Consider the following 72,089-nt stretch of genomic DNA (forward strand, 5'->3'; position numbering starts at 1 on the left):
GGTAGCAGCAGGCAGTGATGGGGTTAATCCCTTCTCACATGGCCTAGCATGTGAGCCTCTTCCCCCGGTGCGTTAGTTTGTTGCAGTTTCCAGGCGCCTGCCTGAAAACCGCTGGAGTCACATCCCTCCCATGCAACATGATTGTAGCAACTTACAGGCCCATGTCTGGGCTTATAAACTGCTGGGACCACATGACAGGAAGAGGTTCTGTCTGCAGCTTTGGTTCTGCCCAATCCATGGTGCATGGTCCACCCCCCCTGTATAAAAAATGTGGGTGTCCATCAAATTGGTGTGTCTGTCAGTACTCTGTGCTGTGACTGGCTGTACTGCTCAGCCCTAGCCATGGTCTAGGGCCTGCTTCTGCCTTGTTCCATCAGGGGGTGAGGGTGCTAAGACTAGCCTGGGGGTCTCAAGTCCTTGGAGGCCTTGTTAAGGAAGAGGTGTCTTTTGAGCTAGGCTCTAACCATAGAGATGACTGCAATTTGCGAGGTGCTACCTATCTGGGTTCAGTGGGGTCCAGGAGGTGTGCTGCTCTTGCAGAGAAGGAATGGACTATGTTGGATGTTACCAGAATACATCCTTTGCACCGTTCCTGGTATTGATAGTCCCTTATTTTCATGGAAGTTCCTGTGGGAATAAACCCCTGTTTATGGCAGGAGCCCTACAGGATGGAGGCGCTGCACCATCCTAAGGCTCCGGCCCCAGTGTTGGCTGCTGCACGCGCGCCTGGTGTCCTGGTGGCATGTGCACAGCTTAAAGCCGCGTTCCGCGGTCTGTAGGGAGCGATGGGAGGCGTGGGGGGCATGGCCAAAACAGGGTGGGGGGGAAGGGGGAGGGAGCATGATGATAAAAAGTATGAGACAGCAGAATACAGTTTGCTTTTAAACCTGAATGTATTGTGCATAGAAATTATTTGGGAAATAGTAAACTTTCTTAGGTTTTGACCCATTTTTTATGGAACAAAATGCTTATTTTAAAATTCACTGCCCGAGCAAGCTCTGTACTTCTGCTGCCATTGGCTTCGAGGACACCACGTGACCGCGTCGCCGTACGGGAAGACACATTTCTTTTCTTCCCTGCTGGATGACGCACCACAGCGCTTCGTGAGACAAGACAGCAGAACCCACTGGGGCCTGCCTGATTGAGGTGAGTGTCTGGTGTGCAGAGCGCATGCTGCCGCTCGTGCCGTCGTCACCACTAGGGACTCAGCCTTAGGGAGATGCTATTCCCCAAAGCTACCTACCATCGCGGAGAGCATGGAAAACAATAACAATAGCGCTCAAAACAAACCCAAAATATGATAATGATAATCACTATTGTAACAGTGGTAATGTGATAAATACAATCAGTGACAGTGCAAAAACAGTAATGGTGCACGTGCCTATTTAAAGTGCATATATAAGGTGAAAAAAACCTCAAAATAAACTACAACCCTTGAAAAAAGACTGTTTCACTTGTCTTCTCATGGATAATTTTCAAAGCGTCAGGGGAGTTCGTCTCGAAGTCATAAAAAATAGAAAAACATATTATAGTGCAAAAATGTTTAAACAGTGAAAAAAGTGAAATTCCTTCCAAAATGACTACTCACATTTTAAGCAGTCAATTTAGACAGTCATCCAACTTAAGGGGTCCCCTGACGCTTTGAAAATTACCATCGCGGAGACTCAGCCTTCTGTGAGCCAACAGGTGAGCACCACAACATCATAATATCTCTAGTACCAGCAAATCTCCCTTAGGGGGGGATAGGGGTGTTAGATTTGGAGGCACTGCTGAGATGGGGACAGTTATAGCACCAGCCTACTGTACATTTGGACATCTTGCAATTTGAGTGCCAGTGAAAAAGGACTACTTTGCTTTTAAAGTGCCAACGATTTGCGATAATTGCTAAACTGAGAAGCGATGGAATACTCACTGTATCAAAGCTACTACACCCAGACTATTTGCAAAGCAATTGAGCGGCACACTGAAGTGGTACAGTGGCGGTATCAAAGCTCAAGATTTGCAAAATCCTATTCTGCTGTACTGAGAATGGACCTGACAAGTCATGGTATCAGAGCCATTTGAAAGTAATGAACATTTGCTTTATCAGAGAGGTGATGGGATATTCACTGTATCAGAGCCGCATTCTATCCAACTTGTTGCTAAGGGCTGATATGTGACTGACCCTCATGGTATCAGCTGAGTACATGTGGAGTTGTCCTGGTGTGAAAGTCTTGAAAGAGAGAACCCCCAATAAGGAAACAACCAGCGTGTACTCCCCTACTTTATTCATGGACTGTTGCTGGGCTGAGATGTGACTGACCATCATGGAAGTACATGTGGAAGTACATGTGGAAGTGTCCAGGTGTGGATGTCTTGAAAGATAGTACCCCCAAGAAGGAACTGCCCACGTGTTCTCCCCCAGCTTACATTGAACTGTGGCTATGTGCTGAGATGTGACTGACCATCATGGTATCAACAGAGTACACGCGGACGTGCCAAGGTGTGGATGTCTTGACAGAAAGAACCCCCAAGATTGGGACTGCCAGCGTGAATTACCCAATGAAAGAAAGTGCATGCGGAGTTGCCTGGATGTGGAGTCTTCAAAGAAAGAACCCCCAAGTAGGAACTGCCAGCATGCACAATGTGAATTCAGGGTCCCCAAGGAAGATCCTGACTGTTGTAAACAGTCTTGCAAAACAGGTGTGGTTTGGCACAAAGCCATAGCCGTGCCTTTTCTCGAGTGTCTGGGACTCCTGGATCCATCAGGGGGAGGAGAACAAGATTGCCATCACGTGGGGTGCACGTGGGGGGCAGTCGGATGCAGCTATTACACCCAAGAAACACACGTGGTGATAGAGCAGGTCAGAGCTGTGCCTAATCTGATCCCTGCTACATCGCACTGTGCCATGGCTGAGCAAATGGCCCAACGATTTGAGCTGCCAGGAGGACTCCAACTTAATGGTAAAGATTTCCTGCAGTTCTTGTGCCCGTTGTGTGACCGACCGGGAGGAGAGCTAGATGTCCTGTCCCGCTGCGGGAGTTGCGATATGCTCTATCTGCCAGTGCTGAAGGCCTGTGACCAGTCTGCCTCTACCCTAAACCCTGGGGAAGTGCGAAGCCTATATCTGGTGATCCGTAAGCTACAGGCATTGGTGGAGAATGCCTCTGCGGACGTAGAGAGAGTCTATATGGACATGATATATGATCTTTTTCACCCTTACCGAAAATCTCCAGCATCAATTACTGCGGGGAGTACTACAGTGTGAGTTCCGACACAGGAGCGGAGCCATTCAGAGCTGACACCTGGGAAGAAAGCATTCTTTCATCTACGCATGTGTACTGCACCCCCCTTCAAACCAATGCCGGACACACCAGTTTCAAAGCCGGATGGTGTTGGAGGTGCGGAATCCTTCTCCTTCACCCTCATAGAGCTGGAGCAATCAGAATTCTTCAAGGCAGCCAGCCATGGTGTAGAGAAGTTCAGCCAAGCTTCTTTCCTATCATCCCAGAGGAAAAGATCTGACGGAGAGGAGTCTGCAGCTACGGCGGATCCTCGTGGTGAGATAGCGGCGCCTTCTCTGGATGGAAGAACTGTGCAGGAGCGACTGCTGCAGAGGTACCGGCCGGTATTTCCACCATTCCTGATCCTTAGGTCGACTCATCCTTGCTGGTGATTCCGGAGACCAACTCGTCCTTGGTGGTGAGCAAAGCTGAGACCAATCCGTTCCTGCTGTGGTGCCAGGAGCTCAAAAAGGCCCGAGAGCTTTCTGCAGTGAAAGCGTCGAAAGAGGCACTGGCTCAAGGATGTACCACACCAAACAAGGAGGACGTTGCGAAGCTGCTTTCGGCCAAGGCCGCACAAAGGTACATGTAATATCGGGACATTCTTTTGTTTCAGCCATCAAGGTTGAGAGCCAGGACACTTCAGCTGCTCCGATAACAGAGATGGCTGTTTCCTCTACTATTAAGGACAATGTTGTGCCGACCCAATCTGGCAATGATATGCCTACTGATATTATCACTGTGCCCCTCAATGTGTCCCAGCCAGTATCACCACTGGAACCCACCCAGTAGGTGGGTTCTGTAAGCCTTTAACACCCAGACCACCATCCTCAATAGTGCTGGTGAATCCCAAATGTATTACTGCAAATGTGGGTATTGATGTGATGCATAAACCTATTGCGGGGAAAGTGGTGATGAAGTGGCGGGATCCCATGCTTAGGGGGATATGTTCCGCACATGGATCGGACACGCTTTGTACTGGTACAGGGTAACAAGATAGATCATTGGTGGGAAGAGGGAGAGTATACTCCGGAACAAGAGGCCGAGATCATGCGTAACCGCAGTAGGGATCTTGAGATGGGACTAGGTTCTCCTTTAGGCTTGGAGGAGGCCGTGTATGAAGATGCCCCTGAGGAACCTTTATTCCTGCCAGGGCAGGCTTGTGGCCAGAATCTTATTAAGAATAGCCGCACTGACCGTATTAATAATAATATTATCATCCAAAAGTTACTACTGATTGTAACCAGAAAAAATTAAAGTAAAAATAATGATTATCAAGTACGTATATGAGACAGTGGAATGGAAAAAAATAATAGGTGAATTTAATTATTTTCCTTTTTTTTATCATTGAGAATAAGTCAGTCTTTTGTCTGCCCTACGTTACCTCTTTGACCACAGAGATTATTAGGCTCTCATGCTCTCCCTTAGGTCTGCCAAAAAGAATCAATTAATTACTCCTTTGACCCTTTTTAAGGTCATTTACTGACCTTTTTCAAGTGTCCCTTGGGCTCATTAGTCCAAAGCCTATGACGTTTTAGACTTATTCATTTCACCGCTGTTAACTAATATTTGGGAGTTGCAACTTAAATGTAATTAGTTCACAGACCCTAATGTTGCTTTGAAATCCTAGTTTTCTATTCAGCATACTTAAAGGATTGAAGGAATTCAGAAATGGAAAACTTAACTAAAGGGAAAAATTAAGATGTAAGGTGTAGATTTGTGTAGGTTTTGTTTACTGCTACATTTAGCAAAATATTTTACTTTGTCTTGTTAGTAGAGATGAGCAAAGTTTTTTGGCGGATTTGGATCCGCATCGGATCGTCCGATTCCTTTAGTCCGCGTATTTCCACAGATCAATCTGAAAAAGGGCAATTCGTGTTTGACGGATTTTTTATTATTATTACCAATACACTCCGTGGATTCCGCAACCCGTGGGACGGATTTGTAGAATCCGCCAATGGATTGCCGAATCCGCAGATAGGATTCTACAAATCTGTCAACTGATTGAATCCAATGGGGATTTTGATGATTCCACATGGATTAAAACCGACCAAATCCGTCTGCGGATTTTACACCGTGAAATGGATTTTGGGGGGGAAATGTGAGAAACTCCGGGAAATGGATTTGGGCGGATTCTCCCATCTCTACTTGTTAGTGTTCATATATTAAATACACATTTTAATTTATTCTTTGACCAGGACCTGCATCTTTCTGAATGTTTCCCTATGTTGACGTGACTAAACGATACAGGATGAGAAATCATATTGATTACATTTTTTTTTTACAGAAATTCTTGCCCTAGAAGACTACAAAAGAAACATCAGGAATAAATGTACAGTAGCTGCATTAGGCGCGATCAAAATGATGTGCCTCTATCTGGCTGTCCTTAGAGTGCGCGGCCGGGCCTCGTGAGCGGTTCGCCCAATGAGGGCGAACCAGCTCCCTCACATCACGGACACGCCTCCCCGTCGCGTCTTCCCAGGTGACAGATCCCTGCAGTTACGTCACGCGCACGCTAGTGCGTGCTCTCACTCCATGGACGCGGCCTTAGGCCTCTAAGTGATTTCTAAATAGTTAATATATTTAGAAACATGGTGGTACAGTTATTTGTGTTTGCGTGTGTGAGGAATGTTGGACATGCCGCTGAAGATGACAATATGTGAATTCAAAGGTCATCTCAACACTGGCAACATGGCACAAACATTGCATTAGCTTGGTTCAGAAATTGATACCATGGTTGTTCTGAGGGAGGGAGAGGGAGAATATTATATTACTAGGAAAACACTATATTTTATACTGCATTGTGGGATGAGTGATTAAACCTAATAAAACAAACATTCATAACAAGGGGGGGGGGGAATTGAAACGCCATAAATTTGTGGATTTTGACATCAAACTGTCCTTGTATTTTTAAATTTCAGTTAAAAACCGATAATGTCTGCCCAATACAATTCTCATACTATTGTGTGTTATTATACAAGCCTATAATAAGCCTGGTTTCCACTGACAGTCGAGGCACCGGCAAAGAAGTTGTCCAGTAAGACGGCTATTGTCTGTCACAATGATCAAGCGCTGTCTGGAAATGAAACAAATATGTAAATACTGACAATCACTTTATATCTCACATTATCGCGACTTGATAAGAAATACACACAAAGTCCATTATTCTCAAGAAGGCCGTGATGTACGAACAGTTATACTGACATTGTGGATACTGTAGAAAATCCATCAAAAACCTATTGTGCAGTGAATAATTATCACTGCCACCTACTGTAGATGTCAAAGTAAATCTACAGGTTGTTGTTGTACAGTGTTTGTTACCGTGCTCACCAATTTATTTTCATTTTAAATATTTAATTTATCTGTAAAGGTTCAAGCAAATTGTCTGACAATGTAGCACACGTTGCAAAATAATACATTTAATGTTTTGTATCAAGAATCCGGTCGATGAGATGTACCGTTTCATTTCTTTTTATCACTTCGAAAAACAAAAAATGGTTTCCAAGATGGGGGCTGCAGCGATTTGATTGAAACTTCTGACAGAAAGCTACCCGCATAATTTCATCAGAATCAGTCATGGCGTTTGGCCTGCGGAGAGAGAACACACTAACAAAAAACACACCTAAGGTAACCACAAAGTCCAGCTGATGTCTTTGCTTTGCACGCTCATCCAAAAATGTGATCAATGACGTAGCTCAATATAGAGAGCATTATATATTTTTATAATATCGATGTACCATGTCAGTGTTATCACAGTCAGTGTTAGTACATTCAGGGACACAAGTAAGGACAGAACCGTTCAATATTAAGATTTTTGCTAAGCTAATGTGTCATACAGATTCTTTTTTTTTTTTTGCAAAGGTTTAGGTTGGTACATTGCCCGAAGTTAGAGCAAAGCTCTTTGTCTGAGTCCCCTCGAATCTTATTATTACTGTTGATTCTCAAATTGTTCCAGTGCGATGTCTTTTGCTGTAGGCATCCTGTGGTCAGAATCCGGAGGAATCCACTTTAATGAACTGAAGAATGTCACCGCAATCTTGTAGCCACTGCTGTTTTTTCATCTGATTAACCAAATAGATAAACCATCTTGCTTGAGCTATGCTATGCACTTTCCAAAAATATTTGCATTGCCACCCAGAATGATGTATGAACAGAAGCCAAACGTATCTCAAGAGAGGGTTTCTCTTTGTAGAAACAGTAGCAGTCTCCCAGTTCTAGCAACTTGTGGGGGGTTTTTTTTGCATGGAGTACAAAGCGGAAAGTTCATGACTAGTGGCTGGCACATAGTCAAAGACAATTCTTGACAGTCACAGGGCATATATCTCTTCTGTGATTTTTATTTCTAGAATGAAATGAATATCATTTACCATGCCTTTGTTCCTCCCTGTCAGAAAATCCATTTTAATTTTAGAAAATAGAATCATTATTAAAATAAGTCTTTCTAATGGTTTGATTTCTGTTCTTCTCTCTGTACTATGACAGAGGAGATACAGATTAGGAATAGGCCGTAGTATTACACTCCCGCTTTTCAAAGCTCCCGCACCTCCTGCTGTGATGTCATCCGGGTTCGGCTTCCTATTGGCCCATGGGACGCGGGAGCTTTAAACTTTGACGAGATACCAGTACACAACTCTACCGGGCGCCCGAGAGCTGAAATTAATGGGGTTCTGCTCTGGAGACGTCCTACGGCAAACCTATGTAAAAAAATTAAAAGTGCACAAATTGCTCCTTAAAGGGGACAGTCTCATAATTTGGTGACAAAACAGCATGTTTTTTTACTTTCCCTCAGACATATAATCCCTTGACCCAATGTTAATCAGTGGAATATGAAGATATGAAGAGACGTCTCACATTTTCATACCAAATCTCCCTGCAAAGAGTTTTCAAATGTTGGCCGGAATGGTCAGACCTTGTCCCTACTTGCCTTAATGCCTATGCGGAATAGCTTTCACTCCTGAATTCTGTTATCTGTCAACTAATCGTAGGCAAATGTACATAGGTCTGAAGTCCAAACATAAAATAGAAATTCAAATTCATAAGTGCAAGTTGTCCCACGTTGTCTTCCTAATTGACTTATTTTCACCCTTACTGAAAAACAATAGATCACACTTGATTTAACCAGTGTATTCTGCACTCCTTTACAACATACTGTAGGTCCAATGCCTTGGGATGGGGAACACTATCTGAAGAATGTCTGAATTCTATATCACTGACACCTTTGTTGGGAAGTCATTCTCTGCATTGACTACTTTCTCAGTGAAGACATACTTACTTATATTTACACCCTCCAGCTTCAAAACATGACTGGTGCCCTTTTTTTTTGTTTTATCTTTTTTTTTTAAATAACTACACGATCCTCACTTGGTAATCCACTGTTACTCTTTAAGAGTAGCAAAGCAGTCAAAATAGACATGACATGTAGACCATAACTTCTACTCCATCTCCATACATTTCATGCATTTACCAACACATTGTCAATATGTATTAAAAATGGATAGCTTGTCAAATTGCAAATAAGAAAACCAGAACGTCTATGAATTAGGGTCAATCAAGGTCAAATTCTTACATAATGCTGCCTTGGTAATGTGGAACACACCCAAATAGACTATCACAGGGGTGGCCAACTGCAGTCCTCAAGAGCCATCAACAGGTCAGGATATTGACTGAGCCACTGATTGAGCCACCTGTGTTGAAGCAGGGATATCCTGAAAACCTGACCAGTTGCTGGCCCTTGGGGACTGGAGTTAGTCACCCTTGTTCTATCGCGTACTGTAGATCTGGTGTATTTTACTGGTTGCTATACTGCCAGATATATTGCACAGAAGCTGGAAGTTAGATGTGCTTGGATCTTATCTGGGATGTCTTGATTTACTGCAGGCTCTGCTCCACCAGACTAGAGACAGGTTGCCCACATTTTGCAACTAACCCAAACAAAAGTATCTGCAATTAAATGATTAAAGAGAATGCAACCAATGTACAAAGTTTAGTATGGCATACAGATGTACAGTAGTTGTAGACTAGGGTAGTTGTACATTTTCAAACCATTAATCTACATCTCTCAATATGGTGAGAGTTTTATCCATGTGTTGCCAAACCACATAAGCTGACTTAAACTGACTAAAATTGGTGCTCAACTCCAGTTCTCAAGCCCCCCACCCCAACAGGTCAGTTTTTCAGGATATCCCTGCTTCAGCACAGGTGGCTCAAGCAGACCCTGCTTCAGCACAGATGGCTCAATCAGTCCCTGTTTCAGCACAGATGGCTCAATCAGAGGCTTAGTCAAAGACTGAGCCTCTGATTGAGCAACCTGTGCTGAAGCTGGGATATCCTGAAAACCTGACCTGTTGGGGGGGCTTGAGGACTGGAGTTGAGCACCACTGCCTTAACCCTTTCGCTGCCAGAGATTCCTACCAGGCATTGCAATGCAAGATAGAAAATGCCTTGCAGGCTGCAGGGAAAGAGTTAAACAAATTAAATAAAGTTAAAACGTTAAGGCATTATTGAATGTCCCTTTAATTCACATAGGGACAGTGAATTGCAAATGCACTTGATAAATCAATGGGTATTAAAACATCATAGGTGATGTTCATCAAACTCACCTGGCTGCATAATTAGGGCAAATAGTGAAGCAACACCGGTATCAGATTTCCTAACTAAAATGAATTTGAATGAAGGAAATTTGCTAAAGCTAGTGCAGTATTTTGCTGGACTGCTGTCCTGATTTTTCAGAGAGATACATATTACCCCATCTTTTTCCTTCTCTTATTTGACATACAGTGGAAGATTTACATATTTTATGCAGTAGAGCCACTTATAACTGCTTTGGGCTCTAAGTCAACAGCTTTGTTTTTTTTGCATAAAGCCACCACTAGCTGCAAATGAGAGCACAAAAGATTGATTAACTAGTTTTCTACATTTGTCACATTTTGCCTACATTGTTTTTGCTTTTTTTCTCCACTTGAGCTAGTTTTAGGGAGTGAGGTATAGTAGTTAAGATAACAGTCCAATTTATAATAAGATGTATCAAAATATGTGTCTTTAATGGATGCCATTTCCCTCTACATTTGTGTCAAATAAATCTGCCAGGTCTGCGCTGGGGCTAATCTTTGTTCCTAAGAGATGTGTACTAAATATCAGAATCAGAATGAACAAGCTTCATATATACAGTATCTCGCTTGCTGGCATAAAGGCTGGAAAGGGGAAATGGTGCTACATCGTATGGAGCAAACTGTACCATCTTAATTCTTGTCCACGATCAGACCCTCTATGTTTAATAATAACTTTATTTCATACAGTACTTTTCTCCCAATGGGACACAAAGTGCTTTACAATTACAGTATAGTGTGTGGTGTGCAGCATTGTACATGACATTTTAAACACAGTCTCTGACCCAATGAGTTTATAGTCTGTTTTAATGTCTGAGACACAGGGAGATCAGGGCCCAAGGTCACAAAGAGCTGACACTGGAATTTGAACCAGACTCCCCTGATTCGGTGTGTCGGTGTCACTGTTTTTAGTCAGCACCTTTACCCACTGAGCCGCTATCTGTAAAGTATACCTGTTTTCACTTTCTATTATGGTTAGCCACATGGGTTGAACACCGGGAGAGTTATGTGTCAAAAACTCTCAGCTGCAACACTGGTTAAAATAAATTGCACCGGCTCCCCTTTTTGCCCCCGTTTTGCATCCGGGAGACTTTGATACTGAGGCCCCACCTGTGTGTCACTCTACAATATGCGATGCTGGTTACATACGTGCTTGTCATGCTTTTGATGAACAAAAACGTATTTTATAAAATGATTTAGCAATTACATTCACACGCTTGAACAAAAATGACAAACGTAAGGTGTGAGGTGAGTTCACGTGCGTTGAGGGCTTCACCCCTACCCCCAACCCCCCGATATATCTGCTCAGTACAGCCCACATAACTAGTTGGATAGGTTTATCATGGCCCACCTGTCATCTCTCATGAATCTGTGAGAATGACAGTATGCTCTGTAAGAATGGAGGAGTGGGAGAAAATTCCAGAAGCAGCGCTTCAGCAGGTGAGGTACATAGGTAATTGGTATAAATCTATAACCAAGATGCGGAGAAATATGATGCGACTATGTGGAGTATTGGACCGAGTGCATTCTGTCTCCCCCCCCCCCCCTAATACCATGTACGAATAAATTTATGCTTTTAACCCCTCACTGCTGGTGCTGGCCCCATTCTTCAGCTGTGCTCCGCTGCAATCTCTGGATTCCAAGCTCTTGCTCTGTGAGAATGACAGTATGCTCTGTGAGAATGACAGTATGCTCTGTGAGAATGACTACGCTCTGTGAGAATGACAGTATGCTCTGTGAGAATGACTACACTCTGTGAGAATGACAGTATGCTCTGTGAGAATGACAAAACGCTCTGTGAGAATGACTACGCTCTGTGAGAATGACAGTACACTCTGTGACAATGACAGTACGCTCTGTGAGAATGACAGTACTGTGAGAATGACAGTATGCTCTGTGAGAATGACAGTACTGTGAGGATGACAGTATGCTCTGCGAGAATGACAGTATGCTCTGTGAGAATGACAGTACGCTCTGTGAGAATGACAGTACGCTCTGTGAGAATGAAAGTATGCTCCGAGAGAGTATGCTCCGTGAGAATAACAGTACGCTCTGTGAGAATGACAGTATGCTCTGAGAGAATGACAGTACGCTGACAGTATGCTCCGTGAGAATGACAGTACCCTCTGTGAGAATGACAGTACCCTCTGTGAGAATGACAGTATGCTCTGTGAGAATGATAGTATGCTCTGTGAGAATGACAGTACGCTCTGTGAGAATAACAGTACGCTCTGTGAGAATGATAGTATGCTCTGTGAGAATAACAGTACGCTCTGTGAGAATGACAGTATGCTCCGTGAGAATGACAGTATGCTCCGTGAGAATGACAGTACGATCGGTGCTAGAAATGGTGAAAAGAGCCTGCCTTTAATGTGCTGTGAAATTTGTTGTCAGTGAGCTTTTTAGCCTCATTCAAGTAAATGGAGCTATAATTTTCCTGTAATGTATAGGCGGCTTCACAGTATATTGAATAGGGTCAGTAGAGTGAAAATTGCAAATAATAAACAGGTCATATATTGCATAATGATATAACTCCATAACAGTGAAGTGTAAGGGTGGTGTCAATAGATAGTTGAAAAAGAATATAAATGACCCTCTTTAAACTAGTAGTGATATTACTGCATTGCAAAGTATATGCACTGCATGAGCCTCTAGCAACAAAGTAGTTGCGGAAAAGGTTGGGTAAAGTAGTGGAACAAGAGGAAAGGAAGAGACAAGATCTAACAGATAGGAGCGGGGTGGATGTGTACTCAGTACTGTGACTCAGGATTGTCATCACTAGTTCCTCTCTGCAAACAGACTCCTGAAGAGCTTTTTATTGCATTAAGTTGAAAAGGTGGCGAATGATGATGTTTCCAGTTAGTTTTTGACCACCAAAGCAGTATATGCACAAACACAGAATGGATCTACAGGAACATTGATGAATCTAACAGGAACCAGATAGGCTTCTTCTTCCTATTTTATTCTAGTCGTTCTTTAAATTACATGTGCAGTCCCACTTAGTCCGCTATCTACTCCATCAGGAAGACCATCCAGTAGTTGGCATTTGTGATAAACATTTGCATGAAGTAGTATTTGAGAGAAACATTATGGACTGTGCCCCCAACATACATGTGATCACTGCGAATGTTGGACTTTTGCAATGTGTAGTATACATCAAGTTAGTTTGTTGTTCTGTTTTCAAGAATACGTTATATAGCTAGTAAAATTATATTCATCGGCCAGAATGGCCAGCAACACAATGGAAATGTTGGCAGCGAAGAGGTTAATCTTTAGGCATTATTATAGTAAAACAAACATTTGACGCGATACAGAAAATGCCACTTTGTGCTTCCACTTCCACCCGTCTACTACTAATGCATTGCAGGAGTTACGGGTACTTTGGTGCCTGTAAGTGACTCTGATTAGTGAACTAGTTGCATCACGTATATATGTTTCTCTACATAAAGATGAGTGTAGATCAACGCTAAATTATATTTCATATTTCACATATATATTTGTATTCACTGTTTAATATTATTAATAGCAATATTTACCCATCACAGGTCTTATTGAAATGAATTAATATATTATATATTTACATCACTTCACTCATATTGTACATTTTTGATTTTGAAATATGTTTAATTATTATGGGAAAGCATTGGTTGCATTGATGTCTGTCTGCAAACTATGAGAATGTTTAATTGTGTGACTGTATTCTATTCACCGGCAATCACATGGAGGCGGTATCTATGTTTGAGTCCGATTGGCTAAAAGGAGTATTTAACATGAGACAGTAACCACTGAACGTGACCCTGATGGAGCACGCATGTGCGAAACGCGTAGAGGTCACGTGAGGTTACGCAACGTGCGCTCAGTTGTAGCATTGGAAGCTGGGTTAATTTCGGAGAGTCTCGTATCCTATGCTGACTGTAATTGGTTCCGGTGAATTACATCTACACATCCGGTCGGCCATCTTTCCCGTGTTCCCCGTGCGACCTGCTGGCTACTTCTAACTATTATTCATTGTAAGTTGTTATATGCACTTTATGAATGTATGACTGTGTTTATATGTTTTTTTTTATTTTTAATACAATCTATTTCATATTGATCCCTAGAGAGCTGTTTACTTTATTTCGCTCCAAGAGTGTAGATCAGTAAACTGTTTTTTTTTTTTAATATGCAGTGAACATGCTTCCCGCTGCACCTCCAGGCAAACAAATTAACTAAAACCTCCTTCAGAATGGAGAAGCAGCTTCACAGCATTTAGAATAGGAGGAGCCTGATAAGGGGGGAGATTCAATAAGACCTGGTGCGGGTTATCACACCCTGATCAATGGCAGTTAGCGCTGGATCGGGGGGTTCGATAGCCCACATTGGCACTTAGCGAATCTCCCCCATAGAATTAAACAAATTACATTAAACTACTTTTCAATATGGCTTCTGTCACTGAGCTCATATTTTTAAATGTTGGTCCCTTGTTTATTTTGGGGTATCTTCTATTTTTTCATGTCCTTCTAAGTCCCCCCCTTTTTTTGTTTTTTTTTACTATTTACTATACTGTATATTGCAAAGTCAGTATAACCAACCGTGCATTGATGAGACCCAAAAGGTTGACATAGTTGTCTATGATTAGGTTTCCTGGCTCTGCACTTCTCTAACCCAGGCTGTGCTGAAAAGCTGTGTAATACGACAGGCGTAATCTTATAGGGATCCATGGTAAAATGGGAATGTAGTAAAAGGTGACACTGTGAGCTCGTTTGCATGTAATTTCCCAGAATCCCTTGCTGCAGTGGAAGCGCTGTATGCTAAGAGATAATGGTGAATGGCAGGGTTGCAGACCTTTCTGAGACACGTGAATCTGCTCACAAATTATGTTTTTTTTACTGCAAATGTTATACATTTACTTGGCCCAGGGCCATAGAATGACAGACTGCCCCAGTTTCCAATCACTGGCAGCATATAGACCGCATTGGAGGAGGAAAAGGATGTTCATTTAAATGAGACCCACCACAATACCAGTGCCCAGGGTGCACTCATATGAGTATTTTTGTTCTGAGCACCTTTTTTTTCATATCCTATTTAATTGTATTTATTTTATTCATTTAAAAAAAGGTTTACCTTTACCTCTTCCCTGCTGGACAGGTCTTGTAACTTAATTCTTGTTTCCAAAATGTGGATTTTGCCTAACATGATAACGTTTTTAAAGCAGCAATCCCCTCCAGAACCTATAGGGGTTTAACTAATATCATGTTAGTATCCTGCCTATCCTGCTTTTTAAATGTATTTTCTTTTTTTAAGTGTTAAAACGCATAATTTCCTTAATCTGTGGTGTCTGAGGTGATTCATGATAGCCGTTAGACTGTACTGGGCTCTGGAGAGAGCTCCATTTTAACCTGCCACCCAACAACAAATGTGAATGTGTATATCTCATGTAAAGAGCATTAGATTTAAAAAAATGAAAACAGTATTGGAAAGGGCAAGAACAGATCTCTTAAAGTAATAAATAAATTACATTGCAAAACAAATTGGGGATCAGCGCAGACTGCTGCTTTACAGGGGAGCAATCTTCCTTCCTGCGCTAGCAAACTACATTCTGTCAAATGCATAACGTTGCGCAATAGTTGATCTTGTCTACTGTTTATTTTTATTATATATTTTAGGAAATGATTAACTGCACATATTTATGGATCCTCTTCTGCATGTGTTGTATTTTTGGCTGTGTTGTTGAATTGTGTATGCTCCTAGCACACCCACATGGTGTACGTTTTCCCCGTTACGTTCTTTTGACACAGGAGTATAATTTTTTTTTAACTTTCTTGCCTTAAAAAACAAACCAAAAAACAACACTATCTTTTTTATGTGCAAATTATGTTATTTTCATGCTCATAAGAAAACGGAAAACAGTGAAAACTATATTTTGCCATAATCTACCATTATTTTAAAATTGTATACATTCTGGGTAATTCTAATCAATGCAATAATAAACATTTGAACTTGCTTAATTATTCATAAATAGCATTTAATTTGCAGCAGGATAGGAGTTTGTTTTGGACCTTCATACAGTATACGTTGACTTTTAAGAACACAAAAGCTTCTGCCAGGACATACTTGAAAACGAGAGGTAACTCTCAATGTATTACTTCCTGGTAAAATATTTTATAAATAAATAAATATTTTACAAGTGCCTGAGGTACACAAACATGAAGAAAGTTCTACTATAGTGTAGTACATTCTCATGATGGTTACAATTGCAGGGTTTGGAAAAGGCTGCCGATGTAAATGTTATATTCTGTGTTCAGCTGTAAATCCTTGTATAGTATCAGCCTATGTAAAGTTATCCAAACACAGGGACATGATGTACAAAGTGCTTTGGAGGACATCACCACCACTGAGCTGACATCCGGAGGACATAAGAGCCATTAACCCCAAACCATCACAAGGAAATGCATGCCTGAAAAGCCAATGGAAAAAGAAACACTAAACTCATCCCATTGACATAAACATCAACATCAGCAGCACATGGAACTGTTGGGTCATTTCAGCATATCTTCTTGTATCCATTCACACTGGCTGTGAAGTAAACTTTTGTAGGATCTTTACAGGATGAGAACTTTTTTATTCATTCATGTGGAGAGAATGGCATCCTACAGACTATCATTTGTAGCATTGCCATAAAATGACCCATATGGTCCTGGAAGTACTGGTGGTATTTCTGCTAAAATAGTAATTGTGTGTTGTTGTTATTTTAAGTTACATAACATCCACAAGCTGTATACTATATGTGTTATTAGTGGTTTGTGATATCGCACGAGTAATATTTTATCAGACAAATCAATTTCATTTAAAAGTATGTCAAATCAGTTTCTCCTTCATTTATCTTAATTGTCTGGACTGTCAAATGCTGAAGCGATTAATCACTCTAATACCAGACACCAAGGCAAGTTTTATCCTATATTCTGTATAGATTGTATTACTTGATTTGTTCTATTTAATAGCTTGAGCATCTATCATAAAATAAACATATAAAAAAAACGACTTTCGCCTACAAAACGAAACAAAGATTTAACATTCTCTGAATAATTTTGGAAAATACTATTAAGATAAACATGATTATTTTATTTATAAATAGATCACACATAGAATTCGCACTCATACCATGCACATAACTAGAAAATAGCCACAGCCAGAATTACATTGTTCAAAGGGGATCCGATCAATAAGTTGTTTTCTAAAACTGATTTTTTTTTAAGATCCTCCGAAATAAACAGAGATCCGTTAAATATTTAGAAAGCCATGAGATCATTCCATGATTTAAATGGTGTTATTTAGCTGTCCGGCTAGTTCTGGCAGAGCAGCTTCATTTGAGCTTTGCATTTGTTATGTATATCTTGATTGCTCAGTAGAAGTAGAACACTATAGACGAATATAGATTTGTATACTGGTATGGTGTAAATGCGTCCACATATATATCCCCCTTTCTGTAATCATGATATGTAAAACATCCAGATAAATCAGATAGGACACCAAGAATTCCAAAACGGCAACAAATGTTTTTACATATTTATTAAAAATACAAAAATGTGGTGTTCTGACGTTTCGACACCCAACTTCTTCAGGGTTTATACGCTAGGGACCGAAACGTTTAATTGGCCTATGTGAGCGGGGCATCTAATCTCGAGCACCCAAATGCAACCCCCTTTTCTCCTTTTTGTTTTTGTAGCAGTGTGCATGGAGATTACAACATCTTTCTGTAATGAAGATAAGACACATAATGCAACCACAGGGATTTGATTGTATAAAATGGTATTGCAGCATGCAAATAAAAACCATTTATTTGCTTTAATATGTTGTTTTCCTATTACAGGGACCCCCCTACCCCCCCCCCTCCCACCCCCGGGGGCTCAACCTCAAATTTGATCAAGACTGACAAAAACAGATATAATAACTAAACAAAGTATTTACTTTTGAACGAGGAATGACCATTAATACATTTGTTGCTATTTCCCACATGGCGGGGAACTGGATAAAAGTAAATACATTATGCCTGTATTTATGTAGAAACGTGTCTAGGGAATGGAGTAACGTGTTTTTTTATTTGGTCGATTTTTTAAACATTATTATCAACTACCCAAACCCAAATTAAATGTAAGGATTCTTATCCCAACGTGGAAAAAATAATAATCTAAAGAAGACAGCAAGATAAACGACCCTCCTTTAGGATGTCGAGAATTGGGGAATGAAGTGTGACATGTTTACTTTGCTGGTAGCAGTTTCCTCTGTGTAGGTTGTAAAAAGTATGTGGCGCAGTGAGAGCGGGGAGCAGGGGGCGCGGGGAAACACACCGCATCAGCACCGCATCGGAACAGAGGCGGAGACACGTGGGGGAGGCCAGGGGAGGAGTGCCGCCTAACGGAAGGCGTGGCGGTGTGTAATGGGCGTGGTTATATGACAAGATTCCACGCTCATGAATGGAAATGAGCGGGGATAGGGTAGTGGTGGGCGGGGATAGCGTAGTGGTGGGCGGGGATAACGTAGTGGTGGGCGGAGAGAGCGTAGTGGTGGGCGGGGATAGGGCAGTGGTGGGCGGGGAGAGGGCAGTGGTGGGCGGGAAGAGGGCAGTGGTGGGCGGGGAGAGGGCAGGGTGGAGGAGCAGCAGCGGGTATCCCTCCCACATGGTGTCTGAGCATCTCTGCAGGATACAGCAGCTTACACCGGGGCGAGTGTCCCTGCCTTAGGATATTATCCGTCTCTATACAGCCCGCAGGGGGCTTGTTCCTGTGCACATGTCTGGGGGTCCTGGGGAGATTCCCAGCTGCTGAAATAGTGATTACAAGTGGCTGACTTGGGATATATTTTTCTCCTGGGTGAAGGATGAGGAATAAGGTGATGCTGGTAGCCCTGCTCCCGTGCTTCTTTGTGGGGTCCGTGGTGGCTTCAGGTAAGGGAAGACTAATATTAACTCCAATTAAACTGATGAGTGGGGGATAACATAATAAAGGCAACTATTTTTAGTCAAGGAAAACTTTTGAAATGTCTATTTAATCCCTCACTGAGTTTCAGACTTCTTTGGCAGCAAAGGGGTTACAGTTATGTCCTTTTTATATATGTATACATATGTATGTATTAATATGTGTGTATATATATACACACAAGTTGCATTTATGTATAAATGTTAAGTTCATATATGTAGTATGTATGCATATAAATGTAACATGCATAATATATATGATTCTTCAATATTTACTTCATTATATGTATTTATACATGTATTTGTCTTGCTCTACTTTAGAATGAAGTAAAAATGCCTAATGAGATTAGGTTACAAATGAATAGCCTATATAAAGAATCAGTTGCTTTTAAAATTCAATATTTATTTAATATGAAATATGATGTCTGGATTCACCTTTATTTTAATTCTGATTTGTATTTATTATCTTTGAAGATATGTCAATTGAGAGGTCTTTAATTAGGACTTTCTAAGTACAACAGGTAGACCATATAGTCTTCCCATTAGGCGCTGGAAGCACCCAGTTTGAGACTATGAAGTTGAAATGCATTTTTAAATAATGAATAAGTATCAAAATCTTTGGTGTAATTGAACATCTTATTTCATGTTTATCACATTGATGCTTTCAGGACTTGCACTGATTTGGGACTTTCAGCAAGTAACTGCGAGCACTTAATTAAATACAGAAGTCATTTATTGGTTATTTTTTAAAATTCTGTTTAAAGGGAAACACAAAAAAATTTTTTTGCAATACAAATGAAAAACAACATTTTTTTATCGCAATATACTTTTATTTAATGCCTTGCCTATAGACAGTATTATTAAGCTTACTTATTTTATCTTAAGAAAATAGAATGATTGGAAATGTCAAATTCCTGGCTCTATTGTCTCTGGGATGGCAATATTTATTGAAATGACTACAATGGTATCCAAATACTTATAGTGCAATATTCTGTAACTTACAGTTACACATGAGGCCTAATATGTTGCTATCATATACAACAGTATACATTACCTATTTATAAGAATGACCTGAGCAATGTATACAGTCATTCAAAGTTTATTGTATGTGAATTAATCCGAGGATTATGCAACGTAGTAAGAACAACATGTGCAATTTGAGATTGTGACTTTTTACAAGAACAGAGGAAACACATTGGGGAAATATGATGAGGGGAAAACAATATGATATTAAGTCATGTGCTTTCTCAGTCATAATGGTAAGTGGAGCCAAATATATATTTTTTAGTAGGCGTTCTTAATCAGCGACCATGCTAAACATAAACCATTTATTATACCAGAAGTATTTGAACACTTTTCCCGAGGGAATGAGGTCATTAGATGGAGGTTCACTTATTTCAATATCCCACATCCTTTTGTAAGACCTTGAAGTTGGTCTGGCAAAAAAACAGGAACTCCACCCTCGGATTGTGAATTGATTTGCAATGCCTTTAACCTGGGACCATCTGCCTATTCTTCCTGTTGTGATGAACCTTACAGTACAAATACATAGAACGTTGCAAGTTAATAAACCCATTGGACCAATGTTAGATTTACATATAACATGCTTCCACTGTTTTCAGTTCATGATTATCTTTTATGTCACCTTCTTATTGTTTCATTTTGTATAATTCTTTGCAGGTTTTCCACCATCTCTAAGCATTAAGAAAGATATTCTGGTAATAGCTGCAAACGATACACTAAATATTACATGCAGGTATGTTACATCTAGTCCTCTCAACTTTATAAATTTCCATTTTATTTTGTAATGAATAATGTGAGACAGCAATCATCAGAAAGCTATGTTTAGTTAGGCAAGATGGGATCTTTTCAGATACAGGCAGTCCTCGTTTTACAACGCTTCGTTTTACAACGAATGACTTATCCAACGCTATGCAATGCATACCTATGTTCATTTTTACAACGCCAAAAACGGCTTATCCAACGCTCTTACGACGCTTTGCAAAGTTATTTATGTGTATATAATACATATATTATATAATATTACATTATATTATACTATATAATATATTATGTTATATAATACATATAATACAGTATATACACTATACAATTTATGTGTGTGCTGCATATCTTATTGCCTGCGTAAAATATTTGGTGTATTTTAGTGTTAAAAATGCCTTCAGGAATGGAACCTTTCATTTAAACAGTGTTCCTATGGGAAAGTGTGATTCGCTTTACGACGTTTCGCTATCCGACGCCATTTTGAGTAACGCATTGTGTCGGATAACCGAGGACTGCCTGTACACAAATCTTTAGTTACCTAATTGCGATTGAATGGTAGTATAAAATCAGCCATGTGGAATAGAGTTCTCCTTATTCATTTGATAAATGAACTCCTCCTTTAGTGGCCCAGCACGGCGACACAATTCAGAACAAGTTTCCTGAGTAACTCATGCACTCAATGGGTTATACTCATTGAATTTAAATATATGTTTGAAGTAACCATGGCTCATTTGCAATAAGCTGTAAAGATGTCTTCCCCTTGCTGAGCAATATTAAAGCTCCATTTCACGTCAACAGAGCTCAAGTATTCCTGAATCAAGGTGAAGACACTTTCACAGCATGTTGAATAGCAGCATAAAGGGTGTGATAAATTATTGGATCTCAACTTATAAATGAGCATCCTTTTTTTTTTTAGAATTAAATCTACAGCTGTATTAAAGCCACAGTAGGTGCTGATTGTCCTTTTGGTTGTCGTTGTTTCTTGTGTTTTTTAAATCTGACACTCCGTTTAGGAGATACAAGTGATCGGAAATCTTATGTGTCCGGGAGGATAAAATGGATCTCTCCCTCAGTGGCTCCTACAGTTACCATGGTAACCTCAGACACTAGCAATTAAAAACATCATGATTTTCAACACAAGAAAATGCAAATGCAAAAAAAAAAAACCAGTAGGACATGAATGATACTCACATTACAGTATAGGATTTCCACTCATACAGGCTTCTGCAGGGGGATTTCTGCTTTAAAACACTATTTTAAAACAAATGCGGACGCTACTTCTTTCATATAATAATAAATGTGATTTTTAGGGGACAAAGACCCGTGGAGTGGTCCTGGCCTGCGAACCACAGCAGTATTGAAAATCGCATAACAGTGACTGCGTGCAATGAAAGTGCCGATTGTAAGACCCTCACTCTCCCCAAGGTCACAGCAAATGACACTGGCCTTTACAAGTGCTTTTATGAAGAGGGCAACGCTACCTCAAATGTCCATGTTTATATTGTGGGTAAGTGGCTACACGCGTGTTCTATTCACATTAGCATGTAAATGTGTTGCAACATATTTAAATAAAATAAGCTACAGCTTGTTCATAACAAAAGGCAAGAGATATGTTCCACTTGGTTCATTCGTTTTATGGTGCGGCTGTTTCATTATTGCAATTGCAAGCAAACTATCTCACGCTTATTAATTGTAAAACAAGAGGGGTGCAGTCTGGAAACACTAGATAAGATGCAGATAAAAGTTGCACATAGGTAATTTACTAATATGGGATTATAACTATGCTGAACAAAGTATATCCCATGTATTATTATTAATTGTATCATTATATTTTATTATGTTAATGTTCATACAGATGTAGAAAAGTTTATTGCACGTACTAAGAATGTGGAATATTGCGTTACTACGCAGAATGTCACAGATTTTCCATAGGATTCAGTGACAGTGATAACACAGAATATCATAAAATACCCCACCTTAATGCGACATCCGCTGCAATAACCTTTGCTTCATCTGTATGTTAACGTGTTCATAATGCCTGTTAGAATCTCCTGTGCTGCTTAGGCCAGTGTGAAAACTGCAGTTCCGTTTAAACCAGTGTTGGGAAACTCCAGTCCTTAAAAGCCACCAACAGGTCAGATGGTCAGGATTTACCTGCTTCAGCACAAGTGGCTCAGTCAAAGATGGCACCACCTGTGCTGAAGCAGGGATTTCCTTAAAACCTGACCTGCTGGTGGCCCTTAGCAACTGGAGTTACTCACTCACCCCATATTTAAACAGTTGAAAAAAATTGAATTTTCTGCATTATTTCTATGTTAGATTACTGAATTCCTGCAGTACTTTTCAGATTAGAGAATGTATGTGTCGCATGTACATGCCATGTAAAATATAGCATGGACCCATGGCATGACTTTCCTGCTCTGTGATTCCAAACCCACGGGAAAGCAGTATCACTTTGTAAATGCAATCGATGTGCCGTGAATCTGTTGGAATAATACTATGGAGATAAAAATACTACCATATCAAGGGAATACACTTTATTCATCCGAGATTGTGTATTTCCCGTAAACATTTTTTCTCCAATTATTTAATAACTGTTACAAAGAAAACATGAAATAAGAGGGAGAGGATCTTGTAGCTTGTTCATATATAGAGAGAATGAGGAACATACACTGATACATATGGATAATGTTAAAATATTATTATAGTGTTGACAAAAAACATATTGTTTTTTTTCTAGACAAAAGATCCCCCTTTGGGCCTTCTGCAAGTGAGCAACTCCTTGTTGTTGACATGGATAACAAAACGGTGACTGTACCGTGCCTGAGTTCTAAACCGGATCTCAATGTTACACTATACGCGGTAAGAGACACTCAAGCTTATGTGTCATTACAACTCCGTTCTGACTGAACATTCCAAAATGTTCCAGCACTGAAGGGATTCAGTAAAGCTCATTTGAAAAAAGTAGCCATAATTAAATAATAATAGTCTTTATTTTCTCATTTACTTAAATCACAATTTCTCTAGTATTTTAGTACTTATAAGGCCATTTCTACTTAATTCCTAGAAATGTATACAGTAGTTGCCTTAACTTGCATTTCCTTCTGTTAGGTTAGTATCATGCTGCATTTTATTTATAGTGAGCTTTTGTAGAGTAGAAATGTGCAAACGTTTCCAAAAAGTTTTAACGTTTGCTAACAGCTCCTTTGAACTTTTTTAACCAAAACGTTCTGAACATTTCACTGGAACTTGTCTAAGTTCTTGTAACAGTGGCTAAAACTTGTCGATAGTCTTACAGCGCCCTGAAATAGGATCATCTCTCACACAAAAAAAAGCCTTTGGAATTGAGTTTGTCTTTTCTTTGGCGAAAAAAAAGCATATGTTGCATAGTTCGCGAATTTGGAAGCCCAAGTTTGCACATCTGTAAATGTTTTTGCTTTTGAATTTTAAATGTCAATTATAAACAGCAATAAAAAAAAAGTTGTGTGTGCTGAGCACGCGCATTGTAAGTGAAACTTCTTTGTGTTTTGTCACAGAAATTGTATTTGCGATGATGATGTTTTTAATATAATAAAAGAGATTTGAGAGTATAATTTATTTTATTTATTTTTGTGTTGAAATGTCCATACTATCACTTGGAATACATGATATAATTGACTGATGATAACTAAAGTAAGATACATATATTTTGGATTGCAAAGTATCTAAATGCCGTTACTCTCAAAAGTTTTTTATTCAATGTAAATCATAAAAATCAGAACGCCATTTCAATGACAAAACGCAAAGAAGTTTGACTTAGAACGCGCGGGCTCGGCACATGCCCCGTTTTTTTTAATCGTTACAGTTACTATATTATATTAATATATAGAATTCATGTGTTATATGTTTACACACCTTTCATGTTTACCACTTCTGCCTTTTTTATTATAAATGGTACATGTCAATTTTTTTTGCTATTTGCACTTCTATATTTATACTCACTTGGAATTCCTCTGGTAACAGTGGTGTGTGTCCCCTTCTGTGTGTGTGTGTCCCCTTCTGTGTGTGTGTGTCCCCTTCTGTGTGTGTGTGTGTCCCCTTCTGTGCGTGTGTGTCCCCTTCTGTGCGTGTGTGTCTCTTTCTGTGTGTGTGTGTTTCCCCTTCAGCGCATGCGTGGAGTCGGGCAGGAACTTCAGCACATGCGCGGAGTACGGCGGCCGCTTCTGCGCATGCGCGGAGGACGGCGGCCGCTTCTGCGTGTGCACGGCCATCTCCAGCCCATGACATCACTTCTGTCATGGATTTTTGTTACCAGCCAAGATATTTTTCCCATAAAAACTCTGTAGGTGTCAGGAAAGAAGTTTAACTTATAAAATTAACTATGTACAGTATGTAAGGTCAATGATCAGTAACATTTCTGCTTTTTTTCAGAAGTTTCCAGAAGGCACCTATCTTCCTGATGGAGACACCATTCACTGGGATAGCAAAAAGGGTTTTACCATTTTAAGTGAATTAATAAAGCCTGCAGGCATGGTCTTCTGTGAAACTAAACTCAATGGTCAAATCTACAGATCTCCTACTTATTTAGTGGCAGTTGTAGGTAAGAGTGAATCATTATTGATTGTTTATTACAATTAAGTTGACATACACAATTATTCTTTTTTTCTTCTTGAACGATACATCTCTGCTAAAGACATTGTGGATGTAATCAGATCAAATACCACATTATATTTTGTAGTAGCTTATATTTGATGACTAATTGCATTACAAACAGCACCCAGAGGTCCATAATATATAACCATTCTTTGCATTTTTTTGCACAGTAGCATGTTACTTCTAGCAAAGGGAGGTGTTTGTATTTTTCACTTGAGAATCACGTATTTAATGTCTATGGATATCTGATATCAGGAAAATGTGGCTTACTGCGTACGTGTTGAACTCCATTAAATTGTTATATGTGTGTTTCTTTTAGGATACAAAATCTATAGCCTGTCTATGAGTCCGCATCCTCAAGTCCAGTTAGCAGTTGGAGAGAGGCTAGTTCTAACCTGCACTGCTCACACTCAACTAAACGTTAGGGTTGACTTCATATGGGACTACCCTTCAATTATGGTAAGAGCAATATTTCCAAGTAGACTAAATGCGGGCTATGATATACTGTAGTGTGTTGTCACTCCTTGGGCTGGTCCACATTACTTTGGTTTACCAAAATGATTAGGATAGGCCAAGTTTGTAAACCGTATAATATGTTCTAGGTGACTGTTTCTGAGTGCCTGTATTGTTGGAATGTTTAGAAAACGTCCATAAAAATCATTATGCTACATTATGTTTAGTCCGGTTTCGCACAGGTGTAAAAAACCCACAAAATGATTACGAGAAAAGTTAAAAAAATGTATACAGAACTGGAACAAGCCTTTATTAAGGACATCTATTTTTGATTCCAGGATGTTGGGATGGGATATTTATTTATTTATCAAATGTTTTACCAGGAAGTAATACATGGAGAGTTACCGCTTGTTTTCAAGTATGTTCTGGGCACAGAGTTATGATAACAATACATGGTTACATTAAATGAACAGAGGTTATACGTTACATTTACAGACATTTCATGAGCAGTTAAAGATAATATATAATATGTTGATATTGCTGTTATTGTACTCCAACATTTTCCGTGGTACAACAAAGTGTTGTAAGACCACCAGCACCTGTGATGTATATATTTCTGGTGCTGATATAGTGGCACAATTTGATTTAATATTACAAAAAAAAACAGGGATTTAAAGCTGCAGGCATGTGTAAATCTTGTCTAGTAAGTAAACGACATAATGCTGTAACACTTTATATAGGAGTGGTGTATAAAACTGATTTGAGATAAACCGTACTTCCGATGTTATTCTAGGAGAAAAGAGGGGAAACTAAAGGATCCAAAAAAGATGGTCAAGGTGAACTAGAGCTCTCAGGAATCCTTATCATAGACCACGTGACCCTGAAAGACAGAGGCAATTACAGCTGCACAGCGTACAGTGGTCGTATGACAAAGAATAACAGCACTACCGTGATTATACATGGTAAGAAACCACCTCCTCATTGACTGCTGGGAGCCAGTGTCTTGTTATGTAATGCATACAGTATATGCTGGCAAACACATTATTGCAACATTTCACCAATCTAATTAAAATAGCGGCTTCAATAAATCCTGATTGCTCAATTTATTGATGTTGACTGTACATACTGTATCTGCCAATAAAACCGTAGTATGCTGCTTTCTCAGTGCATACAGTAGATGCTTCAGCAGAGTTATTTTTCATCATTTTTGTATCTCGTTTTTTCTTTAAATATTACGTCTTGAAGTACCTTTTTCTCATAAGAGTGTTGTCCCAAAATGCTTTTATTGTCCTGTGCTTAGAGGCGGCAACGGAAATGTATCAGTTCCAGTGTTATTAATATATTGTTAAGTGCTTGGCAAAATGAGCACAAACAACTCTTGACAATTACTGTACATAAGCTTAGTGGTAAGTTCCAAAATAGAACAAAACGGGTCAATACATTGAAAAGCGCTACAATAAACCACTATTATCTCCATAAAAATGTATGGATCAGAAAATGAAGGTCAATAGGGCAGATGATAAAGGTCAGAAAAGGGCTGCACACGCTCACATTGCTTGTACCTCTATTGGCATTGAAGACATACAGAATAATGGAAAATATTTGATCTGGTAATAAACACAGGGGCCTATGCAGAGAGCAGCGCAAACGTAAATATCGCCATTTTTTGGCGAAATTTGCCTAGAGAGAAGCAGATAATGGCGAGTTTAGAAAAACGCGCCTTTTTTTTTATATTTGTAAATCTCGCGGCGCGGCTGGCGAGAACCTACATCTCGCCAGTTTAAAAAATGTCCGAATTCAGAAAGGCGCGATCGCCATCTAGCGGCTGTTCGCGCCAATAAAATGGCGCGATATTCTACAATTAGCTCCGCCAACAAAAGTTGGCAAGAAGCTGGAGCTCGCCGGCCATAGGGAAAAAAAAAATGCGCGATTTTTTTCTCACACATTTCAGCAGCGCGCATCTCTCCCTTTTAAACTCGCCACACGCATTCATGACATAAATTGCAGATTTCGCACATTTCTGCATATAGAGAAAAAAACTCGCCATTAAAGCTACTTTTTATTACCCTCGCCAATTATTTCCAGCGCTGCTCTCTGCATAGGCCCCACAATGAGGAATTTTACTGCTTTTCGGGTTACTTAAAATTCAAACATTTTCTTCTACAAATATCTTCTAGAATGTTTATTGCTGCTCCTGTTTTCCATATTTACTCCCATTTTGAGCTTATATTTTAAGATTCCAACAATTCTTAAAAAAAAAAAAAAAAAAAGACAGATATTCAAGATAACAAAAATAACAACATCTTAACCAATAAAACGTTTAAAGCTTGTTGGTGACATACTATGGAATTATTATTAATAATTGGAGTTACATTTTCTAGATCAACTTGACAGAAGCCTTAAAAGTAGCATCCTAATTACTGGCTACACTTTACAGTTCATTATATGTTTATGGCAGGGGCATAGCTATCGCCCGGGCAAAGCCCGGGGGCCTGTGATCTTGGGGGGCCTGCTTTCGACCCTCCTCCCCTGTAGAGGCAGGCGGGGCGAGATGGTATGCTGCGGCAGCGGGCCCCCCGGCGTTAAAGGATAAGCCGGTAGAAGTATCAGCACTTGAGGCAGAGCAGGATGGCAGGGGAGGAGCGTGCTCTAGCGGTCTGACCCGGAAGTCTTTCTTACTTCTGCCGTCTGCTGCTAGAGCGCGCTCCTCACCTCGTGCTGTCCTGCTCTGCCTCAAGTCCTGATTCTTCTACCGGCTTATCCTTTAACACCGAGGGACTGGCGCTGCATACCATCTCCCCCTGCCTGTATCCATTACCACAGGTATGCATGGAGGAGGTGGTGGGAGGTTTAGGGGGGCGGATCTGTTGATGAGGGGAAGATATGATGATTAGGGGGAGATCTGATGATGATGATGAAGGGGATATCTGATGATAATGATGAGAGGGGAGATCTGATGATGATGGAGATCTGATTATGATGATGGGGAGATCTGATGATTAGTGGGACTGGGGGAGATCTGATGATGAGAGGGACTGGGGGAGATCTGATGATGATGAGGGGGAGATCTGATGATGACGATCAGGGGAACTGGGGGATATCTGATGATGATGAGGGGGAGATCTGATGATGAGGGTGAAATCTGATGATTATCAGGAGGACTGGGAGAGATCTGATGATGATAATGATGATGATCAGGGGGAGATATGATGATGAGGGGGAGATCTGATGATGATGATGGGGAGAGAGCTGATGGTGATGAGGGGGAGTGATGAGGGATGATGATGAGAGAGAGGATCAGGGGAGGGGGAGAAAAAAATTGCAGTCAGTATTAATATTAATACTAATAATAATGGGGCCCTGAAAAAAATGTTTGCCTGTGGGCCTGTGCATATCTAGCTACGCCACTGGTATATGGGCTGGTATTCACACATTGCATTGAGCCGATGACCTGCTTCCCCACCACAAATGAGGTCATTTAGCAAAATCTGTAGGCTGCAAAACCGAGGCAAAAATCATTGCAAAATAATGACAGCAGATTTATCTAAGGAAAAATATCCCTATGTTATTCCTTTTCTCTGATATATATGGTGTTGTTTTTTGCACTAATTGTGATAAATGACCTTCAATGTTTTAGGTTTATGCCCTGGGAAAGTTCATATGTCGTGGCATATATAAATGGAGTTTTTGTCACCGTATAAATGTGTACATGACATTACTTTCAAATAAGTGTCTTAAAATTGAGCTTTAAATACTTGATCTGAAACAATATTTTTATTTTCAGAGAAGCCCTTTATTTCTATCGATGATAAAATGGAATCCGTGATTGAGACGAAAGTTGGGGAGCGTGTCAGAATTCCTGTGAAGTTTACAGGGTATCCTGCTCCTGAAGTAAAATGGTAAGACAGGTCTCCTAATGTCATATGTAGTGGTTTGCTCTATACCAGGGATGCGCAAACTTTTCTTGCTGCGCTCCCCCTGCCTGCTCTCCTCCGTTGTTGCGCGCCCCCCCTTACCTCGGTGCGGCATGAAACAACGCCGCGGGATTGCGTGACGTCACGTGACCTGTGTCGTCATTTGACGGCACGTTACCATGGCAACCGTGACGCCACGTGACCCCGCGGCGTTGCCATGTTCACGCCTCCTGAAGCCGGCTGAATCTTGGTAAGTAGAGGTTGCAGAAGCCTCGCGCGGTCCCCCGGCATTTAATTTAAATGCCTTAGGGAAGAGTGCGGGACCTCTGCAACCGCCTGTGCCCCCCTGTTTGCGCACCCGTGCTCTATATATATATATACATACTGTATTGGACAGCAAGCTTAAGAAAATGTAAACTATTTTTCGGTAGGAGCAAAAATGGAAAACCACAGCATGCAAATCATATGATCAAAGTTGGTTACACATTATTAATCATCGCTGCCAGTGAAAAGGATACCGGAAATTACACCGTTGTTCTGACTAACCCGCAGACAATGGAGCAGCAGAGCCACACATTCCATCTGATTGTGAATGGTGAGTCCTTTTACATTGTCTTCTGTAAACATGCTTCCAGCCATATTTGAAAGCAAGCTGTTGATAATGAAATTAAGTTTTATTGATGATAAAATAAGATGACATGCTTTTTTTTTTTACAGTCCCACCACGCATATGTGAGAAAGCAGTGTCAACCCCTCTCGATTCTTACAAATACGGCAAACCTTATGTTTTAACCTGCACAGTCTCCGGGATTCCTGCACCTGTGAATATTCACTGGCAGTGGCAACTAGAGGAAGAGTGTAATTTCTCAGCAGAGTAAGTTCACCACGTTATACTTGAAAATCTTTCCTCTAAACTGGCTATTTGCAAATAATATTGGCCCTCAAAATGTATTTCCAATTACCTTCCCAAGCAGGAGACATGAAAGCATCAAGTTCAGTAATGCAGGCCCAATATTTACTGAACAATGCTATGCCAGGAAATAATTGTATGTTATTGAAGTCCTACCTAATTCTGGCGTTACCACAATCCAGATCCTGAAACCCCTATGCTAATGAGCTCTATAACTGATGGTATTTTTGCATATAATTACCTTAGTGGATAAGGCGGTAACTTTGGGAAAATAAGGACCATTCCTGTTTTTGTTAATGTCACGTTATTAGACCTAATTTAACTGAGTTCACCCTTTTAGAGAAAACTAGAGCATGAGCAGATTGTGATTTAATGGGACCAACACAGACATGCTAGAATGTAGCAATGCATGTTGTTGCTCATGGTCCTTTAAATGTGTATAGAGAATGTACACCTTACCAGTCCAATAAACCCAACATGGCCAGTCAAAGAAATGCTGTGTGCAACACAGGTACAGAGGCTGCTTCAGTAGAAAGTCGTCATAGAGAGAATGCTACGACACACCAGTCGTAACAAATGTTCATGTCCCGATGAAGGTGGGAATCTAACATCGGAATGTTGACACTTTTTCAATAATTCATCCAAATGTATTATTATTATTAATCATCGTTTATTTGTAAAGTGCCAACATATTCCGCAGTGCCATTGTGGTATTCCGCATCATTCCTTTAAAACCGCAGAAGTGTCTCTATAGGCACCCGTAGCTGAGACACTTATCCTTTATACAACAGTACAGTAGTTTGCAGACATAATCACATTTTCAGTGCAGTGTTTACTCTTATCTGTGCGAAAGGCCATCTGAGAGGAAGTGTGCTGATTGATGTAAGGAGTGATAGACAGAGATCCTGTGCTGGGCCCACACTGCTTCCCTTATCAGGCCTCTGCACAAGTCCAGACTTCCTGCATGAGAGACCATGAGAGTATTCCGCTTTCCTGTTGTTGTTTTTCAGATGACTTCCACTGGCTTCTTCCTTTGGTGCCAGAGTACTTCCTGACATCCTAGAAAACCTTTATGAAGATCACTGATTTCTATGACTCTCCCCTTTCCCCTGATCAAAATTAACTCAGAATGGAGAAATTATGAATGAATGTGTGTTCCTCGAATAGAAACACCGCCCCCTCCCCCTCTCAATACCATTATTAGATCAAAACGTAGCAGAGTGACTACGGAAATGAACATCTTTAACGGCAGCTACCGTTTTATTTATTATTGTTTTGAGTATTTTCCATGAATTAATGATTTGGAACATAACTTAGTTTTTCTTTGAAACATTAAAGATACTTTTTCGTTCGTAGGTTTTCATGTTGTTATTCTTAAAGGCTGAATATTTTTTTTTTTATTCTTAGCCAATACGACATAGGAAAAAACCCCTATATATGTAACAGCTGGAGGGACATTTCGGACAAAAATGGCGGGAATGTGATTGAGACGAATGAAACTCATACTGATGTTATTGAAGGGAAAATAAAGGTACAGTAAGACCTGTTTGCGTTATACATGGCCTCTTTTATTGTTGCGTGGCTTGCTAGTGTTCCATACAATGCATTACGTTACAAAAAAATATTGATAATAAGATTTAAAAAGTATTATAGATAGTGCACATCTAAATATATTTATATATTATTTATATGAAACAGACAATGAATACAGTAGGATTCTTAACATTTAATGGAGACAAAATCGATCCTCTGAAAATCACTCAATTTTAGTATAGCGGATGTACACTTAATTTAGTACAGTGATTTGTTGTTACTGTCAAAATATATGTATAATGCATACATTGTCAACACTGCATAATAATTACAACAAATATATAAATGTAGTCCTGATAACCCTTTTTCTGCTTTAGACTGTGAGCCAGCTCGTTGTTCGGGCAGCCAATATATCCGCTGTATACAGATGCTCAGCCTATAACCAAGCAGGACACGATGAAAGGGTCATAGCGTTCCATGTTACAAGTAAGTGGATTATTCTGCATTGTGTCTATTCACGGTGCAGCCTGTTAGATAACAGATTATTGGCATGATCTTAACCACAGCACCCAAAAGTAATAAACTGTATACACCTGTTGCTTTTGTCTTAACCCTATCAGTTCCAAAACCACCCTACTTTATATTTCATTGTAACACATTGCATGGTCTTCCCGTACAATAAAGAGACATTTGTTTCTTCGTTTCTTCAATAATATATATATTATTATATATATCAAATCCAGCACGGCACAACAGTAGGACAAATAAATAATGTATTATTAAAGTCTAACAAGCAAACATTTAGGGCTAAGTGTTTGCTTGTTGGACTTAATAAATTCTTATTTTTTTTCTACTACTGTGCCATGCTGATATTTTGGATCACAATTGTGATCCTTATAGACTTACAGTATCCTCTTCTTTTTTTTTTTACTTTGCACCACACCTGTACAGGCACTCTACCTAGTGGGAGCAGCCACCATATATATACAGTATATATATATATTTATAATTACTGTAAATTATTTTTTAGGAGGCCTTGAGATTAACATGCAGCCAAGGAGCAAGCTTACTGAACAGGATAATGTGACTTTGAGATGCACTGCTGATAGATTTACTTATGAGAACTTAATGTGGTACAAACTAAGCCCCAGCACAGCGGAGAAACACCTCAGAGGCTGGCCAATGCCACTTTGCAAAAACCTTGATGCTCTCTTGAAGATGAATGCCACAACCACAGATACCAATGCAGGGAACGTGACTTCAGAGCTCAGCTTGCATAACATCTCTTTGCATGAGCAAGGAAACTATGTTTGTGTGGTACAGGATAAAAAGACCCAGAAAAGATACTGTTTAGTCAAGCACCTAACTATTCAAGGTATGGAATATGTTTTGTACTATTCATACATACATAAAGTGTACATCAAGATACTAAACAATAGTTTCAAGTTCTTTTAGTCCTGTAGACGTGTGTATTGCAGGGGTGGCCAATTCCGGTCCTCTAGGGCTATCAATAAGTCAGGTTTTAAGATATCCCTGCTTCAGCACAGGTGGTTCAGTCAACGACTGAGCCACTAATTGAGCAGCATGTGCTGAAGCAGGGGTCTCCTGAAAACTTGTCCTGTTGGTGGCCCTTGAGGACTGAAGTTGACCATCCCTGGTGCATTGCACGTGATACATTTTAATTGAGCGACATTACAGTTCTTTATAGATGAAATTATAGTGGACACAGCTTTTGAAAACGTGTATGTCTGTGTAAAAGGTATTAAACCCCTACAACAAGTCTACGCTTGTTCAATTAAAAATTGAGTTGCTTATTTAATACCCTAACGAGAGAGAACAGTGATACCCACTCGGCCTAGACAGTGAATTGTTGGTTGGGGGTCGGTGCACATGGGGGAAAGGAGATATAGTAGGGAGGAAGAAGCCCTGTCAGAAAGCGATCTCCTAGATGAGGAGATGACAGGAATGGCCCCAGTTGCATGCACTCAAACACCTCAGTAAGAGCAATAGTGGGTTCAATGATTAACAGGCTGAGCGAATGATAGTGCCTACACAGTTACATCATATACTGGAGTGATGTAGGTACTGTAGGCACTGTAGGCTGGTAAGTGTAAATATATACATGGCCAGTAGCTAGTTAGTCGCAGGATTACATTTCAAACTTTATATCAAGCTATATCTCCCCACCTTTTTTATCCTATTGTTTAATGAAGCATTGGTTTAACTATAATCCATTCCTTCACTCAGTACTGAAGGGGAATAGTTGCTTGTTCTCTACGCCACCAGAGCCATCAATAAACAGCCTTACTTTGTATGTGCAATCCTCTTACCAGCCTACATACATCACTCCAGGACATGATGTAACTGCGCAGGAACTATCCGTCGCTCAGCCTATTCATCACTTTCCGGTCATCTCCTCATCTAGCAGATAACTTTCTGACAGGGCTTCTTCCTCCCTATTATTTAATACCCTATATTAAAAAGCATTGTAAGAATAGTACTGTTTCTACTTGTATTTCATATAAAATGTTATTTTTACCAATAACAAAAAGTGTACTATTGCTGAAATATAATTTCACTGTTTGAATGTCTAGCTAATGTTTAGGTGCTTCAGTGATAGTACCAGTAAGTTAAAAAGCTCTTACATCTTACTTCCTAGCTATTTAATAAAAAATATGTGATGGAATTGAAACAGATAACAAAGAAAATACATGTTTAAAGCATGTCAGTTTATGTATTCATTATTGATTTTCTATACACAGCACAAAAACCGCCCACAATTCATCAGGAACTGAAGAATCAAACAACAAATATCAGTGAAACCGTAGAAGTGACCTGTCAGGCCTCCGGAACGCCTGATCCACAGATCGTATGGTTTAAAAACGATGACACTCTCGTAGGAGACTCAGGTGACTGTCTATTCAGATACAATATAGCAGAGGTGGCCAACTCCATTCCTCAAGGGCAACCAACAGGTCACATTCTCAGGATATCCATGCTTCAGCATAGGTGGCTTAATCAGTGGGTGGATCATTATGACTGAGCCACTAATTGAGCCAACCTGTGCTGAAGCTGGAATATTATGAAAACCTGACCTGTTGGTGGCCCTTGAGGACTAGAGTTGGCCACCTCTGCAATAAAGGGTCCCATTTAAACTATGTTAGTTCAGCTCTTGGCTCTATCACATGGAAACGACCAATTACTTTAAAGAGAATATCCGCGTTTATAGTGTCCCGACCTGTAATATCGCGGTTTCATGAACTATGGCCGTAGTCTGGTCAGTTTGAAGAATTGGTAGTCTTGTTCCATGTCATGATGAGACTTCGGTCTAGCCCTGTTTTTTTCTCATCCATCTGCATTCTGGTTGCTTATAATCCTAAATCGCATTAAAAAAATTGTGACTTTATAAACCAGAACTGGACTTCCATGTCATGATAACATCGAGCGAGGTTGGCAATACTAAATGTGTGTGGTGATGGGAAGCATGCCTAACATACCACATGTACACTCACATTACATATACATTAAACTGAAATTGTATTTGTCTATCTTTGACAGCTAGGTTCATACTTTTGTCGAATGTCTCCATGCCTTGATACAGAAGGCCTTCTTCATCAAGCTATTTTACATATGAGTGCTGGACTTCTAACATTGAAAATATTCCTTAAAATGTTTGTGACTTTTTGTAGTGAAGTTGGTTGATGCTTAATTTTAAATCGAGAAACACTGTACAATACAGATGGATCCACTGATTGCTTTTTATTTATAACCTCTCTACCTGAGAAATCAAACAAAAGGGTGGGATTTAATTAAATTACTACTGGAAGCATTACTATTTTTTCCCAATACTGAATACCCAAAAGCTACAGTTGAAGGTAACCTACCTGACATATTCCATAGGCATAAATAATGTAAGACGTGTTTACAGAGAGACTTTTACTTAGCTGGATTTAGTTCCTTGCTTTTGATCAAACTTCTCCTACTTGTTTTATTTCTAATTGATATGAGGAGCTTGTCTTCTAAATATGACACCTCTTATGACCTGTTATGTACCAGTGTTGCATTTGCAAGTTCTACAAACATCCATTAAGTGGACAAGGCTGAATTCCCAATCAGTATATCACAGCAATATATGTGACAAGTATTAAAAAGAAAAGTAAAAGCAATTTGTACAAAAAAAAACCCAGCATCATTGGTTCTTATGTCAACTGGCTAAATATGGATGAGAAACAAAGTTAACAAAAGTATCCCTTTTCCCAGGTATTATTTTAAAAGATCAGAACAGGACTCTGACCATACAGCGAGTGAGAAAGGAAGACGAAGGTTTCTATGCTTGCAGGGCTTGCAATGATTTGGGATGCACAGAAGCAGAAATGTACTTTTCAGTAAATGGTAATTATGGTTTATATATAAATTGACTTTTCAGCAACAAGGTAGAATCAAACAAAGAAGTGGGAATCAAGAAAATGCAACTTGGGATGCTCCTAGTCTAAGGGAACATGAAGCAATAAAGCAATGAGAGCATGGGTGTTACAGGCAGAAAACCTAGTCAAGGTAGTGGCAGAAATGGCAAATGGGGGAAGTCATGCACACCAAAAAAAGATACAAAAATGATTAATCCAAAAAAGTCATTTAATGACTACAAAAAGTCACAGAGATCCAATGTTTCGGTGATAACCACTTCGTATCCCTGATGAAGGTGGTTAGCACCACAACATTGGATCTCTGTGACTTTTTTTAGTCATGAAATGACTTTTTTGCATTAATCCTTTTTGCATCTTTCTTTTTGGTGTGCACGGCTTCCCCCATTTGCCACTTTTTAGCAACAAGACATGAACATTATTTTTACCAATATACAGTATCGACTTTTTTTCCTCTTCAGGAAGGCTCCCTCCAATGCGGCAAGGGTTAATTACCAATCTACTCAATGTTCGTTACTGCATTTCAACAATTGTTACAAAATAAATAAAATGCAATCTATTTAATTTCCCCTAGCACAGATATGGTTAAACATGCATAAATATCATTATTATCAAGAAGATTCAAATACTCATTTTCTTGAAATCTTACTTACTTGGTAGCCTAGCTCAGAGAAATGAACAGTTTTTAATTAATTTAGAGCTACCCTAAAACATTGAGCTGACGTCAGCTGTCAAACATTCAATTGTTTCCCTGCAGGCACAGAAGAGAAAACAAATCTGGAGCTCATTATTCTAGTTGGCACTGGAGTGATCGCCCTGTTCTTTTGGTTGCTTCTCGTAATCATCCTCCGGACCGTAAAGAGGGTAATGAAACAGTTTTCTTACTGTCCTATTAGCATTTGGCTTGCATGATAAATGAAAACTGACTGGGGACCTTTTGTGTTGGTTCTTCCCATTATGCTTAAATCAACAGGCACATTTTTCCTTTCAATACCATACAATTCTTGAATGGTTTATTAAGGATGTATTCATTTCGTTTAATTGCAATTGACCATAAAAAAAACATGCTTGAGCATTCTTTGCTTGATGGTCAAATAAATTAATTATGATCCATGGGAACATTCTTTGGGGAATGTGGAGGGAACTGTAGAACTGAATTATGAAGACTCCGGTGGTATGAAAGTCCGGTGGGATGAAATCCTGGCAGACATGGGCACACTGTCTTTTTTACAATGCTATATAGAGTTGATGTGATGGAGACTATTATTGTTTTCCAGCCCAATGGAGGGGAACTAAAGACTGGCTACTTGTCAATCATTATGGATCCTAGTGAAGTTCCTGTAGAGGAACAATGCGAAAGACTCTCCTATGATGTCAACAGATGGGAGTTCCCAATAGATCGTCTCAAACTAGGTGAATTATGAATGTCAGCATCGAGTTCAGAAGAACTGTATATGTTTTCTTTCATCTCTATCTGTTTTTAAAGTAAATCACAACTTTAACTGTCTGTCACATAAAATTATTCTGTTGTGTGCATTGTGTCTTCATCAAAACCATGTCACATCAACCACTCTAGTGCTTAGAGAAAGTTTAGTTCATGTTGGACTTCTTCTACATGCCTTCATGATAACCGATATTAATTATAATATTATAATATTGATGCCATTTTGATAACTCAGGTCTTTAGTCTAGCCAACAGCAGTGGCGAAAGGATTCAATGAATCCTAGCAAAATGTTTAGCAAGAGTGACATAAACGATAATTGTATTTAAATTAGCAGTTGGAACCATTGTATGTGTGTCTGTTCTGGTTATCATGGAAGGGAGAACTGTCTCTCCCATTGAATTCATCTCCTCATCGTCTTCTCATGAAACATACTGTACAACCTAATTGTTATTACACATTTATATTGTTGCTTTTTATATGTAAGGAACATTTTTATTTTCACATTTAATAAAATGAGTGTAATTCAAAATAAACTTGATGTTTATAATATTAACTTTGAATGGTTAATAAATCTGTTAAACCCTGTTTATCTATCTAATAAAGGGAAGCCACTTGGTCGTGGAGCGTTTGGACAAGTCATGGAAGCTGATGCATTTGGAATTCACAAAACCGCCACTTGTAAAACGGTCGCTGTGAAAATGCTGAAAGGTAAACATGAAAATGGCACCATTTTGCAAAATTAAGAGTTCATTGAAAATAAGCCAAATTGAACAGTGCAGTGTTTAAATTACCCTATTTGACGGTTGTATATAATAACCATTCAATGTATTTTTTATTTACAGAAGGGGCTACCACCAGTGAGCACAGGGCGTTAATGTCCGAGCTGAAGATTCTCAGCCATATTGGTCACCATCTCAATGTTGTTAACTTACTTGGGGCCTGCACTAAACCAGAAGGTGAGGACTCCTTATTCGTACATTGCACATTGCAGTCTACTCCCTATATACAAGGCTCTGCTGCTAGAGGTCCTTGTCGGGCTTTGTTTAGTACTAGCACTGCCAATACACATGCACGGGAATGTAACACAACTGCACTGCCAGCGATACCAATTTGAGACGGCTTGCATGTAGTTTGTAGAATATAATAGTGATTAGGTACTTGTTTTGTTATTGTACTTAGTACTTGTTTTAAATTGTAAGCTCTGAAGTTATTTATACCCAGACACAAAACAAGTTATGGTGAGTGGAAAAAAAGTGACAAAAACCCTCCACCGTACAGTGCACAGTAAATAAAAATACCCCTTGTGGTGCCTTGTGAGACAGGTCTGAGACATGCTAATGTACCCACAAGTGGTATTTTTATTTGCTGTGCTAGTTGTAAGATTTCCAGAAGGGGCAATGGAATAAATACAGCCCAGAGTGGAGTGGAGACTCAAATGGAAATCATAACAGTTTTGGCAATGGTTGCGGGTGAAATTTGTGGAAATTAAAAAAAATTAAATCTGGGAAATAAAAGAGCTGTCCATCGATGTATAACATAACCAAGTAGCAAAAAGGTTGTAGGTGAGCGTGAGGGGTGAACGGACACTTTTGAATTAAATATATATATATATATATATATATATATATATATATATTCCGAATTTACAAGACGCAAGCACCACATAAAGAGAAAGGGGTTATCCTTAATAGATTTAGCGAAGATTATTTGCCAGGTTTTGCGGGATGGGGGCGGGGTGAGCTTTGACATATTACCACATTTGTTTTAAATGAAAGCTAAAGAAACTAGAAAAAATTCTTAAGGATTCATAGCACATTTCTGTTATTCTCAGGGCAAATACCGTGTCATATTATTTTAGCAAATACGTGTTAACCTTCCTTTTTTTAGGTCCATTGATGGTGATTGTGGAATACTGCAGATTTGGAAATCTCTCGGCCTATTTAAGAAGCAAAAGGAATGAATTTGTTATCTACAAGGTATTTCATGCTCCATAACAATGTGAAAAACAAACTAACTAACTATGAACATACAATAAGAGCTTAATCTACAAATACTGTACCATTAAGGTAAACAAGTGCCTAATAAACTAATAGTGAAAAAACATTAATGTGAACTACAGGCATACCCCGCATTAACGTACACAATGGGACCGGAGCATGTATGTAAAGCGAAAATGTACTTAAAGTGAAGCACTACCTTTTTTCAACTTATCGATACATGTACCGTACAGCAATCGTCCTATACATGCATAACTGATATAAATAATGCATTTGTAACAGGCTCTATAGTCTCCCCGCTTGCGCACCACTTCGGTACAGGTAGGGAGCCGGTATTGCTGTTCACGACGTGCTGACAGGCGCATGCGCGAGCTGCCATTTGCCCATTGGACGATATGTCCTTACTCACAAGTGTACTTAAAGTGGGTGTCCTTAAACCGAGGCATGCCTGTATAAAGTGAAATAACTATATAGAAAAAAATCCTTATTTAAAGACCAATTCTAATAGGAATGGCTGCCAAGGGGAACCTTGCATACATGTTCTCTCAAGTGAACTTGTTAAATAGATATCAGAAAAGAGCGGGAAAATGCAAACCCCAGCGCTGTATAACAATATGTAGTCAAAGATACTGAAAGTACCAATGAAAATGTCCAAAGCAGAAGTCCCCAAAAGTTCTCTTTGCTGAGACTTCTGTTTTGGACATTTTCACTGGTACTTTTAGTATCTTTGACTACATATTGTTAGACAGCGCCCGGGTCTCCATAACAATGTACTCAAGTCATTAGACTATGCAAGTTCTCGTGACGGTCTTGGTTAAAATTAAATATTGTTTGCATTCTTTACCTCATGGGATACATTCTGCTGTTTGGTGGGGGCATTGAGTGCTGCTCTGTCTTCTTCCTGTCTCCTGTGTTTGCCGTCACAGATCAGGAAGACAGACATGGGCATAGTGAAAGATAACATACCAATCACAGTTCTATGCAGTTATTCTTGACCCCCATAACGTGCTGCCTCTGGAGCGGAGATTTACACTGTTTGTTGCTGCAAAGTTTAATGCTGCATTCTCTTTAAATTGGGTAAAAAAATATATGTTTTCTCAGGGTAGTGGTGGCATTGTAGTTCTTTGAAACTGAAACAACTAAGTTTCCGGTTGGATCAGTTAATATGGTAATACCATTCATGTTTCTTTTCATCATAAACACCCATATCTCAGTTGGAGGAGAGGAGTTCAGGGGAGAAGCAGAGATAGCACAGCATCTGATGGAGCCACTGACATGACTCAATGACTGCGTTTAAAAATAGTAAATGTTTTAAAGTAGAATTATTTAAGTGAAAGAAAAAGATTGCGTAAAGCTGGAGACGCAGTTGTACTATGAGCTATAACATCTCATGGTCAGCTGATCTCTGTACCTACTTACTGTATATTCTACAATTGTTTCTTTGTAAAAGTGTATAGCATGCTAAACTGAAGCAACCTGTGTATTCATTTCAAACTATTTATCAATGAATGCATGTATATTTTGTCCTTGTAGACCAAATCTTCCCGGTACAGGCATGGGAAACAGCACTATGTCGGTGAGATCCCAGGCGATCTGAAGCGCCGTTTAGACAGCATTGCAAGTAGTCAGAGTTCAGCAAGCTCTGGCTTTGCTGAAGAGAAGTCCCTCAGTGATGTGGAAGAAGAAGAAGGTAGGGATCATTTTATAGCTGGTAACTTTATGACTTGCAACAGTGGTTCACCATGGTGGGACTGCCAGGATGGAAGCTAATTGTGGAAAAGGCTCTGTTATTGTTGTATCTGGAGTAAGATGTTATTCCTTTGTTCCTGAAGATGCCCTTCACCACATTTCTACAACCAAAAAGGACTCACATTTGTTTAAAAATGTTCGGCAGTATGATGAGCTAACTGAAGTAAATTGATGAGAAAAGAGACACAATATCTATAATTCACTAGTATAAGTATAGCCTTTGTCCATTATCTCTCACCTTCTCTGTGCCATATCTGATCAAATCTTTGTTGTTTTCGCAACAGTTTCTGAAGACATTTGTAAGAATCCCCTGAGCATGGAGGATTTGATCTCCTACAGCTTCCAGGTGGCCAGAGGGATGGAGTATATGGCCTCACGTAAAGTAAGAATTTCTACTTGAAGTGCTATTTCTCAAAACAAAACCACAAGAGGAAGATCTCTAGTCACGTCTAGCATCAATATTTGACAAGTGAATCATTTTCTGGTGATCACAGACTGTATTATTACATCAAGTTGAGCCTTTGATTAGAGATACCTGAAGTGCGTTGCTCACAAATGTGTATTATCTCTCAGCTGTAAATTAGTTACACAATAATTTACCTAAACCGCATCATATTTGCATATTCATTTTGGATTTTTTTTAAATTAAACACCCATTTGATTGAGAAGACAACCACTCTGGACTGTAACCAGATGAAAGTTTGACTAGACCAGAAGAGGAATAGGATTTTTTTTTTTTTATATATATATATATTTATTTATTTATTTATTACTATGTTATTAAAGTTATTGATAGATATCAACATCTCCATTGTGTTGGCTTTCCTACACAATAAACATCAATGGCCAGTTGATGTTTTTATCTCTGGTAAGATGTATGGCTATGTTCCCTGCTGCACATGCATAGGAAATCAACTGCGGAGAGAAAAGAGACTACTCACTGTGTCCTTGTGTCCTTCTCCTGTTTGCAGTGCATCCATAGGGACTTGGCAGCGCGCAATATTCTATTGGCTGAAAACAACGTTGTCAAAATCTGTGACTTTGGTTTGGCACGAGATGTCTATAAAGACCCAGATTATGTCCGGAAAGGAGATGTAAGTAACCATTATTTTATTACTCTGAGATATTCAAAATGATCCTGCAATGTACTAGATCAGTGACTCCCAACAAGGGGTTGTGGAATCTCTAGGAGTTCGCGAGAGCTGCCCAAGGGGTTCGCCAAAAACAATATGCAATGGTGGATTCATTAACCACCTGTGTAGGCCCCAAACTGTACCTTAATGTGGGTGGTATAGCTGTCAATTACAGCAGGAGCTTTCAAAGTCTCTCCCCACAATGCTTTGCATCCACAGCGGCAGACATTGTGGTGCGTCTGCTTGGAAGCTCTCAAATTGACAGCAATACCACCTATGCAGTCTGCACACACCGAGGTGCAGTTTGGGATATTATTAAATGTGCGTTCCCGCCACAAGTAATACTTTAATGAGCAGGCCACGAGATTTATTCATTGGGGTTTCATGTAACAAATATTTTCTGGTAGGGGTTGCACAATTTAAAAATGTCTGGGAACCACTGTACTAGATGGTATTTTCTAAAGATGTTCGATTAGTTTTGTGATGGCCAACTGTTCCTTGTTTGTAGGCTCGACTTCCTCTTAAATGGATGGCGCCAGAAACCATTTTTGACAGAGTATACACAACACAAAGTGATGTGTGGTCTTTCGGGGTGCTGCTTTGGGAAATATTTTCATTAGGTGAGTTATTTTCATATCTAGCTGCTATTCACAGTGTAATAATTAATGTGCAGGAAATCCTGTGTGGCTGATCTCGGTGGCAACACTCGTGATTTATCATAGTGATAAATATGTTCATGTCTAGTTGAACTATGTCTCTTATCAAAGAACAGTGTGTCATTTTTAACCCCTTACTGCATGAAGCGCAAACAATGTTGTGCAAGAACTGTCTAAGAAATCAATATTACAATGTTTTCATCTACAATATTCATTGTTATTCATAATTGTCTTTTTTTATGTAGTTCTTTAGCACCATTATAAATTGTTATTTTACTCATTGTCAGCTAAGCACTGTATATATCATACTTTATCGTATAACATGGAAAATATAACTGATGATACAACATACTGTATAGATATTAAGTAACTACTGTACTAAAAATCACTACTAAGGCTGCATAATAAGATCCTTAATCATTTTCTTGCTTAACCCCGTAGGAGCCTCCCCTTACCCTGGAGTACAAATTGATGAGGAATTTTGCAGGCGATTAAAAGAAGGCACGAGAATGAGAGCGCCAGATTATGCAACAGTAGAAATGTAAGACAATTGCAGCGGCAAAGAAATCCGTTCCATGAAAAGATACGCTGTTTTATGTAACCGAGTAGATTACTTATTGCCTTTTTGGTTTTATTGTGCTCCTGTAGATACCAGACAATGCTAGACTGCTGGCATGGAGATCCCCAGGAGAGACCTATCTTTTCTGAACTCGTGGATCATCTAGGAAATGTGTTGCAAGTAAATGTCCAACAGGTAAATGCTTTTTTTTTTTGCAATGGAGGTTTTTTTTGGAGAGAATCATGCTATATGTATATATTTTACAGTATCTCCCAAAGCAACAAACAAAAGGCATCTACATGCCTTAAATTGTTTCTGATGAGTTTTATTGAACAGGTAATATGTTGCATGTTTTACATGAAAATAAGTATGATACGTGATATGTAATACTGTACAGTGTTCGTGATTTTGGTTGCTCTCCTTTCTAGGATGGTAAAGACTATATTCCACTTACATTATCTTTGAACATTGAAGAGGATTCTGGTCTCTCTCTGCCGACTTCACCTGTTTCCTGTATGGAAGAAGAGGAAATATGTGATTCAAAATTCAATTATGATAACGCAGCTGGAATAAGGTATTGACCTATATATAGTATACACATCCTACAGGGTTCCTTTTTAGTAGTTTTACGGTGAAATAAAAAGCACCCCAGCTGTTGATTACTTGAGTTTGACATCTTAGGAAATCCCATGTATAGTTATTTTTTGTTTTATTGGAAATATTGCTTCAAATTTTGTAATGGGGAATTTTACGTTGAAACTAATGCAATATTTGAATCTTGTAGTTTTTTTGTCTCATAGTTTGATAAACAAACCAATCCCATACTAGGTAATCTGAAAAGACTCTCAAAGTTACTTTCCCTTCACGATACAATTTCTGCCCAAGATTTAACACGTTCTGCACTTGCAAATAAAAAGTCTCTATTTGCAGGGTTAGTTTTATATACCCCACGAATTCCATAGAGCATTGACAAAGGCCTTTGGCAAGATATCTTTTTTAACAACATGCTGTTTTTTGTAGGTACCTTCAAAACAATGCGAGGAAAAGTAGACCAGTAAGTGTAAAAACGTTTGAGGATATTCCTGTGGAAACAACAGTGAACGTTGCTCAAGATGTAAGCCCCTCTCTTATTGTCTTCACCTGATAAAAATGCATTTATGGTAAAAGTAAGAACATTGTAAAAGTGCCCTTCCTATTTTTATTTTAGGACAATCAGACAGACAGTGGAATGGTCCTCGCATCAGAAGAGCTCAAAACGTTGGAGAACAAAAAAGATCAAGCCCTATCATTTAGGTAAATGGAAGTTTAACGACTGTTACAGTATACAGTATGTGTACATTTTTGTGTTATTAAATGAGGAACAGGAAGATTATGAATTTATGTGATAGAGATCAAAAGGGAAATGTAAAAGTAAATATCTGCAAACGTAATGTATGCTGCTGTTGCATTGTTGGAGATTTTTGACTATTGAGCAGGAGTCACTCTTCTTTTTGACTAATTTTTCATTGTATTTGCTGTTGATATTTTTTGATTTGGTGTGCCAGGTCATATTCTATTGTGTTAAATGTAAAAAGTAAAAGACATCAGTATAGCATGTGTTGCTGTACTTTGGAATAATATTTAAATCTTGGTGCACTCTACCCAAAAGTATAAATTGATCTTTGTGATTTTTTAAATACAGTAGCTATGGTGGTTACAAAAGTGACAACACCCACTATTATACAATATTGTAAAGACACAACAGATGAAACAGTTAATCTACAGAAATACACAGCTAGCAACCCCACTCTGATCTACATGTCTCGTCCATAGTGTGAGATTAACATTTCTGGTTTGTAGCATATGTCCAGCTCACAGTTCAAAGCCAGCCACCAAACTGAAGCTCATGAGTCAGAAATGCTGAAAAAGTGGCTTTTGAGTGGGTTTGCTGGCTCTGAGCTTCCATAAATCAGTTACAAGATCTATAATACAGCTTTACGGAAAGCCCTTGATAAACCCAACCCAAGTTTATCCCAAATAATTGTATTAAGCATAGTTTCATATTATGTGGTATTCATAGGCATAACATGCTAACATCATCAGTCAGATAATTCCAGTGCCGTGTTTGTGGAATGATTTATAGAATAGTGATGAGAACAAACTTTTATTGTTGAGGTTTAAATAGAATTAGCTGTGTTAGTCCAATTGTGATAGTGCAGAGTAATGAGTACTCAGTATTAGGTGATACCTTTTTTATTTGCACTAGCAATTGATATTATAAGACAAGCTTTTGAGAGCTCTACTCTTGTTGAGATGTAAAATTCTATGATGATTTTTATTTCTCAGTGTTTTGGTGCCCAGTAAAAGCAAGGAGTCAGTTATATCTGGATCCTCAAACCAAACCAGCGATTACCAATCCGGTTACCACTCAGATGACACGGAGGCCACTACTGATTCCAGTGAAGAGACACAACTTCTGCAGAGAGATGCATCACCCGAGACCTGCTACAAAGACAAAATTCACCATGAAACTGTGATCCTGTTGAATACATCTCTTTAGACACTTTGGGATTATGTTGCCTTAAACTACTAGTGAAACTCATTCTCACAAAATATGAGCAGATACAGTAGTCCACATGTAAAAAAGCAGACAAGGCACGAACTTGCATACTGAATGTATGCTCTTCCACTTTGTAAGAAACATGCACAGAACGTAGTGTGGACACGGTTTTGTGGTTCTATGGAGATGTAAAACATATGTTGGAAATGCATCCATACTGCAACATCCATGACATTGCCTTAAACATTTATCAATAAGCAAAGTGTATATTTTTTATACTATTATAAAAAAAAAGGGTATGGACCTTTGAGAACCATGTTTCATATATTGACACTGAGTGTCTAACCTGCCTTTTCTTACATTTGACCCCTTCATTGCTGGAAGAATTTGCAGTGCATTGCTGTTACATCCATCAACAAAATGGTTAAAGCTATAAATATTACCTGGCATTGAATACACTTTTTGAAATACTTACCAAACAAACCAGATATTCATCCATTAATATTGTGAATTCTAGGAAGGTGTTTCTTGCAATGATTAATGACATTGCCCTTATTCTGCTCTACTTTATTAAAGTTCAGCAACCTTGGCCATTTCTCTGACTCTGGTAAAGAACCAATATTGTTAAGGTCACTCTAGTTCTCACAGTATGCAGTCTAGTAATCAGTATTTATTTGGTTATAATCTTCATCCGGGTACTTTCTGAGTTACAATACCAAGCTATCACTATGTTGGTTTAAGAGTAGGAGTGCATCATATGTGTACAGTTAATTATGCTATGTTTTATTGCTATGCACAGTGTGGGTCCTCTTTCTGGGTAGGCAGAGTGCTACAGACTGTAACATTACTTTAAACGTCCAATTTACAGACTACTATGCAGTATTTTAGTATCACATTTATAGTCTCACTATTAATAAAGTATTATATAACTTTGTAAAAAAAAGTTCTACAATGCAAATAAATCAAATGCAGAAGTATAACGTAGCTATAAACTGCCTTATTCACTCTTTGCGCCTTTATGCGGCAGTTCACCCTACTCCTTTTTTTGACTCTTCCCTTTTTTACATAAGTGGGAAGTAGGGGGTATCCGGATCTGAACCGTGTTCATTTCAGCTCCCTGGACCCCTTTGTTCCCACGATACATATTTGTAAACGTAGCGCATATACCATTCCTCCAGGGAAAACAAAATGGTTGTTTTGAATGTCCCTCCATACTCGGGCCAATAGGAAGCCGTGATGTCATTGTTGCGGCTTCCTATTGGCCCACGTGATGTGGGGGATTTAAACAACAACAATGTATCTGCTTTCCACCTATTTTTTTTTAAAAAAAGGTGGTGGGGTTGGGGTGAGGAACTGCTCTTTTAAATAATTAGCAGTGTGCTACTTTTGGATTGTTTCAGTAACAGTGTGTGCATTGAATAATGTTATCATTGGACAAACCACATTATTGTAAAAGCGGCATTACAGGTTTCATCAGTCTTGAATGAACACTGTATTTAAATAGAGTTTCCTCTATCAACTATGGATGTGTTTTTCCTGCTGGGGACCACTTACTGCACTTGAGTACGTGTAAATCCTAATTATGGAAATTGGATTCAAAGAAGCCATGTTGGTTTTGCGTAGCGCCCAATTTCTGCATTACTCCCAGTAAAAGCAGAGTATATTTATGAATATTGCTTCATAAAGGTCATTGAAGTGTATTGCTGTTAGCCAATGATAATGGGTATCATACTTTGAGTATAATCCATTAACTGTGTTAAGAAAAGAGGTGTTAGGTATAAGGGCAGCAAGAAATAAGAGTCCCCCCCAATTATATCACTTAGATTTACAAAAAAAGAAAATTAAATGGTTGTAAAACAATAACCAAAAAAGGACACACACCCTTTTATCTTCTAATATGCCATAAAGCGTCAACTTTTGCTGTTCTAAACCTGACATACTGCTTTAAAGAAATACTGTAGCATGTCTATTTGTTTTAGCTTACTTTATAGAAAGGTGACACTGAGTGCTTATTTGCATGTCATTACCCAGAATCCCTAACTGCAGTGGAAGCACTGAATGCTAAGAGATAATGGTGAAAAGCAGGTTTACAGACCTGTCTGAGACACGTGAATGTGCTCGCAAATGGTATTTGTATTTGCTTTATAAAAATGCAAAGAGAAACCCAAACGGCATTCTCCATATTTATGGTCCATTATAATGGAAACAAATGTAATATATAAATATTTATAAATATATTGTCTAATTTGTATGTGTATATATCATGAGCAATGCAAAATTCTTATTTGACATTAGTACTAGTGTATCACCATTTAGTTTTATTCGCTAAAATACTGCCTTTTTTTAATGAAAAGTATTTTAATTATTAAAGATGTTTTACTTATGAATATAGACAGTATTTTTACATTTTTTAAAAATTGTACATTTCTATTTTAATGAAGGTAACCACTGAAATACACTACATCTTATACTGTTTAATTTTACTATATGCATAATAATTGTGTTGCCCAGTTTCAGATAAGCTGTTTAGTAAATTCCTTGAGTTGACAACATGTAACTAGATAAGTATTGTTAAAACTATTAGGAAATTGCCATTGTTTATTGTAAGGTGTATAATTAGATTCAATTTAACTATTAAACAGGAAATATTTTTACAAAAAAAGGTACACATTGTTTTTGTGAAGTGGTCTGAACAACAGATTTTCTTTCGTTTGACAAGTACTATCTTTTTTTTTGCAAATAAGGGGAAAAATAAGTATGGTCTTCCGGTTAATTCAAGCTGTGGCATGTATAGTCGGCACATTGGATATACTGTATGCTTAGAATTAAATGCTCTCGATGCATATATAAAGCAGGTCAAACCATCGTAGGCAGGGATTCACTAACCTCCGCGAAAGTGGAGTTAATATCGCAACATTCATTTTTTTAACTTACAAAGAACACCTTAATCACTGAGAACGAGATCATAATTTACTGGCTGCGATATTGAAATGTGGTTAGCTATCCAATAATAAATGCAACCGATAAAATTAGGGTTAGCTCATAGAAATAAGAGTTAATTACCACTAGCAATGATGAAGGGAAAGGTGAAATCTGTGTTGTACCATAGGGTTATGTAATAAGATTTATTACAAACCCTATGGCAGAAAATGCCTGAGACTACCAATGCACAGCAATAGAATGGTGTCGGGCACCAATGGGGATACCATACACAATAAACAGCCTACAAATAAATAGCCAAACACATATAGATGTTATTAATAACTCTTTAGTAGCCCAATTGGCCAGCAATCCCATGGTTAGCTGCCCACGTAGTGAAGGGGTTACTAAATACCACCTAATTAACTACCTACATTGCTAATTAATTTCCTACCACTTGCATACCAGAGGCTAGAAAGACATGGCTTGGCAATGTCTTACTGACCTCTACGGTAACCAAGGGAGTTAACCCCTACAGTCCTACCTCAGGGAGGGGGCCTAACCACCCCCACCAGAGCACCAACTCCATTGACCCACCCACCCTAACCCCAACACATCTAACAACCACCCCGTCTATACAAATGACTTGCAGTCATATTAGCCAGACATGACTAATAGCGTTGTAGGTCAGGCGACAAATACATGGGCAAAATACAAATAACATAAAAAGCAACATGAAACCATGTATTGCAATAAATATAAAATGGTCAGTTGAGTGCAAGTGATGCTACCTAGACCCTCTTAAGGATAGCCTAGATTGTCTCATTGGCACCAAAGGGGTTAATGTATAATTAAAACCATGGACAGGTCCCCTATCACAACGGTTAAAAGGTTTAAACCTTTGAACCTGCACCTTTAAAGCAGAGTACTGTACCAACCAACACACTCATCTTGTTCCGCCTTTACTATGGCAACCTTCTCTTGGTTGGCATTGCCCTCGTCTGACTCTCCCAACTCCAGTCTATCCAAAATGCTGCTGCCAGACACATCTGAACACATAATCCCTGCAGGCTCTAATCCCAGCACCCACCACATCATATATATATATATATATATATATATATATATATATATATATATATATATATATATATGTGCCAAAAGGAGTGCTACTGAGTGTGACCAAATGTATACAACGAAAGACACAAATACCCAATGCTACATCCAGTATGACAAAAAATACATAGTGAAATACTTAATTTTTTGTATTCTCAACAAACAATAATGACATTATTTTATAGTAAGAAAACAATAGTTCCAGGATGCATCAATAGAAGATTTGTATTTTATTTCTGATGTATTTATTTATTATCAGCATATATCTTAAGTATACATCTGTATATGGTTAGATTTCTTGTACACAACCTAATTTGCTAATGCTATCAATTCCAAAAGAGTTTTCACACGCTAAATAACAAGTGCTGCTCAGTGAATGAGACCAATAGTGTGCAATTTCCTTATTCAAAAGATAAACGTTGGATCTATCGGTTGAGATATCTCTGCAATATGTATCCAAGTTACCTAAATGCCTTCCACTCAGGTATAAAATACTGTACCAGGTGTGTCAATCGAAATCAATCAATCAAACAAACACAGATAGAAATTATTATTTTTTTTTACTACTGAATTTTATACTATTTCTGAACCAGAACTGTACCAGGGAACATCTTACTCATATAGTTTACGTGCAATACTGCCCCGATCAGCACTATTGCTGTTTAATGAATAACTTCTTTATTCCCTGGAATTACAAAAAATAACTTTCTTTCCTACAGCCTGTTTGAAACTTGGACCCCTTTTCTGGTGCATTATTTGGTATAGAGACCGGTTTAAGCAGAAGCAATCACCCAAAGCATCATGATATCTATTTTTGTGGTGGATTACATTTTTTCCCTAAGTAAAGGAAATATTCCACGTTTTGGGCATTTTCTGTTCCTCCATTAAGCAAATAAAAGGAATCATTTATGTAGCCCATGTCCCCCCCCCCCCCCCCCCCGGTCACAGATTGGACTCTAGGGTGTAATGAGGGCTGGCTACATGTACTATGGTGGTGCATACCTGCTTGGAACAGGAGGGCCTGAGTCTCCCGCGTTGGTGCGGGGGATAACAGGGACTGGCTTCTGGGGTATATGCCTTCATCTTCTTTAGCAACGGTGCAGCGCCTCCATCTTCTGACGAGACCTATAGGGATAGGTTAAGATCCTCCCAGAAGAAGCCCTGGTTCCAGGGCGAGTGATCTTAAACTCACACACAGTCTTTATGTTAAATAGCAGCAATGTCTTTATTGTCCTTGCACAATGATACAGCACACAGCAGCAGCAGCAGCAGTTCATGTACAGCAGGGCTTCCAAATGTACAGGTATATTCCTCCACTCCTCTCCTCCAGGCTGTACCCTAGCAGGATGGCTGTTTGGGGCTTCAATACCCCATCCCCCACCTCCAGCATATACTCTCTGGGTGAGGGTAGATCTTTCCCCCCCTCACCCGCTCAGCAGGGTGAGGGGCATTGGTCCACCATAGCTGTATCAGCTCTACTCAGACTGAACTCTGAGTCTTCTCTCCTGTTTCCTTGAACTCCCAGACCATGCTCTCTCTGATTCCACTCCTGCACAACTGCCAGGGCAGGACTCCTCACACACACAATCCAGCTCCCAGACAGAGCACTCCTTTCTCTCCACTGCAACAGACTCCACTCTCCAACAGATCTGACAGACACACACAGGAGCAGCCCACTAAATAGATACAGCCCTGCCCCTTATGATGTCAGCAGGACCTCCCCTCTGTCTCAGGCCTGCCACAGAGTCTGGGGCCTACCTCTATCACTAAAGGCAGGGCTTGGTGGGGGAAAACCCCATGATTACTACTGGCGCCTGCCCTTACCAGGGCTTATCCAGTAGGAGAAGGTTAGGTAGCCCACTATTTCTTACAGGGGCTACATTTAAAAAAATGTAGATTATGTTTATGGATAAGAACATAATAGTTTTTTTTATCTTTAATGTAAACCAAAGCTGCACAACTCCGCAAACAGGCCAGGTTTTCAGGATATCCCTACTTCAGCACAGCTGTCTCAATTAGTGGCTCAGTATGACTAGGTGAGCTACAGTACAAGGGAAATACCCATGTAGTGGCCAGATCTCCTGTGGCACGGGGGAGCAGGTGCTACATATGGAGGTGCTGCTAAGAGGAGCAACAGGGGCAGCTAATATGGCTGGGATACATGCTGAAGGAGAAGTGAATGGGGGCACTCACCACATCCAGGCCAGAGTATCCTCAGCTGTTTGCTAGCGGGGTACCCCCAGATTGTACCCGCTAACAATGCAAGCCCCACCCGCTGCCGCATGAGTGGTGTCTGAACCACACCGTATCAAGGCCAACGGTTTACCTTGTCCGGGATATTTTATGCAAGATCTGAGAGGTGCTTGAAACACACCATATCAGTGCCAGGTCCCTTCCACTTCCGAAGGGGAGAGGTGCTTGAACACACCATATAATGCCAGGTGCCGCAGATGCCTACCGGCGATATGACTTGCAAGACAGCACCCCACTTTGGACTATCTGTTGGGAACCTTTATTTGTTCCATGTTCAACAGCTGAGAGTGACTGACCATCAAGGTATCCGCCGAGGGCATGCTGCAGCACAGAAAGACAGGACCCCCCGCGATGGGACTGCAGCATGTGCTCAAATAATTTGTGCTAGATCCTTAAGTGGGATAGGATGCTCAACCGGGGATATGCCTTGAAAGACAGCACCCCCACATTGGGAACCACTTGCAGTTGGGGAGGAATATAGTGCCTGTGGAGCATGCCAGCCGGTGTGGCTGCTTGAAAAACAGCACCCCCAAGATGGAGCTCATCACAGGCACTGAGGAGGAGAGTTCAGGGTCCCTGAGGAAGATCCTGGAGTCCGATCATGGTTCCCGCCAACATCAGAGGAACTGCGTGGTGAGTTGCAAAATGCAAGCTCACCAAATTGCAAAATATCTGGGATTGGTGCCAAATCCCTAGCCGCGCCCCTTCTATTCCGACTGGGACTCCTGATTTCACCAGAGGGAGGAGTCGAGGAGCCAATGGCTCAGTGTGGGGTGTGGCCGGATGTGGAGCCTGCCAAAGCCCAGATCAGCGCAGTGAGACTGACACCTAAACTGTCCCCGCTTCTACCATCATGGATAAGCTCCCCTTCAAGTGATGTGTGCTGCTAGGAGGCATCCTAACGCTGCGGGACAGGGAGGAGAAGTTCCTGTATTACGGCTGCCTTATTTGTGGTTGTCCAGGAGGCGAGATAGGAGACAACGCCCATTGTCAAAGGTGTGATGTAGCCTACCTGCAACCGTGAATGCCGGCCTGTGGCCAGCCTATATCGGCCTTATCCACGGCGGAGGTGCGGAGTTGGGTCAAAATTATCCGTAAGCTCCAGCGGGTGGAAGTGAATTCCTCTGTGGACGCAGAGATGGACTACCTAACCATCTTGTATGATCTCTTCCACCCCGGCCACAACGCTTCAAGCATCGTCCTTCTTGGGGAGTACTACAACCCCAGCCCGGATTCAGGAGCGGAGTCCCTGGGCACTCACACCTCCCAGAGAGTTGTGTTGCCAGCCCTGCGGAACCACGAGAATCAAGGGAGGACATACCTATTTCCACGACGGCCGGCGTGAGATGCCCTGAGTCCTTCTTATTCACCCTGGCAGAGTCGCCGCCCAGTTGTGCCCAGTCAAAAGAGCCCTGCTGGATGCTCTCCACCCTGTATCCTGTGATCGATGTGATCCAGCGTGAGGTAACCCCAACGGCGATCCCAGCATCCAGGCAGATGATCAGCCATCTCTCCAGATTTGATGACCGTCTCCGTGGATCCAGCGCCTGATGACAACTCAGCAGTGGTGATCACCGATATCAATCCGGCATGAGCAGCAGGACACGAGAACGCCCATCGTTTCCTACAGCGGCACCAGGAGATGCAGTAGGCCAGAGACCGTGCGGAAGCCTACATGGCTGCCGCTGAAGAGCATGTGGAGGAATACCTACCACGTGAATGTGCCTCAACCCCGTAGACCGATGCAGAGGCGTCCCCGAGCATAGTACTTGCCGGTACTACTTCTGTTGCTGCTTCTATAACTCCTCCGGCGCTGCCGGTTGGGGCTATTCCTGCTGATGCCTTCGTTCATTGGGATCTTCCGAGTGACCCTCTTGCTCTGGTGAGTACTTCCGCAGTACAACCTGTGGTGTTGCGGTGCCAGGAGCGGATGCGAAACCAATTGCTGGTTAAGGCAGTACTGAGGCCGTGGTCCCTGACCCTCGTGGCCTGAAAGGCCTGGACCAGAACTGTCCAATGTCCAAAGCTGCTCGAGGGCGTGGCCAAATGAATGCTTTTATTCGCGCAAGCTGTGCACGTTATCTAGCGGAGTGTGATTCACTTGAACTGTCCTATCTTTCTGCTTGATACAGAAATGATCTGTGGAGTACCATTTGGAGGAAAGGAGAGGAGAGGTGAAAGGCTGTACACCTTGGGATTACTGCTGTGCGCTGCTACTACTGCTGTTGTTGTTGCGGCTGTCTGCTGCCAGGCTGCTGTGTACAATAAAGAGAGACATTTCTGTTTTACAAAAGACTGTTGTGTGTGTTCTGGAGCACCCACCCTGGGACCAGGGGTCACTTCTTCTGTACGGGTCCTACCCCATACTCCTGGGAAAGTATAGAAGATGGAGGCACTGCACCACCACTAAGAGAATGAGGCAACTACCCCAGAAGCCTGGTCCTGTCTCCCCAACAACATCGCGGGAAGCTCGGGCCCTCCTGTTCCACGCAGGTATGCACCACTCAAGCGCATGTAACCAGCCCTCACACACCCTAGATATAGAACATGTGTCTGGGGGGGGGGGGGGGGAACAAGGGTTACAATAATATAATATAGGTGTGATGAGATACACAATAAAGGTGGATGGGCTCAAGTGAAATCTCTTCTTATGTCATGAAACATAACAGTAAGAATAAGAAACAATATAATTGAAAAAGTAATACTGTATATTGAGTAAATGTTATAAAATATATAAATGTCTATAAGGCAAAAGGGTTTTTATCATTTTCTCAATAGTCTGTAATTTAAGGAATTAATTGCTCCTAAATTACTAAAAATCTCCCGCAGGAATCATTCCAGTATCCATTTCACAAGAATATTGCTAAAAACACCTGGAGATAGTTTATTTTCAGCTGAATTTAAAAACAGTCACATCTGTTCTAAGCAGATGTGTAAAGTGAATGATTCACATATAAAAAAATAGATTTTTTTTCTTAAAGTTTATTATTCCTTAAAAAAAAAATAGAAAAGGACTACAAGGTGACAAACAAATGAATAAGTACCGAGCAAAGTAATAATAATAAATCTGGTGCATGGAAACCAGAAATATAGGAAGTGGGCGGGGCTAAGAATTATGGAAATCTGGCCGTGCATTTAGTATAATCCAGCAAATAAATAACAGGACCACTCATCAAATCCATTTAATTTGTAAAGTGACTTAGAACGACAAAGCAGAGCCCTAGAGTTTTTTAGTTAGCAGCACCTTAAAAAAAGGCTTGAGCCTTTGCTTATTTGTTCCATCTGTACAATCTTCCAGCTATTCACTCCAATGCGAGTTTCTGTGAGATACTTTATTGAATAACCCCCTTTGCCTCTTTGTCACACGTACAGTACAATTAGTCATTTATCTCCAGTATAATTTACTCTTCGGGGTAATTCTTTATCTACTGAAGTTACCGCTTAAGCCATTTTGGGCCAAAAACACCCATAGAGCCGATACTGCGGGGTTGGCGTAGATAACCTCTTTTACCCAGCGGATATAACATTTCCAGCACTTGAGTTTTAGTATATTTTTGGTTTGATGCCTGCTCTTCTCTCCTCACCTCTTTAGTGATTTTGTCTGTTAATAGCTGCTCCAGTGTAGACTATGTTGACTAAGTGATAATTCATAATGGGATGGAATGGGCCTTTTCTTTCTAGTGAAATTGGTGTTTGGAGAGTTGTTTTGAACATGCCATTCAAGGCATCAATTGATCACGAAAATTGTCACTTCATTTGTCTCACGCACATCTGCAAGCGCTTAACTGTAGAGATGGTTATATAGATGATTACCACTACCAAATACAAATTTTTGGAAGTTAATGCAACATTATGCTATAATAATGTGACGTTAAATCTATGCTAATGATATGTAGAACGATTACTAAACTTGCATATAATTAGCTTTGGCGATACAGTACGTGTTAACCTCAGGGAACATAATGTCCACTCTTGTTTTAATGTCCCATTATGAGCCCTAATTTAATGGAACTTTGTGGATGTAGCTTCTAAAATGCTGAGAATTACCTCAAAAACCCTCAAAGATATACAGTACTTACATATAAAATGCCGAACCACAATAGAGCAAATATATATACAGTATATATAAAATCAAAAACAAATAGTCGATACCGTTCTGTGGCTAACTAAATGCTTTTATTTGTACGAGCTTTCGAGATACCGTGATCTCTACTTAGGGCGATGTTACAATGGATTAAGCCAAAAAACTTACTTAAAACAAGGCAGCTTGGAATGTGATCTGTGGGTGAAGCCCATATATTGATATACGTATTACAAAATCTGTTTTATCTCTTTGTTTTTCCCTAAGGAGACAGCTTGGCCTGTGTTTAATCCATAAAAAAAGTGCTTTTGCCATTAAACTGATGTCGTGAGAATTTTTCCTGCATCCCATAGGATTAATGTGTCAGAATACTTATTGGAACTACATGCATTATCTTGCCATTTGGGTAGTATTTATGGGAGCAATAAGGATGGTGTTGATATGTACATTTTATAAAGAGATGTAACAACTTCAGTGCATCTGTCGTTAGTGTAAACATAGTCTGTCATGTCTGAAGTGGCAACTCTCCAGTGACACTTGTAAGAAAGTTGGTTGTCAAGTTTTTTACATTTTGAGCTGCAAAGCAACAGGATTTTTCTTGGCCTGCATACTGTACATAGACTTCCATGTTGTCATTGTTTTACATTGTTTTACATTTCTGACCTGATTGCTGAATAAAATCTCATATACTGCATTTTTGGCCTATGCCTGTAGTCCTTGTATCTACATTACATATCAACTTAGATGTCCTAGATATTACATAGTAACATAGTAGATGAGGTTGAAAAAAGACATGTGTCAATCAAGTTCAACCTATGCTAAATTTCGACAACAAATATGTTATCTTATATCTATACTTACTTATTGATCCAGAGGAAGGCAAACAAAAATCCCCAGTGACATATCATCCAATGATATCTCATGAGGGTGAAAATAAATTCCTTCCTGACTCCAAGAATTGGCAATCAGATTACTCCCTGGATCAACATCCTTCCCATGTTACTTATTTGGTATATCCCTGTATACCTTTCCTTTCTAAAAAGATGTCCAACCTTTTTTATTTTTAACAAATCTATTGTATCTGCCATCACAGTCTCCATGGGTTATGAATTCCACATTTTAACTGCCCTTACAGTAAAGAACCCTTTCCTTTGTTGCTGGTAAAATCTCCTTTCCTTCAAACTTAAAGGATGACCCAGAGTCCTTTGTACTGTCCTTGGGATAAATAGTTCTTTTGAAAGCTCCTTGTACTGTCCCCGAATATATTTGTATGTAGTTATCATATCCCCTCTTAGACGCCTCTTTTCAAATGTAAATTAATCTAATTTAGCTAGCCTCTCCTCATAAATTAGATTGTCCATCCCCTTTATTAATATATTAATTAATATTACATTATGTACTACCGGTATAGGCACATAACAAGCAGCACAAAACTTGCGTCTGTTCTCAGGTCATTGGAAGGCACCTGATTTTATATAATAAGGGGAAATACACTATAATTATTTCTACCTGTCCATGTTTGCTTTGTAAACATTTTCTTGATTTCCTTAATAAACTTTGTCAATTGGCAAAATGTTAAAGGGAAGGTTATTTGTGAATTTTCAGAATGAAAAAAAAATATTTCTTTATTTTTGTTGTATCGATTGTGACAGATTTTGTTAAATTAATGTACAGTATTTATGGTTAGGGGTACTTGGACAAGTGTCCTATCCTTGCAACATTTTATACAAATGTTCGTAATTTGCAGAGTTCATGAATTTGTATGATGGTTGTGTCCTTCTTTTACACAACCAGAACTTTTAAGAAACAACACAATGGAAGTCATTTACAGTATGAAATACTCTCACTTATGAAATACACCCACCTATAAAATACTGTCATTAACAAAATGCTCTCAATTATGAAATACTCGTCTGTTTGAACATTAAAAGGAATGTGAATACAACAAAACTACTCTTTTGCAGGACTAATACAGCTACTACAGATTTGAATTACTAAAATATGTCTATGAGAAAGATGCAAGTGAGTTTATGAAAAAGCATTTATTGTAGCGTAGAAAACAATGCAATACCTGAGAAGGAAAAGGAAATGGGACACTGGTTGCCAAAACTGTAATGTCACTGTGCTACATTGTCTGAAGAAAGGTGGAAATATCTTAATACTGATTATCACTTAACTGTTCACGGTCCCAAGGTTCAAAAAGGAATCTGGTTGCTCCTCCTTCTCTTACCGAGCACCTCACAACTGGAACAACCTACCAGAGACTCTCAAAGCCGCAACCAATCTAAGTTCTTTCAAAACTAAAGCTGTCTCACATTTTAATCTGGTCTATAACGGTTACATACGCATATAAGATATATTTTCTTTAACTGTTCATGCAATGTCTTTAAATATAATGTATTACCCTGTTCATTTAATGTAACCATGTATTTGTCAACATAACTCTGTGCCCAGGACATACTTGAAAACGGGAGGTAACTCTCAATGTATTACTTCCTGGTAAAATATTTTATAAATAAAATTAAATAGATGTATTCAATGTTAAATCTAGGGGAATACATTTCTTTTATCATGTAGGTCAGGGTGCTCAACTCCAGTCCTTAAGCCCCCCCAACCGGTCAGGTTTTCAGGGTATCCCTGCTTTAGCATGAGTGGCTCAATCAGAGGCTCAGTCTTCATTGGGGGGGGGGGGGGGGGGGGAGGGTGTGAAGAGGGTAGAGCCTCAGGAAGTAGAGGCAGGGGAAATGTTTCCCTAGTAAAGGAGAGATTAGACCCCCCTGTTAATTATGTTTTAGTTAGGTGCAGGGCCTTAACAGTTAGGATCCCTACAACACAGACAGAAGATATATGCAGGTCATAGAGAGAGAATCTAAACATGCCACAGAGAGCTGCTTAGATAGGGCTCTGGGATGTCAGGGGCTCAGCTTCACACGTGGATCTCCCTATACAAAGTTTATAGCCGCTGAGAAAATTGCAGTTTCCTGCATAGAAAGGAGGGTAATAATAACCTCCCCAGAACAGGACAGAATCTCAGATGGGGCCCGAAATAGCAGGATCACATGGATAGTGCTAAACAAGCGCAACAAAGGGGCCTGGTCCAATACAATTGGTTCTCTCAGTACAAGTGCACTTTCCTCCCAGGAGTGTAAGGAGAGGGCACCCGGGAGGAACTATGATAAGAGTGATAGCAGTATGGATGAAACAAGGTACAAACATGTAAATCTTATGGTACAGTATATGGAAATGAAGTGTTCCCATGTCTGGGAACGTAAATAAAGATTGCAGTTGTACTATAAAAACTCCTGGCACCCATCTTTTCCACCACCCAGCCGCCCACATCCAGCACAATGGGACAAGGTAAATCTATGCTCATGTTACACACACCAATACACCGATGTTGCCTTCCTAGGATGCAGGGCAGGGAGGGTTACATTTACATATATAAAACACTGGTATATTTTTATCTCCTAACCCCAGTTGTTACAGACACTTTTCACATGTTTTTAGCCCACCCTGCAATTATAATCAATATTATGAATGACCTTTTGTGTGTAATTGTGCTCATAGTTCAATACAGCAACCTACATGAAATGCCAATGCTAGTATACAATTCGTTTTTTCTCAATTGCCCCCCCCCCCCAATACAGAATCCAATAATAATAATTTGAGTAATGCATACAAAATGTGTTAGAATTGACTGTGTATGTTCACAACGTAGTGTTTTGCTACAATGCTTCACATATGGATAGAATCAAATCAGTGGCTGTGTGTTGTCATCTTTCCTAGATGTACAGAACATCCTGTCCGTAGAGGGAGTTACCAGTTCTGAAGTTAGCTATTAACAGCTCTTTTCAATCTGGCATGAATACCGTCTCCTTGATATTTCTTGTAATCTTTAAAGTAATCACTTTTTAATTACATGTATCATATCTACAAAGGTAATTCTATATAGTCCGAATCTGCTGTTCGGGTCTCTTTAGACCGAAACCAACATTGAAGTCAAGTATTTCCCTAGCTTTTCCATGAAACACATTTCAGTGACCATCAGTATTAAAATATTTCCATCTTCCTTGAGAAAATATAGCACAGTTGTGACATATTTTTGGCAGCCAGTTTCCCATTTCCTGTTCCTTCCAGGCATTGCATTGTTTTATTTTCCGGTTAAGTACGCTACAATAAATGCTTTTTCATTTACTCACCTGCATCTTTCTCAAAGACACAGTACTTCAAAACTGTAGTAGCCTTATCGCTCCTGTAAAATAGTATATTTGTTGTGGGGTGATACATTTTAATCGACTAATATGAGAGTATTTAGTAAATGAGAATATTTAATCAATTAAAGTATTTCCTAAATGTTGTTTGTCAAACATTCTGGTTGTTGTGTGTTCAAAGGACATCGCACAAATGAATGAACTTGGTGACATTTTGGACATTTGTACCTGGCAACAATGTTGCGAAGATAGGATAATTTCACCAAGTGCCACAAAGGCCTGGACCATGGGGACTTCGCCCCTGCGGAGGCGTTCGGAGGCTAAGGGAAAGCGGGTGCTTTCGCTGGCCATGGTTGACGGGCCGCGGGGGGGCGTTCCTAGAGGCGTCACAGAGATGGTTCGCAGATGGCACAGAGATGAACCGCTCACTAATTTCTTGCGCAAAGCGCGCCCCCTCTGCCTCCGCCCGCGTGCGGCCGCACAGTCTATGGGCGTAATCACTGCCTTAAGGCAGTCTGATCGCGCCCCGTGCGGACGCCTTTGCGCGGTCTCCCACACCATGGACTCAGCCTAACTATAAATACCTTACTTACAAAGCACCTTTTTGAAGTGAATGGGAATTTTCAGCCGAAAACAGCCCGAACGGCCACTCCTGACTATATAGAATTCCACCTAGTCTCCTAAAAGTATTAGGATGGGCCTGGAAGTCATAGGGGGTAAATAATAGTTGGTAAAATGACTATGGAACGAGGAGGAATGAATTGATCATAAAGGCAGGGTACTAAATGTCCAGCATTATGTCATTCACCCTTCTTTTACTCCCTGATGTTAGTGCCATGAAGCATTAGACCTCACACATGTTTTTCTGTGACCACCTGGGGTCTCCGGGTTGATCAGGTCAGGAATAAGCCTCATGTTGGACATTTTATGCACACATTTTGGTTTCATCTCTAATCCTAGTAATTAGAGGCTGTGTGGATTTGCAGATAGAGATACTGTACACTATCACCTTAACTCAGTCACCACTCCAGAATTTGTTTTAGGCAAATTGGAAGAGTAGTGTGAGAAAGCAAGCACTACAACTTTTAATGCGGTTCCTGCTGTGTGAATAAACAGATTCACTCAGTTCACGGTGCATCTTGTCTGGCACATTACACAAGCACTACATATAGAGATTAGGAAACCCTGTGGGTTCTATTTATGAAAGTCTTCCGACTACAAAACTAGTTCACTAAATTGTTGCACTTTAACAAACAGATTTATGAAAGGAAAATAAATCCATTGTTTTCAATATCATTCCTTTTTTTTTTAATGAATCTGATGCTGTTTCTGATTGAATTTTTGCTTCAGTTTTATACACTTTGAAAAGCAGACCCATTTTTTTCTTTACGTTAGTTATGTCTGTATATCTCCGGAATGTCTGCGTCATGTGACTGCTCCGGTAGCTATCACATGACGTGACTGGGGCCCAAATGCAAGATGTATTGTCTCTGTTGTAAAGGGCTGAGTACACTGTGGGCGCAATATAGATGAAGATATACATACATACATATATACATACTCAGAGACATTATTCTGAATGACACCACAGCAAATATCAGAGATTGTACTAAGCAGAGAGTAGTGGACTGGCTATAATGCAGCATTAATGTATCCCACTAATATTGTTTACATTATATTTTCAGCATAGATGTTTACGGGACCATTTAGGACAACAAGAAAAAAATGAAGGAAATGTTTAATTTTTTGGTAGGCTGAATAGGAATTTTACTAAAAAGTTAGTTCATTTCAGAATTAGAGTGGCCTTGTCTTAGTTTAAATTAAACTGTCAATCTGACCCCCTGCCTGGGTACATTTCAGACTGATTAAATCCCAGAAGACTTCCTAGAGGTCATTTGGAACCCTTGCAGGATTCTGAACATATGGTGCTGATAAGCATCTGTACAATTAAGATAAGAAACTGTTTAGTGGAATTTAAGTAAGCTTGGATTTTGTTACCATAAAAATGTACAATGTAAAGTATAATCCCTACACAGATACAATTAGAAGGAACATGTATCATATTTCTGATGCACACTGCTCCGTTTACTCACACATGAGTGGAGCGTGTTTTGGATGTAAAATACTGCTGACTTTAAATTCATGATGATAATACATGATAAATTGTCATCCCACAAAATGATCAACTCCAAATCTTACAATATGAATGTGCATTTTTAATCTTGGACGATCTCTCTCCGTGCACACGTGCTCCCCACAGACATACATACACGTGCACACAATTCTGTGATGCTGACAGAAGTACAGGTATGTGCTACAATATTTGCACACAACACAACGGAACATAATAAGGGTGTAAAAGTGCACATGACAATGGTAATAAATTACATTGTTAATACCCCGACATTTAGTATAAACCTTGACGTGCAGTATAAACATGTAAAGGAAAAATCTGCAAATCCAAATTCCACCGGTCCCAGAAACAGTATTATGCAGGTTTCTTCTGAAACTATTTCATAAAATTGCTTTCCAGAAACTTAGCATACAATATACACTCGGCTGAAAAAAAGTACAGTATATGCAAGTCTATGTTATGTGTATCCTCCAGAGAACATGAGTATCGTATGACTTGGTATTCAAATTAAATTGGAAAGTTTCAGCAAGTTTGGCCTTTTAAAACAATTGAATTTGTGAGTAATACAAAAATATTTTCTAGTTATTCTTGCTGAATCAATAACCGTATATTTGGTAAAATGCTTACATATTTGAAGGATGACATAGAAGACAATTAGATTGTAAGCTCCTCGGAGCAGGGACTCTTCTTCCTTAATGTTATTTCTATGTCTGAAGCACTTATTCCCATGACCTGTTATTTATATTATTTGTTATTTATATGATATGTATTACTACTGTGAAGGGCTATGTACATTAATGGCGCTATATAAATAAAGACATACAATACAATACAACAGTGGAGAGCTTTGCAATGCATGTCCTCATGCAAGCAGTTCCCCAAAAGAACATATGTAAATATTTTAAGGTGATTGATATACTGAACAAAATAGTTTTCGATTGACTAATAATATTAAGCAAATTAATGATAATATGAATTAAATTCCCAGGATATCATCTTTATGTGTACATATAGATACATACATCTATAATGTTTCTGAAGCTTTGCACTTCACTAATACATCTACGAATAACTTTCTTCTTGGTAAATAAAAAGTACCATATTCTGCAACAAGTTAGCAATATTTTCTTAGATATCTGTGCACCCTCAGGACATTTGGTATAAAATGTAAAATCTCCTTATTTTTTATAGTGTTGTATGGCAATAGACTTTTGAGTTAGCATTTTGAAAAGTATTACGCTTTTTAAAAATGATTCAAGTGAATGTATTGATAAGCCTTTATTTTCTAACATCTACATTATATATTGCTGTGTGGTAATGATTCGTTAAAACGCAACCCCCTACTTAGAGAGTAATTCCTTTATAATCGAACAGTTTTCAGATGAAAATAGACTTCAATGTGAATTTATGGCCAAAAACGGCCCGATACTTCGGCGTATATAGAATAACTACACTTTGGCGTATATAGAATAACTACACTTTGGCGTATATAGAATAACTACACTTTGGCGTATATAGAATAACTACACTTCGGCGTATTTAGAATAACTACACTTTGGCGTATATAGAATAAGACCCTAAATGTATTCAGGGTTAATCCTATATTTTGACATTTGTATCACAACTATAACCCTTTTTCCAACAAATGATTTTTATTTTTTTAGTAGTTTTGTGATTTCTATAGCAATCCCTGGTGGTCATTTTCCTTCATTTCTTGGATCGTGTTTTTCTGGGTTCTGTATCTTAAGAGCAGAAAATAAAAATGACAAATATACATGTAGGATTTTACCAGCAGCCTCGAAAAGATCCCAAAAGGAAATACATCTATTATTGAATCAAGTATTGCTGATCTTTGATTTAATTCCTAGATTCGTGGATTTGGTCAGAATGGGTATAGGCAGCCTGGCTGTCCCTTAAAAGGAAACCCTTTTTATCTTTAGTGTACTTCAGCTATTCTTCAGATACCTCATGTAGTTGGGGAGTTATTTTCTGTTAGGCTAGGTCCCCAGTGGCCAGCGATGGCTGCGCGCCGCACCCAAGGCACGCCCCCCTATGTGGCTGGCCCCAGTCAGCATGTGTGCGTGTGCGCACAAGCCGTGATGCGCGACCGTCTTGGCCAAAAGACAAGGTTTTTGTCTTGTGGCCAAGGCGGCCGAGCATTGGCCACATCACGGAGGTGGTTCAGCCAATGAGGGTGAACCAGCTGCGTGACATCATGGCTGTGCCCCCACTCCGCCCCTGCCTCGCCCACCATCGCTCGGTGCCAGGAGTCCACCAGGTTGCGCTGCTGCCGGGAACGAGCGCCGCCAGGCACCCCGTTGCATGTGCAGCGTGCGCACTGGGGCCTTAGCCTAAGGCTGCCTAAAGAAAAGACAGCGAGGGCTAGTTTACATTGCGGCCTGGAGTTTGCCTGCTCTCTAAGGCTAAGGCCCCGCTCCCTCCGTCAGCGCTCCCGCACTGCAGACAGGCGGGGCGTTGACATACACAGACCGCGATATGCGGTCTGTACGGAGCGGGAGCAGGAGGTGGGCGGGAGTGGGAGGCTTGAGCGGGAGGGGGGCGTGGCTTGAGCGGAGGGACCCGCTACTCTCCCCCCCCTCCCTCCCTCCACGGGCTCGGGCTGGAGCTGCTGATGGAAGTAATTACAAGCAACACACGCAGGCACTCATACACACGCAGGCACTCTCACACACACACACGCAGGCACTCATACACACGCAGGCACTCTCACACACACACACGCAGGCACTCATACACACGCAGGCACTCTCACACACACACACGCAGGCACTCATACACACGCAGGCACTCTCACACACACACACGCAGGCAGGCACTCATACACACACACACACGCAGGCACTCATACACACACGCAGGCACTCATACACACACGCAGGCACTCTCACACACACACGCACGCAGGCAGGCACTCATACACATACATACACACACGCACGCATGCAGGCACTCATACACATACACACACACAGACAGAGGCAGGCACTCACGCACTCAGGCACACACATACACAAACACAGATAGGCACTCAGACACACACATACACACACACAGACAGGCACTCACGCTGCTTTCCCTCCACTAAAGGGATTAACCTAACATTAACTCTGTTTTACTCATTTAAAATTAGTTATTAGTCATTAGTTATTATGGCTATTAGTGATAATGATATGCAATAGAGGAGTTTACCCTAACATTCCATATACACTAAAGCAGCCGTGTCAAACTCAATTCATATGACGAGCCGGATCAGATTTCATTATACTACATTCGGGCAATACATTTTCAAAATACACCAGCTGCTCTCCCACAGGCTCCCCTAATTGTTCATCTGGGGTATTTTTAAGTATTTTTGAAGTATGGTTGTATTCCGTCAGAGAGAACTGAAAAATTGATCACATGCTGAAGTTACATGGACCAGCACTCTGGAGGCTCTCACATGCTGAAGTTACATGGGCCAGCACTCTGGAGGCTCTCACATGCTGAAGTTACATGGGCCAGCACTCTGGAGGCTCTTACATGCTGAAGTTACATGGTCCAGCACTCTGGAGGCTCTTACATGCTGAAGTTACATGGGCCAGCACTCTGGAGGCTCTCACATGCTGAAGTTACATGGTCCCGCACTCTGGAGGCTCTTACATGCTGAAGTTACATGGTCCAGCACTCTGGAGGCTCTTACATGCTGAAGTTACATGGGCCAGCACTCTGGAGGCTCTTACATGCTGACGTTTCATGGTAAAGCACCCTGGAGGCTCTCACGATATTAAGTGAATGGAATGCCCTTTTTTCCTAGTTTCCAGGGGAGAATGTGTGAATGGAAGAGGAGGGCCCTCCCCTTCTGTTTGTATTATCGCAATGACTTTGCGATCCTGTGATTAGTGAGAAGTGATCACATTGTCGCAACTTGTCCCTCTGGCATTGATAGGGTTAATCTCCTAACAGGCTGAAATATTTTCAACACACATGAAGAGTTGTAAAAGATAAGATACAAAAAGTGACGCAGTATGAGGGTGGGCATACAACAGTTTTTCCGGGGTGCCCAGGATTGAACTTTTAGCCTGTCCAGCAGAGGGTGGGGTACTGGGACCTAAATTTATGGTTGAGCAGGGTGGGGGGAATCTCAGTAAGGATTCTGGGACCTACATTTGCTGTCGAGCAAGCGGGGGATAATTGAGGACCTACATTTTTTTATTGAGCGAGAGGGGGGGGGGGGGATCATGTCCTCAATTTGTTGTTGAGTAAAAGGGGGAATTGGCACTACATTTGTTGTAGAGCGAGGGGGGAGGTGGTCAGGGCCCTACATTTTTCCTAGAACAAGTGGCAGTGCCCTAAAGTCATGTTAAGCAGGGATGATTCTGGGCCTTACATTTGATGAAGAGCAAGAGGGAGAGGAGGAGGTGCTGGTCGGGCCCTACATTTGTTGTTGACCTTGAGGAGGGGTTCGGGAAATCCCATTGTTGAGTGGGATCTAGGGCAGCGACAGAGCCTTCTGTGCAGGAAAGGTTCACATTAATTCTTATTTTTATTCGCCATAACTTATTTGTAAGCCTTTGTTCATTCAATATACTGTGAAGCTGCCATCCCGTTGGTCAGGAGAGCTCAGCTTCACATAAAAGAATGAAGCTTACATTTTCAAGCAACTGACAGATGACTTGAGGCATATTGAATAGCAGCCATTTGCCAACTTTAGATCAGTTGCTATCTAATTAACCTTATTGACAGCAACAAAAATCACGGCACTCTGACTGTCAGAATTAAGACCCATATTTACTATGCTGTTCTATTTTATAAAACGTCCTACTGTGTATTCCGGCACCAGAGTGTCTTATGGGATAGTATCGCTTAGTCCAGTGGTGCGCTAAATGGGGGGCACGGCGTTTACAGAGGCCCCCGCACGCTTCTCGAAGGCATTTAAATTAAGGCTGGGGGAGCTGCCCTGGGAGACCAGAACGTCTGAATCAAGGTAAGAAGGGGGGGGGGGGTGCGAGCATAGGGGGAAAGCCAGCAGGAGGGCGCAGGGACAAAAGATTGCGCTCCTCTGGCTTAGTCAATATGGGCCTACTTGTAATAGGATGTTTTTTTGTTCTGCGGAGAGCATTGTGCCAATGTACTACCACCAGCAATCAAAACAACAAACGTAAGAGGGGCCTATGCTAGATTATTTTTCCACTCATCAGATCTCAATGTTTCTTATATCTCCACTATGGATTTCTCAGATTCTGCCTTTCTTGCCTGTGACTCTCTAAAACATTATAATCATTTCCTTGAAATTCTCATGTATTACTATTCTTGTACCGATATATTATTTGATGCTATTGAAATAATAATGTTGGAATGGACTGGGGGGGGTTCTATGGAGAGGAAATTGTTATCAGTGTTCAGAATTCATCTTGTCTTTTGTATGTCTTTTTCTCTGTTACATGTAAGTATGCGTGTTGTTGCAAGAATTAACTTTGCTCCAGAGGGGGGGATATGGACTGTGCCTTGTTGCTCAAACACTCAAGTGCTGTGGTCAGCTAAAAGAACCAGTTTAGGTTAGATGAATTGGTCTTTGGAGCCAGTCTGGGATAGATAAGATGACCTGTAACTTGATTGGTTTAGAGAGGATTATCCCCTCGTGTACAGGGGGTGCATTGTGTGATGTGATGTCATTATATTCTGCCTTGTAACCTATTTTAAACAAAGGATTCTAAAATGGATGTAGCCAGGTCCCCACTGCCTGCAAAGCCCCCCCTTACCTTCCTGGCGATCGCGGGTGCCGCCGAGTCCAATGGCGGTCCCGTCGGCCGATCAGAAGAGTGGGGGCGGTCAGGATCCTGCTCGGGGGTTGCCGGGGACGCGTGCGGCTGGTTGCCAGGGCCGCGATCGCGTTGTTAGGGCTCTCGGCGCTCCCGAAGCAGGGCGGCAAGGGCGCCGCCATCTTCTAATTGTTGGCACATGCGCAGTGCAGATCTCGGTGCGGTGGCCAGCAGGGAAGTTCGTGCATGTGCAGGAGACGCGCGCGAACGAGGGCCAATCAGGAGTGGGCTCACAGAAGGGACTACATCTCCCATGAGCCTTAGGAGCGCCCCACGTGACCCCAGGGAGCCAATAGGGCTACAGTATCTCCCTGCTCAGGGATAGATACATTTCACGGGGTTTAGGAGCACGAGAGTCGGCGTCAGGAGCAGCTAGTGGAAGGAGGTAGGGTGCAGGAGTCAGTGACTCCCTGCACTAGGCCAGCAGCCCCATAGGCCCCAGATAACCCTGAGTCACCAGTAGTATTGAGTGTTGTAGGGACAGGAACCAGGTTAGGGACCCTGCCCCTTACTGCACAGAGTCAGTTAGGGACACAGCGGACGCCGCGTGTCCATCCAGAGGTTTGGGCTCAGACCTCCGCTGCCGCTGCAGCAGCCATCCGGGTGGGATCGCCCCGGACGGTAGTTCCTGTATTCGTCAGCCTTCGGATCCTTTGTGAAGCTCCTTGGCAGGCCCGGGCACTGGAGTGCTTGGCAGGTAACCATCAACAAGTGCACCAACGAACCAACATATATATATTATTAATACGGGACTAGTGGCTGCGCAGTCACACATATCATCTCCCTTTAAGGATGCGGGACATATTGTGAGGGGTTATTGGACACGGGGTGGGATCACCCGGTGTAGGTAGGAGCGTCCTGCGAGACGCAGTAGTTAGTGTCTCCTCTAGAGAGGGACACCTGTTGATATATGAATAAGTATATGCTATACAGTAAAGTCATTGGTTATTTTACATGCGGTGTGTGGAGTGATATATATATATTTGTCCTGCGCGGAACCACTCCTCCTCTGGCGGGAGCCATTGCAGGTGGAGGCATTGCACCACGAGATTGTGTTATATGTATGTACCCCAGGCTCCCCGAGCGGAGGCTTAGGCTCGTGAGAGCCACACAGGTATACACAGCAGGTAGTAGCGTCTGTATTCACTGGGAATACCCGTTACATGTATATAAAGCCTGCTTTGGCCCTCCCCTGGCAGAGAGTCTCATTGACTGTTGTGTGTATGATCATACTCTATGCTGTACAGACAATAAACTACTCATTGTCTAAGAACCTGTGTTTGTGAGTTTGCAAACAACGACAACGCCTGTCTGCAATGTGAATTTTCACAGCAACAAGGCAGCAAAGGAAACAGCGACTTTATTATTTTGATGCTGAATTGGTTACAACTCCTCAAGAGAACAAAAATATTGGGGTAAAGGCCCCCAATCAACCAGTGCTACAGAGCATAGTAATAACCCACTTTTTGATTGAATTGTCTTCCTGCACTTGAACCGGATCACAAGGTGTAATAATGCATGCTTGAGGCTGTAGGCATTTAACCCCTAGATGGCATAAGGTCTAGCAGAGATATGCAGAGTTGTAAGGGGGAAGTCCTAGAACCCCCCCCATAACCTCTCCAAAATCTCTGAACTAATGAACCTATGTGCCTGGGGCAGCTCTCATGGGGCAGCGATTGTACTCACATATGACGACCAGTTCTGTGTGCTCCCCTGCACCTGTATGCTTCCCCTCCTCTTTTTATCAATGCTAAAATAAAGGAATCGTATACAGCACAGTCCAGCTTCAATTCTTTCTGCATCGTGGTGCCCGCTGATCTGCTTCTCCCCACCGGAACAAGCGTTTTCCACAACTCCTCAAGAGACTTGGTTGTTATAAGACATAAGACCCAGAAAGGCGATGTGCTTAAATCAAGTAGGAGGTCCAGGGTGTTCATTTACTCTCTTTTATTAGGGTACAGTAGCCCACCTTCTTTTTAACACATTAACCCACCTAAACTTTTTCATTTAGCAAAGTCAGACGCTGTAAAAATAAAAAAATAAAAAAAGACAGACAATATTTACAGGACTTTTTTCACAAACACACAGAAGAAGAAAAAAGGCACATTCAAAGCATTACAACATATTGACAAGGCAGTCTCAAGTAGCATTAAAAAAATTATCAATAATTTGTTTCCTTAGAAATATTTTATTACCTGTAAATGCAACATGTTTGTATACTTTGAAAAATGAATAATAGTTTTTACCTAAAAGGTCACAACAGCTGGCTGCGAGTAGGTTTACAGGCCATGCACTTCTTCTTTAACCCACGCTTTTCTTTAAAAGCTGTGTAATACATCCGGCATAAGCAGGATTGGGGCCCAGGACTAAAGTCTCAACCAGGGCTCCCCGTGTCGACAATACTGTGAGTCTCTCCTGTCTTTCTCTTCCACCCCTCTCACTCTCTTACACCCCACCTCTCTTTCCGCTCTCCCCGTCACTTCCCGCTCCCTATCTCACTACGCTCTCTTTTTCATTCCCCCTCTCACTCAAGTTCCCTCTCTTTCCCAACCCCTTTTCTCACTCTCCCTATATCTCTTTCTTACTCTCTCATATCTCTCACTCCCCCTCTATTTCTCTCTCTCCCCTCATCGTTCTTCCCCTCCATTCACGCTCCCCTCTCTCCCCTCTCTTTCTCTCCACCCCCTCTCTTTACTCCCTTCCCTCTTTCTAACCTCTCTCCCCCTTCCTCTCCCCCATCTCTCTCTCTCACTCTGCCCCCTCTCACCCTCTCTCTCCCCTCTATTTCTATCTCCCATTGTATTTCTCTCCCCCCCCAACTCACGTGTATTTCTCCCCTAGTAATTTATTTCTCCTCTAAGAATGCTACCCTTGGGGGGTTCCTCTTGTCAGGAAGTCTCCATGGTGGAGGGGTGCAGTACCCCTCTGCCAGATACGGAAGTTGGGCCAGACTTCTGAGCAGGCCGAACTTTCGACATTGGATGGCTGGGTGCACTTGGGGGGGCCAC

General features: G+C 40.5%; 1 protein-coding gene across 2 annotated transcripts; it reads left to right on the plus strand.

Moving 5' to 3' along the window:
• The first annotated feature begins 18,518 nt into the window (after nucleotides 1-18,518).
• Nucleotides 18,519-46,888, plus strand: KDR (kinase insert domain receptor). Of its 2 annotated transcripts, none has more exons than XM_075566452.1 (30): nucleotides 18,519-18,792; nucleotides 20,503-20,578; nucleotides 21,918-22,114; nucleotides 23,348-23,469; nucleotides 25,018-25,186; nucleotides 25,559-25,698; nucleotides 26,486-26,654; nucleotides 29,477-29,591; nucleotides 30,038-30,201; nucleotides 30,324-30,480; nucleotides 31,924-32,047; nucleotides 32,427-32,535; nucleotides 33,080-33,424; nucleotides 34,812-34,958; nucleotides 36,310-36,441; nucleotides 37,228-37,334; nucleotides 37,748-37,883; nucleotides 38,519-38,623; nucleotides 38,758-38,871; nucleotides 39,803-39,891; nucleotides 41,446-41,602; nucleotides 41,946-42,043; nucleotides 42,633-42,755; nucleotides 43,303-43,414; nucleotides 43,892-43,991; nucleotides 44,099-44,204; nucleotides 44,438-44,583; nucleotides 45,030-45,123; nucleotides 45,217-45,302; nucleotides 46,335-46,888. In XM_075566452.1, the coding sequence occupies exons 1-30, from the start codon at nucleotides 18,726-18,728 to the stop codon at nucleotides 46,546-46,548; spliced, it is 4,020 nt and encodes a 1,339-aa protein (XP_075422567.1). In that variant the 5' UTR covers nucleotides 18,519-18,725; the 3' UTR covers nucleotides 46,549-46,888. The 2 variants fall into 2 exon arrangements, with proteins under 2 accessions (XP_075422567.1, XP_075422576.1); XM_075566461.1 differs by having other exon boundaries at nucleotides 25,021-25,186.
• Nucleotides 46,889-72,089: the final 25,201 nt, after the last annotated feature.

The sequence above is a fragment of the Ascaphus truei genome, chromosome 1, assembly GCF_040206685.1.
Source record: "Ascaphus truei isolate aAscTru1 chromosome 1, aAscTru1.hap1, whole genome shotgun sequence".
Taxonomy (NCBI): domain Eukaryota; kingdom Metazoa; phylum Chordata; class Amphibia; order Anura; family Ascaphidae; genus Ascaphus; species Ascaphus truei.

Coding starts and splice junctions, on each gene's coding strand:
- KDR (XM_075566452.1), top strand. CDS start 18,726: ATGAGGAATAAGGTGATGCTGGTAGCCCTGCTCCCGTGCTTCTTTGTG. Junction 36,442..37,227: donor AATGTACTTTTCAGTAAATG/GTAATTATGGTT, acceptor GTTTCCCTGCAG/GCACAGAAGAGAAAACAAAT. Junction 42,044..42,632: donor AGTATATGGCCTCACGTAAA/GTAAGAATTTCT, acceptor TCCTGTTTGCAG/TGCATCCATAGGGACTTGGC.